This window comes from Mobula birostris, chromosome 2 (genome assembly GCF_030028105.1).
Source record: "Mobula birostris isolate sMobBir1 chromosome 2, sMobBir1.hap1, whole genome shotgun sequence".
NCBI classification, from domain to species: Eukaryota; Metazoa; Chordata; class Chondrichthyes; order Myliobatiformes; family Myliobatidae; genus Mobula; species Mobula birostris.
In genome coordinates, this window is record NC_092371.1 from 25497197 (window position 1) to 25555178 (window position 57982).

The window sequence follows — 57982 nt, forward strand, 5'->3', positions numbered from 1 at the left end:
GCTGCTTTGTGTCGCCATCTTCTCCTCCCGCCTGACTAAATTAACCAAATATTCTCAAAGTGGAGTGTTGGGGGGGGGGGAACATTTTTTTCCAGTCTTCCCAAAAGTATATTCTGGTTAGAAAACACACTTATTTTGCGATAGCAGCAACTGGAAGTGCGAAATAAAACAGCAGAAAATGCTGGAAAAACTTAGCAAGTCGGTCAGCATCTGTGGAAAAGGGACCCAGTCAATGTCCCGGCTCCCGGACCCCGAGCTGGAACGGAGGGAGACGTGGCTGTGATGCGGGGTCGTTGCCGATAGAGGGCTCTAGCGTCACGCGTGTTCGCCCGCGGTGGCCGGACCCAGCCGCCGCCGGACTGGTTTCGACGTTGCACTGGTGTCGGGTTTCCGGGTGCTCCCTTCTTTATCGTACCCGGTTGGGAGAGGCAGGGGGTGGGACTCGGCGGGTAGTGAGGTCGAAGCGGCGGCCACCATGGCGACCCGCAGCCTAACGGAGCCCTTCGTGCTGATGCGAAACCGCGCGGTCCAGAGCCGGCACCTGCAGGCCGAGCAAGTGAGTAGCGAGGCGGGAGCGGCCCTGGGCCACGGCGCTGTGGTGAGTTCCCATCCGATGGCCGGTGTACTGCGGGAGGGAGCAGCAACCCGGGCCGGCACCGCTGTCTGAACACAACCCGCCCCCCTCACAGGGATAGGACTCGGGGTCTGGAACCCAGGGTATTCGCAGGAATGGAGTTCCGGTGATTGTTACCCAGTGTATCCGCAAGGATGGGGTTCTGGCCACTAGTACCCAGGGTATCCACAGGGATGGGGTTCTGGCCACTAGTACCCAGGGTATCCACAGGGATGGGGTTCTGGCCACTAGTACCCAGGGTATCCACAGGGATGGGGTTCTGGCCACTAGTACCCAGGGTATCCACAGGGATGGGGATCTGCAGATAGGTACTCAGGGTATCCACAAGGATGGGGATCTGCAGACAGGTACTCAGGGTATCCACAGGGATGGGGATCTGCAGACAGGTACCCAGGGTATCCACAGGGATGGGGATCTGCAGACAGGTACTCAGGGTATCCACAGGGATGGGGATCTGCAGACAGGTACTCAGGGTATCCACAGGGATGGAGATCTGCAGACAGGTACTCAGGGTATCCACAGGGATGGGGATCTGGTGTCAGTATCTGTCAGTCTATCAGAGTCAGGGCTCTGGTATTCCAAGAAAGCAGCAAACCCCATATAACAGGATTCTGAGTTTAGTGTATATTAACCTATCCTGAGTGAAAAGACTCAGATTATTATATCTCAATTGATAAGCAGAATAGGGCTCTGGGTATTTATTTTTATATAGAGCAATATTTGCATAGAGTCAGGGCTATTGGTTTTTATTTACCATTGAATCCACAGAATTGGGGCTTGATTATTATGTGCCAATTCATTCTTTATACTTTGGTATATTGACCAACAGGGTTTTTGGACTATTATACATTAGTATATCTACTCCTGGGGTTCTTGGACTATTGTAGACACACAGGGTCAGAGGGATTGTCATACATTGGGACTAGATATGACAGGGTCAGGGTTCAGGAGTGACTATATCAGTATATCCAGTGGGTTGCTGCATAGTGATTTTTTATATGTGTAACTATGCACAGAAACAATACACTGTGATGACATGTAGATGTATCAACAGTTTGGTGACCTGGGATTACTATATATCAGAATATACACAGGATCTGGGATTTTTATATTATTCTATTATTTTAAGACCCAGGGTTTTGGGATTGTTATACTGGATTTGGTAATGGCACAGTTTATTTGTGGTTGAATGATCAGGCTAGTAATCTAGGTATCTGGTTGAATAATCCAGTGACCTGTTCCAAGATACTTCCCTTGTTTCTGTCAGGACATTACTTACTCCTTCCCCCATCCATGGCTTGGTGTTTGGAGGATGTAATACATTTCACAATGTGTTGTGATAATGGAGAACCAGAGATCCCCTTATGGGGGAAGAGGGCATTGTAGATGTCTCCTCTTTCCATTTGGTGCCACCTTTTCACAGTGAAGGTCTCTGACTTGTTCAAATATTCAGATGAAACCTTGACTAACATTTGGTCACTCACAGTTTCTTTGGGACCCTGGTAGCTTTCTGTCTTTGACAGTTTTCATTGCCAATGAAAATCCTACCAGGAATCTGATGTGCAGTTGGGATACATCAGGGCTCAGAGAAATGGATTGGATTTGGGGCAGACTTGGAGAGGCAGAAATCCTAACATATCATTGGGCTTCTCCTGCATCTTCCCAGATGACTATATTGCAAAATTCTTTAATATTTAAAGTTATTTCAGTGCTAAAATTAATTTCAAGAAGTGGATCTGAGTAGTTTGTAATTTAAACCTTCTGGGGAGAAGTTTGCCTTGAGTTGTAATACTGCATAGAAGGGTATAGCAGAGGAATAGGCATTTTGGGCTATGTGCCAGCATGTCTGCACCAAACATGCCAGATTAAGCAAATTCTCTTCTGAATGTGCATGATCCTCAGCCCTCCATTTCCTGTGTCTGTCCTAAAGCCTCTTAAATTCCACTATTTTATCTACTTCCACCACTACCCCTGGCAGCACATTCCAGACACCTACCACTCTCTGTGTAAAATATAACTTCCCCTCTTTTTAAACTCTCCTCCTCTCACCTTAAATGCATGTCCTGAAATATTTGACATGTTCTCTGGGCTAAAGATTCTGACTGTCTCACCAAATATGCATCTCATAATTTCATGAACTTCTGTTAGGTCTGCAGGGACATTGGTTGCTGATTACACTTGTCTCTGTGCCTGAATGCACTTTATGTTCTTTTATGCTCTATAATTTTAGCTGATGAAGGAGACACCTCTCAGTTGATAACTAGTGTTTGGTGCAATATTGCACTCGACCATTAAGCTGGTGCCATTGTATTTGAATTGATGACCTTGCAAATGTGTTGTTTCCAGCGTAAGGTAAGGAGCCAATTAATATGGTTACCTTGTCCATAAACAATGAGAACTACTCTAGTCATCCATGATTTGTAGGGGCTGGACTGGTCTGTGGGTACGTACAGTAGTAAGAAACATCTGTGAACTCTTTGCAATTACCTGGTTTTCTGCATTAATTACTCATAAAATGTGGTCTGATCATCATCTAAATCACAATAATAGACAAATACAATCTACCTAAACTAATAACACGAGCAACTGTTGTACTTCTTAAGCTATCTTAGAATGGGTATTGTGCAATAACCCAGAATTTATTAGTCAACTTAACATAAATGTGCCCTTAGGAGGCAATAACCCAGATTTTATTAGTCAACTTAACGTGAAGGCGCCCTTAGGAGGCAGTGATCATAATATGATTGAATTCATACTGCAATTTGAGAGGGAGAAGCATAAGTCACATGTATCAGTATCGCAATGGAATAAAGGGCAATACAGAGACATGAGAGAGGAGCTTGACTAGGTAGATTGGAGGGGGATACTGGCAGGGTCGATGGCAGAGCAGAGATGGCTGAAGTTTCTGGGAATAATTCACAAGGCACAGGGTAGATATGTCCCACGGAAGAAGTAGTTCTCAAACGACAGGGGTAGGCAACTGTAGCTGACAAGGGAAGTTAAGGACTGCATAAAAGCCAAGGAAAGGGCATATAAGGTAGCAAAAGTGAGTGGGAGGTTGGATGATTAGGAAGCTTTTAAAATCAAACAGAAGGCAACTGAAAAAGCTGTAAGAAGGGAAAAGGTGAAATATGAGGGCAAATTAGCCGATAATATAATGCAGGATACTGAAAGTGTTTTCAGTCATATGAAGAATAAAAGGGAGGTGAGAGTTGATATTGGACCACTGGAAAGTGATCCTAGTGAGGTGGTAATGGGGGACAAAGAAATGGCAGATGAAAGTAAGTACTTTGCTTCAGTCTTTACTGTGGAAGAGGTCCGTGAGTTTCAGACAGCAGGAGTGAGTACCATTGCTATTACAAAGGAAAAAGTGTTAGGCAAAATGAAGGGTCTTAAAGTGGATAAGTCACCTGGACTAGATGGACTACATCCCAGAGTCCTGAAAGAGGTGGCTGAAGAGAAAACATGCATTGGTCACGATCTCTCAAGAATCAGTTGATTCCAGCATGGTCCCAGAGGACTGGAAAATTGCAAATGTCGCTCCGCTCTTTAAGAAGGGAGGTAGACAGAAGAGAGGAAATTGTAGGCCAGTTAGCCTAACCTCAGTGGTTGGGAAAGTGTTGTAGTCCATTATTAAGAACGAGGTTTCGGGCTACTTGGAGACTAATGATAAATTAAGTCAAAGTCAGCAAGGGAAATCTTGCCTGACCTGTTAGAATTCTTCGAGGAAGTAACAAGGAGAGGCAGTGGATATCATTTACTTAAATTTTCAGAATGCATTTGATAAGGTGCTTGCATGAGGCTGTTTAACAAGATAAAATCCTATGGTGTTACAGGAAAGATGCTGGCAGGGATAGAGGAATGGCTGACAGGCAGGAGGCAGTGAATGGAAATAAAAGGGCCCTTTTCTGGTTGGCTGCCGACAACTAGTGGTATTCCTCAGGGGTCAGTATCGACCTCTTCTTTTCACATTGTTTGTCAATAATGTAGATAGTGGAATTGATGGCTTTGCACTTGACCATTAAGCTGGTGCTATTGTATTTGAATTGATGACTTTGCAAATGTGTTGTTCCAGCGTAAAGTAAGGAGCCAATTAATATGGTACGAAGGGGTGGGTAGTGCTGAGGAAGCAATGCGATTGCAGCGAGACTTAGACAAATCGGAAGAATGGGCAAAAATGTTGCAAATGGAACACAGTTTTGGGAAATTTATGATAATGCATTTTGGTAAAAGGAACAATAGTGCAGACTATTATCTACATGGGAAGAAAATTCAAACTTCAGAGGTGTAAAGGGGCTTGGGAATCCTAGTGCAAGACTCCAAGAAGGTTTATTGACAGGTTGACTGTGTGGTGAAGAAGACAAATGCAATGTTGGTATTTATTTCAAGGGGAGTAGAATATAAAAGCAAGGATAAGGTTGAAGCTTTATAAGACTCTAGCCAGGCTGCACTTGGAGTATTGTCAACAGTTTTGGGCCCCTTATCTCAGAAAGGATGTACTGTCATTGGAGAAAGTCTAGAGGAGGTTCATGAGGATGATTCTAGGAATGAAGAGGTTAACATATGAGGAGTGTTTGGTAGCTTTGGGCCTGTACTCACTAGAATTTAGAAGAATGTGTGGGGATCTCATTGAAACCTACCAAATGTTGAAAGGACAAGATAAAGGGGATGTGGAGAGGATGTTTCCTCTGGTGGGGGTATCCAGAATTAGAGGGCACAGCCTCAAAATTGAGGGGTGACCTTTTAGAACAGAAGTAAGGGGGAATTTTTTTTTAGTCAAAGAGTGGTGAATGCTCTGCCACAGACTGAGGTGGAGGCCAAGTCCGTGGGTATATTCAAAGTGGAAGTTGATAGATTTTTGATTGGTCGGGACATCAAGGGATATGGTGAGAGGGCAGGTGTATGGGGTTGGATGGGATCAGCCACGATAAAATGGTCTGAATGGCCTAATTCTGCTCCTGTGCCTCATGGTCTTCTTGTCAATACTGAGTACACCATTTAAACAATCATGGTCTATGTTCAAAAAGTATGTGACCCTCTGGGGCAATGCCTTCTACAAAAGCTATTGGAGTCAGGTGTTCCGATCAATGAGGTGAGATTGGACGTGTGGGTTGTAGAGGTGCCCTGCCCTGTAAAAAAGACGCACAAAAGCCGGGTTACTGACAGGCACTGGCCTTCTCAAGAAAGATCAGTTTATGTGCACCATGCCTCAATCAAAACAACTTTCAGAGGACCGTAGAAGAAGAATTGCAGAGATGCATGAAGCTGGAAAAGGCTACAGAAGCATTTCTAAAGACCTGAGTGTTTAATCCGTCATCATCAGTACGATCAATTATCTACAAATGGAGGAAAGTCAATACTGTTGCTACTCTCGCTAGCAGTGGGCATCCTGCAAAGATCACACCAAGAGCACAACATGCAGTGCTGAAGGAGGTGAGAAAAGAACCCAAGAATAACGGCAGAAGACCTCAGAAATCTCTGGAACTTGCTAAAGTCTCTTTCATGTGTCCACTAAAAGAAAAACACTAAACAAGAATGGGATTCATGGAAGGACACCATGGAGGAAAGCACTGCTCTCCAAAAAAAAAAATTGCAGCATGACTCAAATTTGCAAAAGACCACCTGGGTGTCCCATAATGCTTTTGGGACAATGTTTTGTGAACAGAGCGGCCAGTGAGTGAGTGGGCCAGTGAAGGAGTGGAGCTTTGAGGCTTTGGCTTGAGAGGCTTCGGTGAGCAGAGGCTGAGAATGAACTTGCTCCCAGTGAGGTAAGGCCAGGTAAGTTTCTTTAATTAATTTAATTAACTTAGAGGTTGGTAATGGAGGCAGTAGATAGGGCAGTCCAGTGCTCTGATTGTAAGATGTGGGAAGTCAGGGACAGCATAGTTGTCTCTGATGATTACACCTGCAAAAGGTGCATCCAGCTGCAGCTCCTGTTAAACCGAGTTAGGGAGCTGGATGAACTTTGGATCATTCGGGAGGCAGAGGCAGTAAATAGGTTGGAGTTTCAGGGAGACAGTCACCCCTAAAAGGCAGGAGACAGGTAACTGGGTGACTGTCAAAAGAGGGAAGGGGAATAGACAGGAAGAGCAGAGCATCCCATCAACAATAAGTATTCTGTTTTGGATACTATTGGTGAGGACAACCTACCGGGTACAAGTTGTAGTGGTCACATCTCTGGCACCGAGACTGGATCCTCAGCTCAGAAGGGAAGGAGGGAAAAGAGGAGAGCAGTAGTGATAGGGGATTCGATAGTTAGGGGGACAGATATGAGTTTCTGTGGGAGAGATCGAGAATCCCGGATGGTCTGTTGCCTCCCTGGTGCCAGGGTCCGCGATATCTGGGATCGAGTTCTCAGTATTCTCAGGAGAGAGGGTGAGCAGCCAGATATCGTGGTCCACGTGGGGACCAATGACATAGATAGGAGTAGGGATGAGGTCCTAAAGGAGGAATATAGGGAGTTAGGAAAGAAGTTAAAAAGCAGGACCTCAGAAGTGGTAATCTCGGGATTGCTGCCTGTGCCACGCGACAGAGAGGGTAGGAACAGGAAGTTATGGCAGATGAATGCGTGGCTGAAGAGTTGGGGCAGGGGTTCAGATTTCTGGATCATTGGGATCTCTTCTGGGGAAGGTCTGACCTGTGCAAAAAGGATGGGCTGCACCTGAACTGGAAAGGGACCAATATCCTGGCGGGCAGGTTTGCTAGAGCTGCTGGGAAGGGTTTAAACTAGTTTGGCAGGGGGGTGGGAATCAGAATGTGAGTGCAGAGATGAGGGTAGAAGGACAAGGGCATGATGCTGTGTGTTCTGAGTTGCTGAGGAAGGACAGGCAGGGGACAAAACATAAATGTAGCCAGTTAGAGGGGTTGAAATGTGTCTATTTCAATGATAGGGTTATTGGGAATAAAGGGGATGAACTTGGAGCATGGATCAGTACATGGAACTACGATGTTGTGGCCGTTACTGAAACTTGGCTGGAAGGAGGGCAGGATTGGCTGATGCAGGTACCGGGGTTTAGGTGTTTTTAGAGGAATAAGATGGGAGGTAGAAAAGGGGGTGGGAGTAGCATTACTGGTGAGGGATAGTATCACGGCTATAGAAAGGGAGGACACTGCAGAGGGAGTGTCCACTGAGTTGTGTGGGTGGAAGTCGGAAATAGGAAGGGATCAATCACTGTGCTGGGAGTAGTCCATGGGCCCCCAAATAGCCCTCGGGACACCGAGGAGCAGATAAGCAGGCAGATTTTAGAATGGTGCAGGAAATAGAGCATTGTAGTTATGGGTGATTTCAACTTCCCTCATATTGACTGGCACCTCCTGACTGCAAGGGGGATAGATGGGGCTGAATTTGTCAGGTGTGTTCAAGAAGAATTCCTGACACAGTACGTGGACCAGCCGACGAGAGGAGAGGCCATACTGGATCTAGTTCTGGGTAATGAACCTGGTCAGGTGGCAGACCTCTTGGTGGGGGAGCATTTTGGTGAGAGTGAACACGATTTCCTCAGCATCAGCATAGCTATGGAAAAGGATAAAAACAGACAAAATGGGAAAGTGCTTAACTGGGGAAGGGCTAACTATGAAGGGATGAGGCAGGAACTAGCGAGAGTAAATTGGAAACAGATGTTCGAGGGTGAAAGCACAGAAGTAATGTGGAGGAAGTTTAGGGATCACTTGTGCTGGGTTCAGGATAGGTTTGTCCCACTGAGACGAGGAAAAAAATGGTAGGAAAAGGGCTGACGAAACATGTGAGGCAACTCGTCAAGAGGAAAAAGGAAACATGTTAGATATAAGAAGCAGGAAGCAGGAGGGGCTCATGAGAAATATAGGGTAGCCAGGAAGGAGCTTAAGAAAGGACTTAGGAAAGTTCAAAGCGGGCATGAGAAGGCCTTGGCATGTAGGATTAAGAAGAACCCCAAGGTGTTCAATGTGTATGTGAAGAACAGGAGGATGACAAGACTGAAGGTGGGGCCGCTAAAGGATAAAGAAGGCAACATGTGCCTGGAGGCGGAGGAGGTTAGGGAGGCCCTAAATGAATACTTTGCTTCAGTATTCACAAGTGAAAAGGACCTTGATCAGGATGAGGTCAAAATAGAACAGACCTGTGTGCTGGACAATGTGGAGATTAAGGAAAAAGTAGAGTTAGATCTTCTTAAAAACATCAAGATTGGTAAATTCCCAGGGCCGGACATGATATACCCCGGGTTGCTGTGGGAAGTGAGAGAAGGAATCGCTGGAACACTAGCTATGATCTTTGAATCCTCTTTAGCTACAGGGGAGGTGCCAGAGGATTGGAGAATGGCAAATGTAGTTCCCTTGTTTAAAAAACGTAATAGGGAGAATCCTGGGAACTATAGACCGATGAGTCTTATGTCAATGGTCTGCAAACTATTGGAAAGGATTCTTAAGGATAGAATCTACGAGCATTTGGAGAAATACAGTCTACTCAAGGATAGTCAACATGGCTTTGTGAAGGGAAGGTCGTGCCTCACGAGCCTAATTGAGTTTTTTGAAGAAGTAACAAGAGAAATTGATGAGGCTAGGGCAGTAGATGTGGTCTACATGGATTTTAGCAAGGCATTTGACAAGGTCCCCCATGAGGGACTCATCCAGAAAGTCATGAGGCATGGGATCAGTGGAACCTTGGCTGTTTGGATAAAAAATTGGCTTACAAGAAGAAAGTAGAAGGGTGGAGGTCAGTGACTAGTGGAGTGCTGCAAAGATCTGTCCTGGGACCCCTGCTCTTTGTGATTTTTATAAATGACATGGATGAAGAGGCAGAAGGATAGGTGAGTAAGTTTGCGGATGACACGAAGATTGGAGGAGTTGTGGATGGAGCTGTAGGTTGTCAAAGGTTACAAGAGGATTATAGGATGCAGAGTTGGGCAGAAAAGTGGCAGATGGAGTTCAATCCGGATAAATGTGAGTTGATGCATTTTGGAAGGACAAACCAGAAGGCTGAGTACGGGGTTAATGGTCGGTTACTTAAGAGTGTGGATGAACAGAGGGACCTTGGGTTTCAAATCCATACATCCCTCAAGGTCGCTGCACAGGTTGATAGGATAGTTAAGAAGGCCTATGGGATGCTAGGCTTCTTTAATAGGGGGATTGAGTTCAAGAGTAGAGAGGTCATGTTGCAACTCTACAAATCTCTGGTGAGACCACACTTAGAGTATTGTGTTCAGTTCTGATCACCTCATTATAGGAAGGATGTGGAAGCTATGGAGAGGGTGCAGAGGAGATTTACCAGGATGTTGCCTGGATTGGAAAACAAGGCTTATGAGGCAAGGTTAGCAGAGCTGGGACTTTTCTCTTTGGAGCGTAGAAGGATGAGAGGGGACTTGATACAGGTCTACAAGATTATGAGAGGCATAGATAGGGTGGATAGCCAGTACCTGTTTCCCAGGGCACGAATAGCAAACACCAGAGGGCATATATACAAAGTTAAGGGAGGGAAGTTTGGGGGAGACATCAGGAGTAAGTTTTTTTTACACAGATGGTTGTGGGTGCCTGGAATGACTTGCCAGGGATAGTGGTGGAGGCTAAAACATTAGGAGTATTTAAGAGTCTCTTGGACAGGCACATGGAAAAAGCAGAGGGTTACGAGTTAGTGTGGGTTTAGTACTTTTTTTAGGAATATATGGGTCGGCACAACATCAAGGGCCAAAGGGCCTGTACTGTGCTGTAGTATTCTAGTGTCTGACAGATGAGTCAAAAGTTGAACTTTTTAGTAGAAATGCATGATATATTTAGAGGAAAAGAGCACTGCACACCAGCACCAAAACCTTATCCCAGCTGTGAAACATGGTGGAAGGAGCTTTATGGTTTGGGGCTGATTTGCTCCTCAGGGCCTGGACAGCTTGCAATCGTTGAACAATGAATTCAAAATTGTATCAAGACATTTTACATGAGAATATCAGGGTAGTGGTACGTCACCTGAAGCTTAATAAAAGTTGGCTGATGCAACTCGACAATAATCCGAAACACAGAGTAAATCGACAACAGAATGATTTAAAAAGAAGAAAATTTGTGTTTTGGAATGGCCAAGTCAGAGTCCAGACCTACCTTAACCCAATTGAGGTGCTGTGGCATGACCTAAGATGGTCTAAAGTTCCTCCTCACCGTTGTGCAGATCTGATCAGCAGCTATCAGAAATGTTTAGTGAAGATTATTGTTGCTAAGGGAGGATGTACCAGTTATTAAGTACAAGGATTCACATACTTTTTGTGAATGATTAAACCATGTGTTCAATAAGACATAAAAATTACAATTGTGTGTGTGTTATTAGGCAGATTGTGTTTGTTATTGTGACTAAGATGAAGATCAGGCCATACTTTAAGAATAATTAATGTAGAAAACCAAGTCATTGAAAAGGTTTCACAAACTCTTTCTTGCAACTGTATGTTGCAAAAGATTCGTCTTCCCGCAGACAGCCATGAAACAAAGAAACATCACGGAACCAATTCAAAGAAAACATCAGCACCCTATGTGAAAAAAAAGAACAAATTGTGCAAACTGCAAAAAAACGAATGAATATCACACAGAATATTAAACATCAGACCGTAGATTCCTTGAAACAGTCTAGGAATGTTCAGTTCAATTTAGTGGTGTTGTTCGTTAACTACAGAGCCATAAAATCTCACAAAATAACAATTTAAAAAAAAAGAGTAACCAGAAAAAAGCAAAACATGAACTGTAGAGTCCGCCTAAAAATGACACCAATCCACAAACCATGCTGATCAAACCTTGCCCAAGACCAAAAACACCTGCGCCTTCCTCTGGCAGCGGAGAAGGAGACCGGTCAAACACAGGCACCTTCTTCCGGCAGCAGCTAGGGAGAGGGAGACAATCAAATGTGGGCAGACAGCGCTGACCACCATCGCTCATCTTCCATTCTCATCCTCATTGATTTCAATCTTGTTTGACATTTTAATTGGATGTTGTCGAAGGCATCCTTCTTTGAGATGGACTTGAGGTCACCAAGGAAAGTTTTGTGGAGATAATCTTTCTTATCCAGCAGTTGTTTGATGTCAACACAGTTTTCATCAAACCAGTCCTTGTGCTTTCTGGTAGCAAGCTGCAGAATCTCTGTAGCAGTGTTATAGATCAGCTCTCAAGGGGTTAACCAAGTAGTTTCCACATTCTGATTGGCCAGAGGGGTGGAGTATAAGCTTTCTTCCAGAGTGTTAACAAAAGACTGCTTTATGTTGCTGCTTTACAGCTTGGAGACGTTCAGCGATCTTGAGGCTTTCTTTCCTTGTATGTACCTCTTGGGCTAGATATGTTTCAGTTTAAAAACAATGAGATTATGGTCTGTTCAGCATTCAGCACCACGTATAGATTTTGTCACCCTTACAGCCTGTTTATCTCTCTTCCTGCTAATGACGTAGTCAATTAGATGCCAATGCTCAGAGTGGGGATGCATCCACAAAGTTCTGTTGCGGGTGGCAACACGGTATTGGTGATCAACAATTCTAATGTTTGGCACATGTACAGAGTAGGTGAAGACGATTGCTGTTGCAGCAACCAACACTGTATTTTCCCAATGACTCCATCCCAGGAGGTGTTGATAGAGCCTACTCTTGTGTTGATGTGACCAAGAATGATAAGGTTGTCCACTTTGGGAACAGGGGCATTAACTGAGTACAGTTCTTCACAGAACTTGTCCTTGACACCATCTGGGTTGTCCATGGCTGGGGTATATATGCTGACAAAGGTGAGATGCTTCCTACCATGTGACAGGGAGAATTGCATGGTCATAAGCTGGTCATTCATGCCCTTTGGAGGTCTAGCAAGCTTGCCATCGATCTCAGTCTTCATTGCAAATCCAACCCAGCCTAATGTTAGTCTTGATTTCCTCTTCCACTCCAAAAAAAAATATGCATACGCTATCCCTTTCACAAAGTTTGCCCTCCTGCAAACTGAGTTTCAGTCCGGGCTGTGATATTAATGTTATATCAAGCTCACTCGCTCCCTATTAGAGTAGTTCTCTGAGATCTGTCACCATCGACTGTCCAACTATGTGTGTACATTCCACACACCAAGGGTGAAAGGAATAGTCCATAATTTTCTCCTTGTATTTCGACCACTGTGATAGGGTCTCCGCCAGCCATGGTAAACTGGCTATGGAAAGAATGGAGTAGATAATGTTTAGGGGACTTTTTCTAGCCCCTTCCTCCTCCCATGGAAGTGAGCTGTGCAGTCCTGAAAAGGGCTGCTCATTTGCTCAGGTGGCTGCTGAAAGCCGCTGCAGCTCCATGTGGGTGGAATCGTCCCTATGGCCTGAACCACCAGTGTGCAGGTTTGCAGCCGTGACTGCTGGAGTGCCTGCACTTGCTGCTTCATGGCTAGCCTGCCGCCACAGGACTTGGGTTAGTTTGGGATGGGAAGGATGAATGATGAGTGATTTGCACAAAGGCTTAGTTGAAAGTGAGGAAGAGTTGCGCAGCATCGACCTCATTCACTCCTCTGAGACCATCTGTATCCAGTGGCAAGACAGCTGGAGATGGCGTCAGATGCAGTGAATAACCATAATGTACTTAGTGCCTTGTCACACTCTGACCACTCCATAGTGCCTTGCTAGGTCTGCCTTCCTGCCCGTTCAGCCAAATTAATGGTTACCTTCGCGCAGACTGCTGGGTCCAGTCTCTGCTAGCTTTGGTAGGTAAGCCCAAGCTCGCAGAGGGTTTCAGACCTATCAGTTACCGTCACTTAGTTTAGCCTGTCGTCAAAGCGGTTTATCAGGGTGTGGCTGCGGTTGCTAGCACACAGCTGCTTGGAGCCATGGGTGAGAGTTGAGTACCAAGTGGGGACCAGTGTTGGATGAACTACTCCCAGTGTCTGCCCCTCCCTGACACTCCATGCACACCAATTAATATGGTAACGTGTGGAGTGAGAGAATGATGATTAAAAATAATGAAGTGTCTGCAAGAGGGAGTATCAAAGTGGGGTTGAGAAATTGCTTGAATCTTGAGCAGGTTATTCATAATGCAGAAGGCATATTTGTTTTGCACAAAATGGCAACTTCCTAATGAGGAGTACCTCGCTGAATCTGTGTGTTTGTAGCTGAAGAATTAATCTTTTTCATATGATATATTAGAAAGGTAAACCAGACATCCCACCCTGCAAAAACTCATTTCAGCGAGGTAGCACCATCAATTTGCAGGACCCTCCCAGGAGAGGTAGGATGTCTGCAATAGAGTAGCTCCTTAGCAGCTAGCCAGCTAGTTTAAATAACGTTAGCTATGCTAATGAACGAATGACACCTGTTAAACTCGCCTCAACACATCTTTTACAGTCTTAACCCACCATGGGCAATAGGAAAGTCACTGTTGCAAACAGAGCAGCGAGCAACACTGTCATTATTTTGACCCCTATTAGGCAGGGGTACACTTTATTGTAGTCTGGGGTGATGTACGTTTTATATCTTTTTGGAACACTCTGCCATGGCTTGTTCTTGCTCGCGCGCTCTCTCTTTCTCTCTCACGGTCGCTCGCACGCTCTGAAGTGCTCTCGCTTGCTTTCTCGCTCGCGTGCTCTCGCTTGCTTTCGCTCTCTCTCGTGCTGTCTCTCGCTCTCGCGTGCATGCTCTCTCTCGTGGTTGCTCTTGTGCTCTCTTGCTTTCTTTCTCTTGCTCGCTCTCAAAAAAATTGATTTCCGTGATATTGTATATAATTTGCGGGCATCAGGGAGCCACTACTCATATGCGGGAGACTCCCGGAACTTCCGGGAGAGGTGGGATGTCTGGGTAAACCCAGGGGCAATCTAGGGAAAAGGTGAGCCTGGAGAAATCTAGCCTGCCACACACACACAGTGCTGGAGGAACTCAGCAGGTGAGGCAGCATCTATGGAAGTGAATAGCCAGTCAATGTTTTGGGCTGAGACCTTTCATCAGGACCGGAAAGGAAGGGGGAAGATGCCAGTAGTGAAGTGTGGGTGAAGAGGAAGGAGGACAAGCTAGAAAGTGATAGTTGAAGCCAGGTGTGTTGGAAAGGTAGAAGAAGGAATCTGATAGGAGAGGAGATTGGACCATGGGAGAAAGTGTAGAAGGAGGGGCACCAAGGGGAGGTGATGGGCAAGAGAAGAGAAGAGGTATGAGACACAGGATGATGGCAAAAACAAGTTCCCAGGAAGGATACGTGGTTGTGGTCGTGAGTCTGGGTGAGTAAGTACATGGTCTGAGGGCAGCAGAGGTCCCGGGGGACCAGTAAGAGAGGGTCTCACTGAACTCCCATCGAAGAGAAGATTTAAACTTCAGGGTAGCATTCCTCAAAGAGACTTCGCAGTGGAGCAGCAAATCATAGACATGAGATTATGCAGAAGCAGGAAATCCAGAGCAGCATACAAAATGCTGGAGGAATTCAGCAGGTCGGGCAGCATCTATGCAAATGAGTAAACTGTCTGTCATTTTGTTTGTAGTGACCTTTGATGTGTGGCCCAGGTAGTGCCTCTTAGCTAATAGACCCTGCCTTGAAGCCAGATAGCATGTCTTTCCTTAGGATGTTGTGCTTGGCATTAGAACCAAGTTGTTGCCATTTCTTAGTCTGGATTTTCCTTGGGTTGGTGTTAAGCTTTGTGTTGAACCAGGGTGATGTAGGGCAAGGCTTGATGGTATCCAGAAGCAGGAGCTCCCAGTTTGTCCACCATTGAAGTGGGATGATGTACTGTGGCATTGCCTATCTGAGCAGCTGAGAATAAATAATGTCAGAAAGTTATTACATGGTAACTGATGCAGAATGTGCCAGATAAACCGGATAACTAACGTGTTTACAAATGGATTAGTGGTTCAATAGCTATATCGGCAATTAAATGAATTGAACGTGGACTTAACTGCAGTTGAGCTGTGATTATCAGAACTGATGCTGGTTAGCACCATTTTCATAATAATTCAAGGCATAATTTGGGGTTTACTGTCTTAACTTCAATTGCCTGTTATTTGCCAAGCATTACATCACTGTATCACCAGGGGATAACACCAATAGAATCATTATTACCATGAAGGTGATGCATTGGATACTTAGTTTTGTTTGAGGGCTGTAGGACCATTGGACAGTCCAGTTCCATTTCCAAGCCCAGGTATATTGCTGGCTTTATTAGCCCTTTTATATTTGTACAACTCCTTTTTTCAGCCTGTGAAGCACCATTGATGTCTACACACTGCTCTGTCTAGAAGCAGTGGTATTGTGGTCGATTTGTTAGGCTATTAATCTAGAGGCATTGACTAACAATCTGGAGGCATAAATCCAAATTTCACAACTGCATTGGAAAACTCAGTAAGTTAATTGACCTGGAATTAAAATGTTAAAGTTCTCATTAGAACATCAGTGTGGCTTCATCAACAGCAGAATTGTATTCTGTTATAATTTATACTGTCTTCGCTTAGCATGTCCCTTACTTTATCTTTAACAAGATACGTGACCGTTCTTGGCTCAGTGAAGAGGCTGCGAAGAACGGCATGTCATTTTACCTACATTCTGTAGAAGCTGCAACATAGAGCTAAGTTCATGTTAAACAGCCACTACACCACCAAAACACACAAAACACTGGAGGAACTCAGCAAGTCAGGCCGCACCTATGGAGGGAGAATAAACAATGTTGCTCTCCTCCTTCCTTTTCTTCCATGGTCCACTGTCCTCTCCTATTAGATTCCTCCTTGTTCAGCCTTTTACCTCTTCCATCTATCCCCTTCCAGCTTCTTCCTTTTCACCCACCCACCTTCCCCCTCACCTATCACATGCCTGCTTGCACTCCATCCCCTCACCACCTTTCTTATTCTGGCTTCTTTTTCATTCCTGCCCAGTCCTGATGAATGGTCCAAAATGCCCACTATTTATTCCCCCCCCTTCCCCCATGGATGCTGCCTGACCTGCTGAGTTCCTCCAGCATTTGTGTGTGTTGCAACTGCAGAACCTCTTGTGTTTAGGGCCAAATAACTTACATACTTAAGTGCACAAGGACTGCCCTCCAGAGCTAGTTACACTTACAGCCAAGCAGTTCAAGTTCTGGTCACAATAACATCTAATTAATGATGTGGAAAATTGTCTCGTTATGTCTTGTCCTTTGGAAAAAAGACTAACTGGATGCAATCCTAACAGGTCTGTGTGTTTAGCACATTTCAACTACTGCAGAAGTTCAAGAAAAGATTTCACCACCACCTTCTCAAGGGCAATTAGTGATGAACACCTAAATGCTGACTCCCTTGAATGAATCAAAGACAATAATAACTACTCTGTTGACCACTAGCCTATCTGTAAAATGATGGTATGTTTACCAAAAATGTGCTTACAAATGGTTGTATTTGGTGTTAATAATCACAGAAACCGCTGGGAGATGGAGTAACAGTGGAGAATGTTGGAAACACATAACATAGCATCTGTAGAAAGAGATTGATTATTAACACTTCAGGTTCAATTTCCCCCCTTCCCATCTCATCAGACCCTCGTGGACCTGCCGAGTACCTCCACTATTTTCTGTTTTAATTTCAGTTTTGGATCACTTAGCGTCAAATCTGATTACAGTCTTGATGCAGTTGAAAGTCAAAGAGCTGAATTCCTGCGATTAGGTGAAAGTGCCTATTCTTGGCATCAGTACCTCATTTGACCAAGCACAAGGTGTGTTGTGACTTGGGACCCGAACCATTATCATTGGACATAGACCAAAACTACACAAAAACAGGCCCTTGGGTTCACAATGTTCATCATGTGTCCATCCATCTTCACTTCATCACATCAGAAATGGGGCTACGTGCTGATTGTTGAATTAAGTTCAGTTCCAAATGACCTTTTCAACATAAATGCTGAGTCATATCTGTCAGTAGCAGGAGAATATGAACATTTACCTCAATCATTCATTAAAATTGCCATTGATAGATCTCTCCAGCATCAATATCTTGGGGGCAAGGGGGCATTGATCACTTCTCACTTGTCTAGGTAAATACAGCACCAGCAACTCTTAAGTACCTCAAAGCAAAGCAGTTTACATCACTGGCTCCCCATCCACTATCCTAAAGATTCAGACTACCAAAGCACATTGTGGCTGTAGTGTGTATCATCTGTAAAAAAAAAAAGCATTGTAGTTATTCATTATGGCTACCATGAGAGAACTTCCAATGTCTTCCATCTAAAAGAAAAAATGACAATACTGACCTGGAAATGTATTGCTGGACTCCTCTACCAACAGATATGTACATGTGCCTTTGTCAAAAAGACAGCCATGGTTCAAGTAGAGAGCTGACTGCCATCTCTTGAGAGCAGTTAAGATTGGTTAATAAAAGTGCGCATCCTAGAATTGAAGTTTAAAAACAACTAAGTTCCACAAACCTGCTTCAATGAAATAAAAAAAACAGTGGAAATAATTAACGGGTCAAGCAGTATCTGTGGAGAGTGAAACCTTTTGTGTGATGTTAGATTTAAGGGAGAAATATTGACAAATGAGTTACTAATACATTTCCATGGAGGTTTGGTGAGATTTTTTGCTCTTTTACCTTGAGCCCTTAAGCCAGAGTCATTGATGTTAATTGGAACATCAAACAATAACTCATATAATCTGATTTCACTGCGAGGAGCAAGGCTGAATCTATGTCAGTTGTAATGCGGTGTCAAACTTTGTCTCAAGGTCAGTCAAAATCACATGAAGATAGAAATGTGGAGAGCCATCAGTCTTGAGTAGAGCCCAAGTCTAGACTGGTGAGTTACAGAGTCCATTTTTTCATCATTTGATATGATGAAGCTTTTAAAATAGTTCAAAGTTAGTTAATGCAAACTTTAAAAAAAATAGAAATAAACTGAAGCCATACAATGTTAGTGAACCATTGGCATATACTGTATAAAACCAACACCACAAGAAATAATTAAAACATCTGATACCAAAAAATCTGAGAAGCTTGTTTAAGAAAAGTTAAATTTCTTCTTGTTTCATTTTGGAAGTTGCTCACTGTAATGGAGAGATAGAAAGGATTTGAGTTAGCAGGAAGACAGTATGGCTAGGCTTGGGGATTTTTGTTAAAGTTATGAAAGGTGTTGTTCAGCAAATTTTTGCAATACTTATTCTTTAATTGTGATCTTATCTGGTGCTTCCTGTTGTCTGCAATTACTTTATAAAAGCTGTTTACTGCTGAGAATGGCAGCAACCCTGTGTATCATATAAAATGCTTTCTGTGTGCAGTATTGGACTTGGGCTGAAATCCTGATATGAAAAGTTGTACATGCAGCTATTTGACCATCCTTATGATCTGTGAACCTTGCCCAGTACACTTCCTATTACACTTTAGACCATATCACGAACTTACTATATCAGCAAAATTAATATCCAACAGTGAAAGTTAGCTGATAACATTGCAAATAATTGTAAATTTTGAGGGTTCCATATGAAGTTAAATACCATAACAGAACAACAGAGGGGGGAATGTTATATTGACCAAGGGCTAGGAAGAGGAGAAAATTAGCTGAACTTTCTTGGTGATCACACAATAGCCCATACTGAGCTGAGCAGCCACTGTAAACTTCAGGTGCCGCCCCAAGTTGGTGCTAACTTCTTCAAAAATAATTAGAAAAGAAAACTACCCTATAAAATTCAAAGAGAAAATTTGTTTCCGATGCTTTTTCATGCTTATAACTGTCATAATTCTAATGTCCTCTAAAAATAAATTTCTCTTGTTTGTTAAAATCAATGCGAAGAAATGTAATAGAATATTACTTGTGGGTTTTATCACAAAATTGTCATGTATGCATTGCATTTGCACATTTTGGGAAATGCAGTATTTGTGCTGTGGTTTGTGTGCAGTTTGCAGTGTGTTAGTGCAGAGTTTGATCTGTAAGTTAAGGATTAGTTGATGTATTTGGGATTTATACACCTCTCTGGCATGCGGCTAAGACTTAATAAGAAGTACTTTGTGACTGACTGTACTCATTTCCTAATGGCATCAGCTCCACGGCATACATGACCATCCCACTGACCATCCTGTTTAGAGATGCTACAGTTGGCTTGTCAGAATGGTATAGCACTCAAGACAATGAAGGGCACTTCTAAATTTGGATGAGGGCAGTATGGTGGGAACATTTCCTGAATTTTACTTATGCTAAATTGAATGAGAATGCTTTACGTTGGGTCCCTAAAATAACACGTTTTGCTGTTCCTCACTTCTGCGTTCTCATAAGCAGCAACAAAATAGTTGGTTTACGAACAGAGTGGCCCTGAACAAGAGCTTCAGCGAATCAAAATAATCTATTGCATTCAGAGTCTTGGTTTTTGTGGTTGATCCTGTACCAAGTTACTTTAACATTTGATGCTTTTCCCTTTTGATTATTTAACTACAAGGATCATGACCATGTATTAGTCCTTTACAGTTTATAAGTGTGTTACACAAAGTTCTGTTTGAACAGTCTGAACCTGGTATCCAGTTATTCTTTTGCAATACTCCACAGCATTCTACTTACAGAAATCAGAGAAAATTGGAGCTTCAAAGAAGGGAATCTTATTTACGTAACATGTCTTGCAATCTAAAATATTCCTGAAGTAATTTCTAAAATGTAGTTTCAGCTCTAAAGTTGTGAAGAATAATTTATGCATAGCAAACTCACAAAATTGGGTATGAGGAACCTAAACATTTTAATTAACCTCTTTTAGTGTTAGAGATGTACTGTGTATTGACAATGACGTTGATAAAACTACCCTGATGTTCTTCAGCTGATGCCTTGAAATCTCTCTTGCCTACCTAATGTGGTTCTGATCCAAAACGCAGGCCCTCTCATATCAGCCCTGCACTGGAATGAATCTCAGTCTAGATTTTGAAATCAGGTTTCCAGTCATTTGAACAATTCAAGGGTGAGAGTTCTGTCACTGAGACAAGGATGGCATTGTGTATTGCTGCAGAGTGTTGCAGTGCTGCTTTCTATTAGTTGAAGAATTATGCATGTAGAGTGAAAGATCTAGACTATGCCTTTCTACAAACTGATAGGCATTCTATTATTAGATGAAACTGTATACTATTGTTTTTCATTGGGATGAGGAGGAATCTGTTTCTGGGTAATGCTGAAGGGTGTTTGTACTTGTGGGGCATTATTATATATTTTGGATAATGTGGAAGCAAATTGTACCGGCATTGTACCTTAATCATCAAAATGTTTGTTGAGACACGGAGGGGGACAAGGAAGGTGAGATGTCAGGGGTGAGTTTTAAGGGAGATATTAAAAGAATGAAGAAGAAAGATTTGTTATTCTCTTATAAGACCATAAGAAATAGGAGCAGAATTAGGTCATTCAGCCCTTCATGTCTGCTCTGCCATTCCATCATGGCTGATCACGAATCTCACTCAACCCATACACCTGCCTTCTTGCCATATCCTTTGATGCCCTGACTGATCAGGAAACAATCAACTTCCGCCTTAAATATATGCATGGACTTGGCCTCCACCGCTGTCTGTGGCAGAGCACGCCACAGCTTTATTACTCTGTGGCCAAAAAAATCCTCCTTACCTCTGTTCTAAAGGGCATCCCTTAAGTTTGAGACTGGCCTCTAGTTCTGGATACCCCTGTCATAGGAAATATCCTCTCCACATCCACTCTAACAAGTCCTTTCAATATTCGGTAGGTTTCAATGAGATCCCCACACATTCTTCTAAATTTCAGTGAACACAGGCCCAAAGCTACCAAATGCTCCTCATATGTTAACCCCTTAATTCCCGGAGTCATCCTTGTGAACCTCCTTTGGACTCCCTCCAATGACAGCACATCCTTTCTGAGATGTGGTGCCCAAAACTGTTAACAATATCCCCATGTCATCTTCCTGTAACCTTTGCCATCCTCGCTAATCAAGAACCTACCAACCTTTGCTTTAAGTATACCAATGACTTAGTCTCTGGCTGAAGAAATTCTCCTCATCTCTGATTTAAAGGGAAGTCCTTTTATTCTGAGGCTATGTCCTCTGGTCTTAGACTCCCCCTCTACTGGAAGCATCCTCACCATGTCTATTCTATGTAGGTCTTTCAGCATTCTGTAGTTTTCAATGAGGTCTCTCCTTATCCTTCTAAACTCTGAGTACAAGCCCAGAGCCATCAAATGCTTCTCATGTTAGCCCTTTTATTCCCAGAATAATACTTGTAAACTTCCTCTGGACAATATCCAACACCAGCAGGTCCTTCCTTAGATATGGGGCCCAAAACAGCTCACAACATTCTAAATATGGTCTGACCAATGCCTTATAAAGCCACAGCATTATATCTTTTTTTTATATTCTATTCCCCTTGAAATGAGTTTATGAATATTGAAATGAATATTGCATTTGCCTGCTATCCAGTAAACCCTTTGCACCTATTTCTGAATTAGGTTAGAAAATAACCTATATCTTTATTCCTTCTATCCAAGTGCATGACCATAGACTTCCCTATGCTGTATTCCATCTGCCACTTCTTTGCATAATTCTTACAACCTATCCAACTCTAATTGCAGGCTCCCTGCTTCCTCAATGCAACCTGCCTTCCCATCTATCTCTGTAACATCCACAAAGCCTTCAATTCCATCATCTAGGTCATTAACATATAACGTGAAAAGTTGTGGACCCAGTGCCAACCTCTAGTCACTGACAGCCAACCAGAAAAGCCCCCCTTTATTCCCACTCTTTGCCATCTGCCAGTCATCTGTTTTCCTATCGAAGTGCCCAGATATAGGGAGAAGTGGGGAGTTTCACTGTCAGACAAGTGTAAGAACTCTGGTCAGGAGTAGAGTAATTAAGAGAAGTAGCAATTTTGAAGGCACTTAAGCACAGTCGCTGAAGTTTGAAGTGTTGGCTTCAGAAGGTCATGGAACTGGGATTTCAAATGCTGCAGGCTGTGAGCATGATTGAATTTTCAGACCTTTCACCTCTGCTTCTGTTATCATTGCATGTGTCTTCCTTCAGCCTTTTTTCATTTTGCTTGTTCAGCCCAGCCTTCTATTTGATTGCATTTAGTCAGGGGTGTATCAACGGAAAATAGCGCTATGGCAAGCACTGAAATTGTGTCCCTGTCCAAACATCTGACACCCATTGTTTAGATAACCTTACCATAATATCAGCTCAAAAATACAAGTCAAGCTTGTTAATCTTTTAATTTACAAATTATGGCACTACATGAAAATTATAACTGCACCTTCCTTGCTTTCACTGATGCAAATTGGTCTATGATGCGATCAAAGTCAGTTTTTTCAGTTTCTTCTCTTTCTACACTCAGCAGAGCAAGATCACAGAGTCTGCCTTGACCCATGGAGGCTCTCAAATACGAAGTATTAGTTTTAACTTGCTGAATGATCTCTCACAGCTGGTGTTGGAAACTGCGATGGTTAGCATTATCTGAATAGCAATGCGAAGATTGGGGAAGACGCTTTCATCTCCATACTGAACAATAAATTCAAGAAGCTCTTCAGGTCTTGATATTTTCATTTTGACCTGCCTTGATAGCAACATTCTGCAATCCAAAATCTCTTCATATAGCTGCTGTCCATCAACATCAGAGCTGTACAATTCGCCCAAATTTTCGCACTTCTTCTTTAGGTCGTTACTGTCGGCGCCGTAACACAGTCTCTCGTCATCGAGAAGGATCCCAAACTTGGTGTCAGTGTCATGCAAACGAGCTAACCTTTCGTCCATTTCTCTGTGAAGACGGTCGAGTGTTCCCTTCATGACTCTTTCCATTTCCTCCTTAGCTGTTAACTCAGCGTTTCTCGAGTTCTCATCAGCCATTCGTTTTTCTCGTCTCTGACATCCTTCAACTTCAGTGTTCCATTCTTGACAGAGACTGACTCCTTTGAGAGACTCACTGACCAACACTTCTCTTTCATCATAAAAATGATCTCGGAGGGCTTTCATATCCAGGGCAGCATCGTGGAAGTTCATGCTAGGATCCTGCAGCCTCTTTTGAATACAGTCAATGTAAATGAGTGCTTTGTTCCAAAATCCTAGCAAAATCAGAAAATCGTAACTCAACATGCGGTTGTACAGCTGCCTTGCGTCACTTCTTGTTTCACTGGTCTCGTTTTCATTGTCTCATGTCCTGGAGAACTTGAAGTATCTCCTCAAGGTACTTATTGACAGGCTTCGTTGCTTCTGTCCTTGCACTCCACCTGGTTTCGGACTCCGACTTAACAACCACAGGCACGGCGTTTTTGAGTTTCTCCCAGCGCTGTGTTGAACGAGAGAAAAACACGTAGAGAGCTTCGATGGGTCCAAAAAACGTGACCATCATTGTATCCTGCTTGGCTGCATGTACACTCACCAAGTTGAGTGAGTGATTGTCGCAATTCACAAACACTGCCAAGTTGTTCTTCTCACTTATTCTTTGATGAACACCACTTCTGTGTCCAGCCATCCCAGCAGCGTTGTCATAGCACTGTGACCGACAATCTTGTAGCTCCATTTCGTCCTTCTCTAGCTGCTTCAAGATGTCTTCAACCAAGCTGTCAGCATCCTCCTGGCATATCTGGATAAAACTAAGGAAGGACTCTCTAACACAGACTGTTTTCCTCTCAAAATCAGCTTCCACATACCTCACTACTTCTGACATCTGCTCACGGTGTGCCTGATCAGGAGTCCAGTCAAACATGAGACCATAGTACTTGGCTTTACGAATGCTTCTCAGTAAATCCTGGCGAACAGTGGATGCCATCATGTGGATGAATTCGTTTTGGACACCCAGTGAAAGATAAGACGTGGATCCAGGATGACTTTCCAAATGAGTGAGGTGTTCTTTTATGACAGGGTCAAAGATGGCCAGTAGTTTCAGTAAGCCAAGGAAATTTCACACATTGGAGTCATCGTCTAGCTGAAGTGACCTCTCTGTGTCCTTGCAAAGCCAGGTTCTGAGTCGCAAGGAATTTTATGCAGTGAAGGATTCTCATCAAGATAACACACCACTTCTGCTTTTCCTTCTCAATCTGTAACTGAAATACTGTGTCAATAACTCCTCTGTTTCTAGCTAAATTCCTTTCCATTTCTTTCCACTGTGTGAGGCATTCCCAATGATTCTTGGCATTTTCATGAACACTGATCCTTTCAGGTGCTTTCCACTGGTTGAATCCACTTTTCTGCTCCAATGAGGATTGATGGTCTGACCGGAAATAGAGAAGACAACAGATACCAAGTGCAGTCTTTTTAGAAGGAGAATAGACCAGCCACGACAGAGTCACTTCCTCACCACGACCATTTCCCAATTTCCTCTTGAACCAAGTTTTGTTCATTGAGCGGTTATTTGTTGGTAAGAAAGGTCCCTCACTGTTCTGGAAATACTTCGAACCTAGCTTTATTATTTCTGTTCTCAACGCGTCAGGCAGAATTGCTTTTCCAGTATCCTTGTCGAACTTCAGAAGTCCAATGTCACGCTGTTCAATCACTTCTGGTATGACAGTTCAAGGCTCTTTGACACCATCCAGTTCACTAGGTTCAGTGTCGTCAGGTTCAATCTCGTCAATAAACTCAACATCACCACCATCACCATTGTCTTCCCCTCCTGTCATGTCCACGTTCTCTGTGGCAGCCTCACTCTTAATCTCGGCATACTTGGATTTATCTGACTTGACTTACTCCTCGGCTTGTGACGCATTTGTACTTCATCCACCTTTGGATTCTAGCAAGCTTGTAGCAGGTGCAGGTGACTCCATGGAATGTATCGAACTACTTGTTCTGGGCTTTTCAAAGAAGTGCATGAAGAACTTGCTCAAAATCTTGGCTTCCTCCACCTCCAACTTCCGTCTCTTCCGTCCTTCAGCTCCGCTTTCCTCCTTCTTCATGAAGAAACGTTTCATGGTCTTCTTACACAATGCTCTGAAATAAGGCCATTCTAGTGTTTCTCACCCATGATAATCAAAGTCAGATCATACATCTGAAGAAAATTCTTTTTTCACTATCCGAGGATGGCTTGTCTGACTTTAATAGAAACTGCTCAGTGGCGCCCCCTTCAAGTGGCGCCCAGGGCACGTGCCATACCTGCCGTACCTAGATACTCCACTGCATTTAGTTTAGTTTTCTCAACCACATATTCTAGAATGTCCTGCACTGTCATCACATTCTGGGTAGAACATTTCCCCTTAATTTATTGGAATGATTTAATTGTTCTCTTAAAGTATTTGATTCTAGTTTTAGGCCCCCTGCAGGCAGAAACATTACAGTTCGTGCATGTGTTGAAATGATGATGGGAGGAGTTGAGCAGCTAACCCAGGGGAGAATTGGCATAGTCAGATCAGGAGGAAAGTGAAGCATAAGGAAGATCTCAGAAGCAACAGGAGGAAGGCTGGAGCATGGCTGTGTTCATGATAGAAGCAGACAGACTCTGTAATGGACAGATTATAGTGAGCTCAGTTTGGGGGGGGCAATAGACTATTGGTAGTTGCTAACAGTTGCTTGGATGTCTACTGAGGGAGGAAATGTAGTTGGTGTCTAAAAAGGAGTTGTTATGAGAAGGACCTTCTCAGTATTTATCCAGAGGATATAATGGATTTTGGGTTAGTTGTCTAGGTGCGGAAGCAGTTTAGTGGTTGATAGAGCTTTGTATTACTTCTGTGTGAAGGCGAGCTAATGTTCTAATGTTTAGACTACTGAAGATTTACTAACATTCTTCACTACATAATCTGGGCTGAAATTTAATTGCAGATGGAGTGTTGCATTCTGAGTTCTCTATTCGTTGTACTGAGATGCTGATTAGACCCACAGAGAAATGCAGATTTTATTCTTGACATGTCACCTTCAACCAACAACATCAGAAAATAGTTTCTTTGGTTATTTGTCTTGGGCTTTTGCAGAACCTTGTTTTTTGCAAAATAGTTGTTGCATTTGCGCATAGTTTAGAAGCTACACTTCAAAGGTAACTCAATGGTGAAATATTTAGAAATGTTAATCCCTGTGAACAGTGACTGCTTCTGATGGGGTTCCATGAAGAGCTAATGAGTCATAAATTATTAACACAGTTTTCATTCTGCAGGCATTCAGCTGGCTTGGTACAGTAGATGTCCAACCCCTCCCCTCCCCCAAGATCCTTCATTATGTTAGATAGTTTACTTAATTTTACCTCATTAACAGTTCTCTTTCCACTCCTTGCTTTGTAACAGAAAGCAACATTGCAGGATTGTTCAGAGGAATTTTGGTTTTCTCCAAAAAATGTTAACTGACTGAACTTTGGCATTGGACTTGGTTACAAAGTAGCTACTGCTATTGGGAATGCTGGGTTCTAATATTTACTGTCGACTGTTTTTTTTTCTTGCTGTCCAATTCGGCAACCTGTATCTGTTCTCTGTTCTGTGGTCTTCCTGGTTGGCTGGGTTGATGGATGCTACCAATCGCTGCAGGAGTTGGATGAGGTACTGTCCAATTTATCATTTTTAAACTGCAGAATGAGCTATTTGATTCTAGAGCCCAGAGTAATCTTGCGCTGAAAATTTAACTTAACAGGAATTCCTAAATTTCCTTCAGGTACTGAGTTTGAATTTGTTTCAAAACTCAGCTTTCTTCAGCAGTAGTGGCCTTTGGTATGAAGCATTGCTTCAACACCAGTTAACAATATTTATATACAGCCACCAACGGCTCTTGCCATATAAACGAAGACTGATTTTGTTTATTTTCCATGGTGTACCCAAATAATAAAAAATCACCGTTTTCTGTTTGACCATGAATATGCCTTGTATCTGGTCCTATGCCTCTGCTGTTGAAATCTCAATCTGCATTATTGTGTTTGAACATCCTGAGAATTGTCCCGATGTTCAGCTGGTCAGAAACTTCACAGGTTGGTTCGACAGGAGAAATTGAGGTTGTTCTCCTTAGAGTAGAGTAGGATGAGAAGAGGTTCGGTAAAGGGACACAGTATCATGAATTGTTTAGACAAAGTGAGTTAATTTAAACTAACCCTTTTAATGCATGGTTCTTGGGCCATTAGACCCAGAGTCAAAGTCCTGAGTAAAGTATAAAGAAAATGGGTACTAGAATCAAAATCAAGTTTAGTATCACTGACATTTGTTATGACATGTGTTGAATGTGTGTCCTCAGCCTCCTCTATCTCCTCTCTGAAGGTAGTAATAACAAGAGAGCATGTCTTTGGTGATGGGGTTCCTTAATGATGGATGGCACCCTTTTGAGGCATTGCCCCTTGAAGATGCCTTGATACTGGGGAGGCTAATGCTCATGATGAAATTGGCTGAGTTTGTAACCTTCTGCAGCTTTTTCTATCCTGTGCAGTTGCCCTTCGATACCAGATGGTGGTGCAAGCAGTTAGAATGCTCTCCACAGTACATCTGAATAAACTTGCTTGAGTCATTGGTGACGTACTAAATCTCCTTACTCCTAATGGCATATAACTGCTGGTGTGCCTTCTTTATAGTTGCATCAGAGATGTTGACACCCAGGTACTTGAAACTTCTCGCCCTATCTACTGCTGACCCTTCAATGAGGACTGGGGTGTGTTCCCCTGACGTCCACCTCCTGAAGTCCACAATAGATTTCTTGGTCTTAATAACATTGAGTACAAGGATGTTGATGTGACACCATTCTGCTAGCCGATGCATTCTCGTCACCATCTGAGATTCTCCCATTAACAGTTGTGTCATTAGCAAATTTATAGCTGGCATTTGAGCTGTGCCTAGCCATGTAGTCATGGGTGTAGAGCAGTGGGCTAAGCACACATCCTTGAAGTGTGCCAGTGTTGATTGTCAGTGAGGAGGAGATGTTATTTCTGATCCACACTAGCTATGGTCTCCTGATGAGGAAGTGAAGAATCCAGTTGCAGAGGGAGGTACGGAGGCCCGGTTTTGGAGTTTGTTGATTAAGGTTATGATGGTGTTGAGTGCTGAGCTGTAATCAATAAACAGCGGCCTGACATAGGTATTGCTGTTGTTCAGGTGGTCCATGGCCGAATGGAGAATCAGTGAGGTTGCATCTGCTGTAGGCCTATTGTAATTTTTTTTACATTATGATTATGATGTGGAATGCACGCCCATAAGCTATATTTTCACACTCTACATTTACTTCAGTGAGAGCTTCAAAGGGCATGTTGGGAGTAGAAACATAGTAAAAATTAGAAGCTAAATTGCAGTCTTGATTGAATGTTTACTACATTGTAGAACCAAGTAATTCCACTAGTTATGAATGGCAATGAATACATAAGCAGCTAAACAAAAGGGGCTGGGGTGGAATAACCCTCTCAATAATCATAGAGCCACCAGTGAGTGCAAAAGATTAGGCTGAAACATTCACAACCAAGTTCAACCAGGTGTTGACTGGGTAAACCATCTGCTTCCTCCTGAGATCCCCACCACCACAGAAGCCAGTCCTTAGGCAGTTGATTTATTCCACATAATATCATGAAATCGCCCAGAGTGTTAGAGACGGGAATGACCATGTAATTGAGAACATCTTTAATGTAGTACTGAAAACCTGCACTCCTGTACTAGCCGTACCCCTAGCCAAATTGCTCCAGTATGATTACAGCATAGGCATCTACCTGACAATCTGGAAAACTGCTCATACTAAGCAGGATTAATTCCATCAGACTAACTGCTACCAAGTCTTGCTACTTTCAATCCTCATCAAGGTGATGAAAGGCACTGTCAACAGTGCTATGAAATTGCATTTTCTCATCAATAACCTACCCAGTCTTGAAAGGCCTTCATAGTGTAGGCATGGAGAGGGTGTTTCCAAGGTGAAAGAGTCTAGGATGTGAGAATACAAGTATCTCCCTTTACAGCAGAGACAAGGGCGACTATTTTTAGTCAGAGGGTATGAATCTGTGCAATTCATTGCCATTGATGGATGTGGAAGCCAAGTCATTGGATAGTTTTAAAGCGAAGGTTGATACATTCTTGATTAGTAAGAGCATCAAAGTTAATGGGGAGAATACGGGAGAATGAGATTGAGAGAGGAAATAAATCAGTCATGATCAAATAATGGAGCAGACTTAAAGACCAAATGGCCTACCTCTTGTCTTAATAAGCTGCTCACCAATGCCCAGTTTTGCTTTCACCATCACAGTCTTGGTCCAAGCATGGATTGAAAAGCTGAATGTCAGAGGGGAGATGAGAGTGACAGCTGTCAACACCAGGGCGATGTTTGACCGAGTGCGTTACCAGGGAATCCAAGTAAAACCAAAGTCAATGGACATCATTAATGACCAATGCTGGACTTGTACATTGGACAGTGGAAGGTGGTTTTGTTTGTTAATCAGTCACCCCCAGTCCCAGGATATTGCTTCAATGGTTCCTAATGACTAGTTGACAATCCTGCATTCCTCCAGAAAACATGCAGCGGACAGTGATAATTCAGGAAGTGAAAATGTAGTGACTGTCAAGAATAGACTTCTAGAATTTAGACCTGGCAACAGTGAATGAATGGGGATATATTTCCAGGCCCAAGCATCTTCAACTGCTTCATTAATGACTTTCCTTATGACATCAGGTCAGAAGAGGGGATGTGTGCTTTTGATTGTACAGAGTTAAATTTCATTCACAGTTCCTTAGCCAGTGAACCAATCTGTCTCTGCGTGCAGCAAGGTGCAGGCAATGTACAAGCATCAGCTGATAAATGACAAGTAATATTTGTGCCTTAATAGTGCCAGAAAATGACTAGTTCCAAGTAGGGCCAATGCCAAGTGCCCCCAAACAACTTTCTAGAGGTCGCCATTGACCAAAAACTTGATTGGACTAGCCCATGAAATGCTTTGTCTTTAAGAAAGTTCAGAAGTTTGTATTGGCAGTGAGTTCCTCACCCCAGTTTTCTTCCCCATCACCAAGGCTCAAAGGATGGCAGCGTGATTGAATTGCTCAGATAATGTAGTTCCAAAGCACTATCCTTGATTGAAGGTCCATCCACTACCTAAACATGCATTCCTTCCTTTACTGGTATATCATTGCTTAGGGTGTACCGTTTGTGAAATGCATTGCAACCACTAATTAAGACTACTTCCCCCAAGCTTATAGTCTTTATATAAAGAAGGACAAAGGCAGCTACCTATGATTTCCTCTCCAAGGATCATTGTGTTTCAAGCAGATGACTTGCCATCACCTTATTAAGTGCCATTAGAGAAGAAGAAGAAAGCCCTTGACTCCGAGTGGAGTCATCGGTACGCCGTCATGATGGCGTTTTTTTAGCAGGCTTTCCTACTTTTACGAGGCCGAGTTGCTAGCTCGACGCTCAACCCAGCATGGATAGTAAGTGTGCAAGGGAACTGGCTGCCTTTGCTCCGAAGTCCGGCGCTGATGCCACTACGCCACCAACTGGCTGCCATTAGAAATGGGCTATAAGTTTTGGCTTTGCCAGCTGTGTCCACATTGAGTAAAATGAGCGAACAGAATTAATTGGAATTTTTGAACATTAATTGTATGATACTTGAGAGTGAATGTAATTTGGGGTGCTATCGTGTCACTCTTATAAGAGCCAGCATATACTAGATAGGCTGATTGATACACTAATGATACTGTGTTTTTTTTTGTAATTCATTCACCGGAATTCTGTTGCCAGGGTCCTACCCTGTGTATTCTTATTTATTCATATTTCTTCGCCATAAAGGAGGAGGCTATTTGACATATATCTGAAAATCCATCTTTTATTGCTTTCCAAGGTTAAGTTGTGTTACAAGGGCTTGTATGAATATTGTACTTTCATTAAAGAAGCCTCATAGAACATAGTTGCCCGAGTTTTGAGCATAAGAAAGTTTCTAATTATTTTAATAGTCTTTTTTTGTCCCCTGTATATGGAATAATACTTGAGCAAATGAACTGGCAATGGAATTAAATTAGTTGAGGGAAAATGGATCCTACAGATTAATAGTAGAGTCTTCACACTATCTGAGAATGTGGGGATATTTCACTGACTAACCGGAAGACTATTTCTAGAAATTGCTTCATGATTTGGTGTTTTGCATTCCTGTGAGTTTTGGATTTCCTTTTACTTGCCTTGCTTTGAAGATAATCTGTTAGATGTTGGATGGAATATAGAAATGGACTGAGACATTAAGCGCAGTTGGGTATTAAGGAAAAAAGACAGTTTCTCCAGTCTAGAAAGAATCTAAAAAGGATGAGTGAATCTAAATTGTATTAAACATTGCAATCAAAGAAGCTGCAAATATTCATTAGGGTCTAAAATTCTTGTAATAAAAGTATCTTCACTGAGGTGAAAAACATCAAAGGTACTTGTAAATGGATTTTAAACTGGGATTAATTGAATATTATGGATTATTGGAAGAAGAAGGTGCTTGGGCCAAAGATTGTGACTCTTCCAGTGAATCAGATACTACATTCCATCTATAGTGGTTTGGAAAATGGAGAGCATGGCCTCAGAGATTCTAGGGGATCACAGTGCAGCATCATTTTGAGTTCTGTTGAGAGAGTTGACAAAATTGAAATGTTTGGAGATGAGGGGTGATCTTAGTTAATCCCAGACTTTTTGGACCATTGAATTAAAATATGGTTTCATTCTGAAAGCTCTCCTCAGCTTTTATCTGTGGTGTAATGTAATAAACTTTGACTTGGTCATAAACTAAATTACTGTGGCCACTTAATAAACTGTGATGAAATTCTTTCAAACAAGTCATTTAGTTTTCCTTTGGAAATGGGTGTAGTAGGAATATTGGTACAGAATATATCCAGCCTTTGAAGTCTGAACTGTTTCTGAGCCCTACCACCCATAACTTGCACTGTTCTTGACATTTGCTATTTCTTTCACTGTCAATGGCTGGTTTCGTGGTAATGCATAAAGCTTTGAAGTGTAATAATGTGCTGAAAGCCATATTGTGTAATTTGGAGCTTTCTATGCACAAACACTACTAATCCAGTTAAGTGATTGATCTGATTGAAGTAAGATAAAACTACATTAATAGTAAGAATTCCCTAGGATCGATCACACTGGAAGGGATATGCAGCTAGAAAGCACTGGTATTTGTCTGACACGTGGTAAGAGGGCACTAATTGTGCATTTGCCTTGTTAACAGATTGCCAATGATCGCATGGCCTTGGTGTCGGGAATCAGCTTGGATCCAGAAGCTGCCATTGGTGTCAGTAAGAGACTGCCTCCTAAATGGGTGGATGGAGCGGAACAAGTAAGTGAGGAGTAATCCCTGGCTGACACAGCTTCGGCTTTACTGGGAAAATTGTCAAGTGCCAGTTCGTGAATGTTCAAAGCCCTCATTTGCTACTTGGTGTGAGAGACTGGTGGGAGAAGAAAGAGAGAGGAAAGGAGGTGCAATCAACTGATTTTATATGTCGGCTTCTGACAGGGAATGAGAAGGCTTTCCAAAATCAGGCATGTGAGAGGGTGGAAGAGATGGTGTCTTGCTATAATCATTCAAGGGAGAGTTCTCTTTCAGGAAGTGAGAGTCTTTGATCAGGCTATAATAGGATGAATCTCTGTTGGAGAATACGGAGACTCCCTGGTGTATCAGAAGGTGAGGATGTTCACCCTACCAAGTGCACATCAGTGAATGGGGAGACTTGATCAGTGCATATCTTATGAAATGGGGAGAATTTCTGTAATTGGTATTTATTTATTTATTTAGAGTGAGCGTGCAGAACAGGCCCTTCTGGCTCAATGAGCTGTGCCATCCAGCAACCCACCTACTTTACTCTAGCCTAATCACAGGGAAGTTTACAATGTCCAATTAACTTACTAACCAGTATGTCTTTGTATGGTGGGAGGAAACCGCAGTACCCAGTAGAAACCCATGTACAAACTTTCAAACGAACCACTCGGGAATTGAATTTCGAACTCTGATGCCCTGAGCTGCAATAGCGTTGTGCTAACCACTCCACTCCCGTGACAGGGAATGGGGAGTCTCCTTGTGGTACATGTGCCAGACCATGAGGAAACCTCCTTTGGTACATGTCAGGCCATGATGAGATTCTCTCTGCTATGTGTCAAGCCACTTTGCAATGCGTCAAGCCATGAGGAGACTGAACACTATATTTGTTAGGTTCAATGAATGAGGAGACCCCCTCTGATCATTCAGTTGTTGAGTAGCGAGAATGCTACCAGATTTTTTCTCAGCCCTTTGCCTTTTCCACTTTTCACCTCCCAGCTTCACATTTCTTTCCCCCGTCCTCCCTCACCCAGTGTCCCCCTCAATTACACAGCTTCTCCTTCACCTATGGCCTGCCTGCTTGTACAACTTCCCCTCCCCTCAGTACAGCTTACCCTCCCCCCAGTTTATTATTCTGGCTCGTGCCCCTCCTTTCCAGTCCTGATGATGGGTGTCAGCCTGAAACGTCAACTGTTTATTTCTTTCTGTAGATTCTGCCTGACCTGCTAGGTTCCTCCAATATTTTGTGTGTGTTCTCTAGCTACTGATTGAATCTAGTAGGTTTTTGAATTATGGAGTTATTGTTTGCAGGTGGGCAGTGTAAGAAACTGGGGGATCTCAGATACGTAGAAATGTAAAAATAATCTTTAGCTTCTGCTGGATAGGAAAGAATTATGCATGAAAATTCCGTTGCAAATCGACAGTGGAGGTAAGTCATTAGAGAATGATGTAGACCCCAGCCACAGACAGGGTGAGAAGGGTTACGAGCAATATTCTTCCTTGTCCCTATAAGATGTTCTTTGCTTTGTGTTTCAGTTTGTCAGAAGAGTGGAAGCCTAATTCAGGAGGTACCTGTCAGATCATTCATTGATGGAGGGGTCGGTCAAGGAAGCAGGCAGAGAGTAGCTGTGCGATGACATTTAATGTGTTTGATTTACCTCTCTTCCCCACCCCTTTAGATTCAATTTGACATCACTAGAATAAAGCAGAAGATGAAGGAGCTCGCCAGCTTACATGACAAGTACCTGAACCGACCCACGTTGGATGACAGCACTGCGGAGGAGCACGCAATAGAAATCACTACCCAGGAAATAACTCAGGTAGGGAAAACCGAGGAAGCAGCAATAGAGGGGAGATGCTTCGTAGGTGAGAAAAGGGAGCATGATGTGACCCTCATTTGGAAAGCCATTGTAGAACTTCATAAGCCGTTCAACCTGTAAGGTGTTCCTTAGCTGACTTTTTTAAAAGTCAGACTTAACATGCCATGCAAGTCAATATTGTAGCTAATATGTGCATGAGCTATGATATCTGGCTTGTATGTATAGCTTTTGTCACTTGCAGTACTCTGCATCTTTGTACTACTGCTGCAAATATCTGCTTATTCCTCAGTCCTGCCAAACCCATTACAGCTGTACCCAAGTGTTAGGAAGGTGTACATAGAAATTGCATTATTCTGGGCGCCACAGATCCTTTGGAAAGTTGGATTGCTTAGTGAGAGAGAGATTTCAAAAGAAGTGAGCAAGGCAGTGCGGACATTCTATGCACCACAGATCCGTTGGAGACATTGCATTGTGTAGTGGGAGAGAGATTTCAGAATAAGTGATTGGGGGCAGCTGGGACATTTTGTGCATCACAGTTCCATTGGAGATGTTGCATAATTAGGCACTTGGCAATAAAAGAAGTTAGATTTCAGTAGAGTGGCCAGTGGTAGAGTGGAGAGTTCAGGCTTTGCGACATAGAGGCTTCGATGAGAAGAGGTGGAGGTTGTGGCTAGTTTTTTTTTTTTGTTGTTGATTTTCTTTCTTTCTTTCTTTCTTTCTTTCTTCGTACAGAGGGGATTTTGGGCAGGATAGTGGAATGCTCCTCTTGCAGGATGTGGGTCAGCAGGGAAATCTCCAGTGCCCCTGACGACCACACTTACAAGAAGTGCTTCCAGCTGCTCCTCCTTTCAGGCTGTGTTAAGGAGATGGAGCCAGAACTGGATGAACGCCGAATGATTCGGGAGGCTGAGGGTTGATCGACAGGGCATACGGGGAGGTACCAGTATCCAAGGTGCAGGATACAGGTTACAGGGTGACCGTCAGGAGGGGGAAAGGTGGTAGACAACCAGTGCAGAGTACCCCTGTGGCCATTCTCCTGAACAACAGGTACACTGCTTTGGGTACTGTTTGGTAGTGGTGGTGACCTAGTGCAGGAAAGCCACAGCAGTCAGGTCTCTGTCACTTACTCTTGCTCTGTGGCTCAGAAGGGAAGGGGGAGAAGAGGCACACTGTAGTGATGGGGAATTCATTGGTTAGGAGTACAGATGGGAGGTTCTGTGCATGGGAATGAGATTCTCAGATGGTATATCACCTCCCGGGTTTCAGGGTCTGGGACATCTCGCTTAGAGTCCACAGCATTCTTACGCGGGAGGGTGAGCAGCCAGAGGTCATGGTCCATGTTAATACCACTGACATGGGTAGGAAGGGTGACGAGGTCCTGCAAAGTGAATTCAGAGAGTTAGGTGCTCAGTTAAAGAACAGGACCTCTAGGGTTGTGGTCTCAGGATTGCTACCTGCTCCATGTGCTAGTGGGGCCAGAAATAGGAAGATCATACAATTTAACACGTGGCTTAGGGGATGGTGCAGGAGGAAGGGGCTTCAGACTTTTGGATCATTGGGCTCTCAGGGAATGTGAGACCTTTACAGAAGGGATGGTTTGCGCCTGAACTGGAAGGGGACCGATATCCTTGTGGGAAGGTTTGCAAGTGCTGCACAGGGATGTGAATTAAATTAGAGTTGCAGGGGATGGGAGCCAGTGTGGATAGTGGATTGATTGTGGGAAAATATTGTTAAGCCTACATACAAAGTAAGGAATCAAAAGATTGAGTATAGACTAATATTCTGAGTTGTGCATATTTCAATGCAAGGTGTTTTGTACAATTACAGTTATAACAACACTAGACACCGGGTTCAATTCCTGCTGTTTTGAAGTAGTTTTAAACATTCACTCTGTGACCCTGTGGGTTTCCTCCGGGACATGTTAATTGGTCACATGGATATAATTGGGCGGCATGGGCTGGATGGGCCTGTTACTGTGCTGTGTATGTAAATTTCAAACGCCAGTGCTGCAACTGTGCATTAATACAGGACAATCATGGAAACTGACTCTTTAGCTTACTAACTTCAAGCTGACATTCAAGCAGCCATCTGTATCAGGCCGACGTTACTTAGTCCATGTACCCATCAACTCCACCCCACTGATGCCAACACTACAGCAATTCACAGTGGTGAATTAACCTACCATTCCACATGCCCTGGAGACGTGGGAGGAAACTAGAGTACCTGGAGGAAGTGCATATAGCCACCAGGAGAACTCCACAGGGACAGCACACAGGGTCAGGATTGAACCTGGGTTGCTGGAACTATGAGACAACTGTGACATTACACTAGCTTAAAAAAATTGCGAAAAAAACCAGTAAAGCCTGTTTTTATGATTTTTTTTTTAGGTATTTTGCATCTCTTCAAACTTGTATGAGACATCATCACTATAAAAATTGAGAGTAAAAGAGATGATAGACATGGTGCAGACACTTCAATAATTAAGCCAAGGATTAAGTAGAGCCATAGCTGTGTGTCCATACATTTTTTTTATGAGTTATAGTGTGTTGTTGGTTCTGGATGGAAGATTGGATGTCCTCACCTTTCTACAATTCTCTCTCCTTCTCTAGATGTTCCACCGATGTCAGCGCTCAGTGCAGAATCTGCAGAGCAAAGGGCGAAACTGCACAGAGCAGGAGGAGCGGGTCCTTCGAAATGTAATTTCTTCTCTTGCACAAGCTCTTCAGGATCTGTCAACTAACTTTCGACATGCCCAGTCTTCTTATCTGAAACGTAAGCATTCAAGGAGAGGGGAAATGCTTTGATGTAAAAAGCACTTACATATCTGATTGGCCTCCCAGTGCGTAAGGGTGTCATGTGATCAATGTTTTCTACAACAGCGGAAAGGATTGTATTTACTTGTACTATCTCTTGGATTTAGAAGCAGGGCCAAGTGTAACATGCAAACTAAAAATTGGCTGAGGTTAATTGTGTTAGCTTAACTGTTGACAAGCAGCACAATGCTCTGGGAAGCTCTTTTTCTGATTTGGTTTGTCAGTTGCTCTTGTATAAAGTATGTATTGGCATGTGCTTGGAAATTCATGTTTGATTAGTACAACTAAACTCATTGATCAGTGGCAGCAGGTAGTGGTGGTGGGCCGCTACTACTGTATAGTATTTATCACTACTGACTGGAGGTGAATTTGTAGGCAACTGAATCCTAAAGCACAAAGAGAGGTGCTCCATTGTGACTGGATCAGCTCTTTAAAAATGTTATTTAATTTGCCCTGCATCTTTAACTTTCTCATTATTTGCAAAATGTCTTTATTGCTGATAGTTGAGATTATTTCTGAGTTATTATGATCTTCCCTTACCTTTATACAAGTTGCTGTAGAAAGTTCTCATCTGGATTTTGCTAATTATTTTACATTTTTAATCCCCACCTGCCGATTTCTTGCCAGTTTTCTCTTTGGTTACCATATCAAAACCCTTCATAATTTTACAGATCCATTAAATATCTGCCAGAAGGCATTGCAGGTTCTGCAGATCAGACCTCTTCACTGAGGTTCTACATATGCATATCTTTCTGGCAAGTTTGTCCAGGGGTACTAAAGTCTGATACCCTGAAACGAACACATTACTCCAACTAATGGAAACACAAATTGCTGGAAATGCTCAGCAAATCAGGCAGTGTCTGTGGATGGAGAAACTGAGTAAGTGCTTCAAAGTTGAGGACCCATTGTTGGTCTGTTCTGATGAAGGATCTCAACTCCATTTCTCTTTCCTGACTGACCTGCTGAGTGCTTTCAACATCTCTTGTTTTTATTTCAGATTTCCAGCATTAGCAGGTTTTTGTTTTTTTTTTTGCCTTCATCCCTCTTATAAATGTTCCATTTATATTTTGCTTTTGAAGTTTTGTACTTCAGTTTACAAATGCAAGAAATCTTCACGTGAATTTGGATATTTTGAATGAAATCTTTAGGAACAATGTGTACAGTGTGTGCCAGGCCCCCATTGCTCGGAGACCCACAATTATTGCTTTGTTTTACTTGATATTCACACCTGGCATGATGCAAGTCTGAAGATTCACCTTCATGGTGAAATCTTGTGATTTCTTAGTGTGCTGGTCTTGGGTGGAGTGAGGACGAAATATCCAAGATTATCCTCTGTATTCTGTAGAATGTGTATGTAGTGGGCAAACGACAAAATAGGTTTGACTGTGATGCAGTCTTTGTAGAATTATTTGCTGACATTTATTGCCCAATTGTGCACATCGGAATGGGTGCGGGATTGCATGGCGCCATCACTGGTGTCTCTGAAAGATCAACCTTGTCTGGGAGAGCTGGGGATAATTGGAGAAGAATACCAGGGAAGTTTGGAGTGCTGCTTGTAAATCTTTGCCTCAAATATGATCCTGTGCTGAATCAGCAAATGGATTTCAAGACAGTAAAATTACCCTTGGTGTCACTAAATAGGACGTAAATAGTGGAAAAAATCAGCAGGTTGGGGAGTGGGAAACAAATAAACTCATTGACCTGAAATGTTAACATTTCCGCTCCACAGATGTTATTTGACCTATCAACTGTTTTAAAAATTCTTCATTTTTATGTTTTGTTTTGTAGGCTTGCTCCCTTCCAGTAACAGAAGTTTTGTTTTATGTCATAGGTTTGAAGAATCGAGAAGAAAGGTCCAAACATTTCTTTGAAACGTCGGTGCCACTAATGGATGATGCTGAAGATGACAGCCTATATGACAAGGTGGGCCTATGGATTAGTCATCCAGAGAATGCATGCTAAAATCCCACCAAAATACTGGAGAAACTCAGCAGGCCAGGCAGCATCTATGGAAAGAGTAGAGAGTCAGTAGTTCTGATGAAGGGTCTCGGCCTGAAACGTTGACTGTTTACTCTTTTCCTTAGATGCTGTCTGGCCTGCTGAGTTCCTGTGGCATTTTGTGTGTGTGTTGCCTTGAATTTCCAACAACTGCAGATATTCTCGTGTTTGTAAATTCCCACCAATGCTGGTTGAGAATTCAGTCTGAAGAAAAATCTGTGGGTATAAAAAGCTCTATCAGAATAAGTAAACCAGAAAGTTATGTCTTTGAAAGTTAACTGGTTCATATTGACCTTGTGGAAAGGTGAATTGCTATCCTTCATGAAGTGGCCCATTGTGTTCGGGCAAGCTCTCAGAGCAATTTCATTTGCAGGCAGTCAATTACTTTGTTGTCCAGCTGTAAATCCAATTTAAACTCGGCAAATCGACATGCAGCAGGTGAATAAAATCCAAATTATGCTAAGTGAGGAAAAGTGTGCCAGAACTCCAAATGCCCATTTAAAAGAAAAAGTAGTGGAGCATTACCTAACGATCTTAACTGAAAGATGGCCGCTTAGAGAATGTAGTACTCTGTCAGTAATGAACCAAGGTGTTGGTCAGAACTTGGCATTCAAGTTTCTGAACTGGGAGTTGACCTTGACTTTGGCGTAGAAGATAATATTGTAGTTGACGCCACTCTTTTAAAATAAGAGCCGTGTCAAAGAGCTGCATAACAGGGGGTCTGTGTAATGGTAGAGCCTTTATAATGGTTAACAGATGTTTCTATATTGTGTGAGATGAGCTCTAATATTTTGTTTTTGATTTGCTGGTTCACATGATCTACTTTAATCTACTTAAATCTGTTGGCCTGGCTCCTTGCAATATACAGTAAAATTCTAGTCATTGTAGGAGCAGGTTTTAGCAAACTTCGAGCAACTTTCTTTTGGTTTGCACCTGGCTTACACACCTGGATCCAAAAGCAGAGAGCTGAGGTAGCAGCAAAAGAATTTACTGGTTGATGTGGGTCATATAGTTATGGTCATTTAGGCAGAGCATATAACGTTCTTTGTGTTTAGATTATCTGCCAGGTATACAATAAAACTATTAAGTCATCAATGTAAAGGTTCTGGTACAGCACATTAGATCTTAAGGGGAAATATGCTTAAACTGGCTTTTAGAAATTTGCATAAGACCACAAGATATAGGAGCAGCTTTAGGCCATTTGGCCTATCGAGTCTGCTCCGCTATTTATCATGATCCATTTTCCCCCTAAGCCCCAATCTCCTGCCTCCCTCCCCCAACCCTGTATCCCTTCATGCCCTGATCAATCAAGAATCTATCAACCTCTGCCTTAAATATAGGTAAAGACTTGGCCTCCACAGCTGCCTGTGGCAACAAATCCCCTAGATTCATCACTCTATGGCTAAAGAAATTCCTCCTCATCTCTGTTCGAAAAGGACACCTCTCTATTTTGAGGCTGTGTCCTCTGATTTTAGACACACCCACCATAGGAAACATCCTCTCCACACGTACTGTCTCTGTTAAGGCCTTTCACCATTCGATAGGTTTCAATGAAGTTACCCTCATTCTTCTAAATTCCAGTGAATACAGTCCCAGAGCCATCAAACACTCTTCATATGACAAGTTGTTTAATCCTGGAAACATTTTCGTGAACCTCCTTTGAAACCTCTCCAGTTTCAGGACATTGTTTCTAAGATGAGGGACCCAAAACTGCTCTCAATACTCCAAGTGAGGCCTCACCAGTGCATTATAAGGTCTCAGCATTACATTCTTGCTTTTATACTCTAGTCCTCTTGAAATGAATGCTAACATTGCACTTACATTCTTCACCACTGACTCAACTGCAAATTAACATTTAGAGAATCCTGCACAAGGACTCCTAAATCCCTTTGCTCCTCAGTTTTGTCTAGTCAGTGCTTTCATTTCTTCTATCAAAGTGCATGACCATACACTTCCTGACACTGTATTCCGTCTGCCACTTCTTTGCCCATTCTCTAATCTGTTTAAGTCCTTCTGTAGCCTCCCTATTTCCTCAAAACTACCTGCCCCTCTACCTATGTTCGTATTATCTGCGAACTTTGCAACAAAACCATCAATTTCATCATTCAAATATTGACATATAACGGAAAAAGAATCGGTCCAAACACAGACCCAAGTGGAACACCACTAGATACTGGAAGCCAGCCAGAAAAAGCTCCCTTTATTCCCACTCTTTGCCTCCTGCCAATCAGCCACTGCTTTATCCATGCTAGAATCTTCCCTGTTATATCATGGGCTTGTAGCTTGTTAAGCAGTCTCATGTGTGGGACCTTTTCAGAGGCCTTCTGAAAATCCATGCACACAACATCAACTGATTCTCCTTTGTCTATCCTGCTTGTTATTTCTTCAAAGACTTCCAACAAATTTGTCAGGCAAGATTTTCCCTTGAGGAAACCATGCTGACTACAGCCTATTTTATCATGTGCTTCCAAGTACCCCGAAACCACATCCTTAACAATGGACTTCTACATCTTCCCAACCACTGAGGTCTGACTAACTGGCCTATAACTTCCTTTCTTCTGCTGTGTCCCTTCTTGAAGAGTGGAGTGACATTTGCAATTTTCCATTCTTCCAGAATCATTCCAGAATCTAGTGATTCTTGAAAGATCATTACTAATGTCTCCACAATCTCTTCAGCCACCTCTTTCAGAACCCTGGGGTGTACACTATCTGGTTCAGGTAACTTACCTACCTTTCAGTTTCCAAGAACTTTCTCTCTAGTTATGGTAACTTCACACACTTCATGCCCCCTGACACCTGGAACTTCCACCATACTGCTAGTGTCTTCCATAGTGAAGATTGATGCAAAATACTTACTCAGTTTGTCGGCCATTTCCTTGTCCCCATTAGTACATCTCCAGCATCGTTTTCCAGCGATCTGATATCTTCTCTTGCCTCTCTTTTACACTTTACGTATCAGAAGAAACTTGGTATCTTCTTTAATACTGTCAACTAGCTTACTTTCATATTCCATCTTTACCTTCTTAATGATTTTTTTTAGTTACCTTCAGCTGGTATTTAAAAGCTTCTCAATCCTCTAAGTTCTCACTAATTTTTGCTCTATTATATGCCCTCTCTTTGGCTTTTATGTTAGCTTTAGCTTCTCTTGTTATCCATGGTTGTGTCATCTTATCTTTAGAATTCTTCTTCCTCTTTGGGTTGTATATATCCTGTGCCTTCCGAATTGCTTTCAGAAATTCTAGCAATTGTTGCTCTGCTGTCCTCCCTGCCAGTGTTCTTTGCCAATCAATTCTGGCCAGCTGCTCTCTTGTGCCTCTGTAATTCTCTTTACTCCACTGTAATACTGATACATCTGACTTTAGTTCCTCCTTCTCAAATATCATGCTTTTATCGGATTACATAATTTGAATTTTACAATTAATTTGAATTCTCAGTTATCCAGTCTAAACTTTGGCTAAAAGTTCTGATGTTGGGGTAAATCTTCCGTGTGTGTTTGACTGTGGGTGACTGTGGAAGCTGTGCATTCATATGTACCACTACTATCTCCCGAGCACTTGTACATTACTATTTGTGTGATTTGAAAGGTAGTCTTGATGTTTGAAATATTGTGGAGTCTTAATGTTTTTAATAAAGTGCCCTGCTCTGTGCTTTAAGTTGAGTTTCATATGCTGGCCTTTTATTCATGCTCAGTTGTCCTGACAGGGTTTTACAAATGATCAGTTACTTCTGGTGGAAGAGAATTCGCTGATGGTCGAAGAACGAGAGAAGGAGATTCGACAAATCGTGCAGTCAATCTCAGATTTGAATGAAATTTTCAGGGAGCTGGCGACCATGATAGTGGAGCAGGTGAGTAGTTTGGAAGAACAATTTGCTTAGTTCTGGTCACCTCATTGTTGGAAGAATGCAGAAGCTGTAGAGAGGGTGCAGAGGAGATTTATCAGGATTATTCTGGCTTTTTCCAACTTCCAGTCCTGATGAAGGGTCTCAGTCTGAAACATCAACTATTGATGATGCTGCCAGACCTGCTGAGTTCCTCCAGCAATTTGTGTGTGCTACCAGGATGCTGCCCAGATTAGAGAGCATGTCTTATGAGGCAAGGTTGACTGAGCTAGGGCTTTTCCCTTTGGAGCAAAGGAGGATGACTTGATAGAGGTATATAAGAGGCATAGAGTGCCTTTTTCCTGGGGCCACAATGGCTAATACAAGAGGACTTAATTTTAAAGTGATTGGGGAAATTTGAGGGTATGTCAGAGGTAATTTTTTTTTTTTTTTTTTTTTTTACAGAGTGGTAAATGTGTGGAACATGTTGCCAGGGTGGTGATAGAGGCCTCTTTACCACACTCTTAGATATGACACATCGATGGAAGGAAAGTAAAGGGCTATGTGGGAAGGAGGGGTTAAATTAATCTTGGAATAGATTAAAAAGTTGGCACAACATCATGGGTCAAAGTGTCTGTACCCTTCTACTGTTCTATGTTAACATTTTAAAAAAGCTTAGTTTGCAATTGATCAGCTGGAAGAGTCATAGTCATCCTTTTACATCACACCTACAAATCTTTTCGTGCACCACTGATTCTCCAAAAGCTGTGGACTGAGCGGATGCCAGGATTTCTCCTCTAAATAAGCAGAGAGCTCTGACGTCAGGAAGGCCAGTTATCGGAGTCACGTGCAGAGTGGCAGTGGCAACACGATGCTGCTGCAATCCCCAATCCGGAGGGAATTATTCTGCCACGTTGTTCTAGTTCCATTAATTCTTTTCTAAAACATGTCACTGTTTGAAGTTACTGGTGTTTTAGAACAACTGCACTGCATTTTCTGTTGGTTAGTGTGTTGCATTGTTTGCATAGACTCTGACAGAGCACAGAATTTCTTGAGTCTGATGGCAAAATTTCTATTAATTTGGTAGCCATCTCAATATCTCTGTGTTTGTTTTTAGGGGACCATCTTGGATCGAATTGATTATAATGTTGAACAATCTTGTATTAAAACAGAAGAGGGCTTACAGCAACTCCAGAAGGTAATACTCTTTGGACGACCCCCCAGATTTATTTGTCAAAATATAATTACTCAGGTCTGTTATGCACGTAGTAGAATCTCATAGATAAAATATGCCTTAACCAGCAACACCATCAGCTACTTCAGCACCATAGTACTCAAGTGGAACAAATCATCCTGGACTTTTTTTTAAAGAAAATTTGTGTTTGATATTTTATTACATCCAGCCCACTTATTTTACTTGATTATTTCTCCATTGTTGTAATTCCATTAGTGCAAAATAAATTTATTATCAAAGTACATATACGTCACCATATACGACCAGAGAAAGCAGGATCGCCCAATGGCCACACATTTTAATTCCACATCCCATTCCCATTCTGACATGTCCATCCACGGCCTCCTCTACTGTAAAGATGAAGCCACACTCAAGTTGGAGGAACAACACCTTATACTCCGTTTGGGTAGCCTCCAACCTGATGGCATGAACATCGACTTCTCTAACTTCCGCTAATGCCCCACCTCCCCCCTCGTACCCCATCCGTTATTTATTTATATACACACATTCTTTCTCTCTCTCTCTCTCCTTTTTCTCCCTCTCTCTCCTTTTTCTCCCTCTGTCCCTCTGACTATACCCCTTGCCCATCGTCTGGTTTTTTCCCCCCTCCCCCTTTCCTTTTTCCCTGGACCTCCTGTCCCATGATCCTCTCATATCCCCTTTGCCAATCACCTGTCCAGCTCTTGGCTCCATCCCTCCCCCTCCTGTCTTCTCCTATCATTTTGGATCTCCCCCTTCCCCTCCCACTTTCAAATCTCTTACTAGCTCTTCCTTCAGTTAGTCCTGACGAAGGGCCTCGGCCTGAAACGTCGACTGTACCTCTTCCTAGAGATGCTGCCTGGCCTGCTGCGTTCACTAGCAACCTTGATGTGTGTCACTACCCTGGGATTCACTTTCTTGCAGAGTAATACAGATAATAGAATTAATGAAAAACTGCACACAACAAAGATGGACGAACAACCAATGTGCAAAAGAACACATTGTACAAATAAAAAAAAAGTAATAAATATTGAGAACATGGGTTGTAGAGTCCTTGAAAGTGAGTCCATATTTTGTGGAATCAGTTCAATGTTGGAGTGAGCGAAGCTATCCCCTCAGTTCATTTTGTGTCTTGTAGAGTCACTTGCAAATTTCTATTTTCCCTTGTATCTGTGGCCTTGGTTATAGAGATAGTCAATTAAATATTATGAGACAGGAATTAATTGCTATGTGAGATTTTTCTGTCTGACTGTTTTTCTCAAATAATCAAAATTAAAAGTAGATAAGAACTGTTTGCACCTTATTCAATTACCTGATTCAAATCAGCCAAACTCATGAAAAAGGATACCCCGAGGCATTATATCTTTTACTATTAATTAAACCTTCTAACTTCTACCCCTTGCCACATCCACTTTCTGATTTTTGTGTTTCATCCCTCCCCATGCCACTAGCATTTATAATTTCTGCCCTTTCCCCAAACCATTGATCCCACAGACTTGCTTTCACCCTCTCTCCCATCTGTTTCTGACAACTGTACCTTCCTCCCCAGGCTCCAAACATTGACATCATCTGTGGAATTCTCTGCCCAATGAAACAGTGGAGGCTACCTCAGTAAATATATTTAAGACGAGGTTGGATAGATTTTCGCATAGTAGGGGAATTGAGAGTTATGGGGAAAAGGCAGGTAGGTGGAAATGAGTGTATGGCCAGATCAACCATGATCTTATTGAATGATGGAGCAGGCTCAGTAGGCCAGATGGCCTACTCTTGCTCCTATTTCTTATCTGTTCTTGCCAAGAAATGCCTCTGATATCCTTCATTTCTGTCAGTTCTATTCTGTCCTGACCCCTGCAAACTTTACTTGCTTCCTCCCTCCCTCCCTGTAAACCTGGCAGATGATCTCCCAGGTCTGCCGGCCTAACTGAATGCCAACTAGTCAGAATCAGGTTTATTATCACTAACTCATATAACATGAAATGTGTCATTTTGCAGCAGTAAGTCAGAGCAAAGGCACAAAATTTACAAAAAATACAAAATAAATAGACAGTGCAAAGCCAAAGGAATAACAAGTTAGTGTTCATGCACCATTCAGAAATCTGATGATGGAGGGGAAGAAACTGTTCTTAAAACCTGGTGAGTGTAGGACTTCAAGCGCCTGCACCTCCTCCCAGATGGCAGTAATGAAAGAATGCATGTTCTGGGTGCTGAGGGCCTTAGTGGCGGATGCTGCTTTCTTGAAGATGTCCTTGATGCTGGGAAATGCTGTGCCCATCGTGGATCTGGCTGAATCTGCAACCATCTGCAGTCTCTTGCAATCCTGTGCATTGGAGCCTCCACATCAGGCAGCCAGAATGCTCTCCACTGTCATTTGCAGAAATTTGTAAGAGATGGACATACCAAATTTCCTCACTCCTCATGAAGTTGAGCCACTGGCCTACTTTTTCCATGCCTGCATCTGTGTGTTGGCCTAAGATAAATCCTCTGGGATGTTGACACTCAAGAATTTGAAGCTGCTCATCCTTTCCACTGCTGACTCTTCAGTAAGGACTGCTGTGTGTTCTCCTGACTTCCCCTTCCTGAAGTCCACAATCAGTTCCTTGGTTTTGCTGAAGTTGAATGCAAGGTTGTTATGACACCACTCAACCAGCTAATCTATCTCACTCATGTACGCCATTTGAGAATTTCCAACAACAGTGGCATCATCTGCAAATTTATAGGTAGTGTTTGAGTTGGGTTCATCTGGAAAGTGGAGACAAATTTAATTGGGTCACTGCTTAAAACTCAGGATTGCAAGGCACAAGGGGAGTGTGTTCTTTTTGGTTTGCCTACATCAAATTGCAAACCTTGATTCCATGTATGTGAGTGATTGCCTTTATTGTAGAACTATCAGAGACACAGTGCAAAGAGTGATATGACTTGTAGATGAGTAGGATGCTGTAAGATTATTGAACCGGTATCTACTAATTAATTTTACAGGCTGAGCAACATCAGAAGAAGAATCGAAAGATGCTGGTCATTGTGATCCTTTTTGTGATAGTGGTGGTTCTCATCATCGTGTTAATAGGAATCAAATCAAGGTGATCAACTGCAACCTTCCTGCGGTGGGAACCGCAAGAAAAATTCACCAGGGTTGGTGACTAAATACTGTCTTTTTAAGGGAGTCTCGGTAACATAGTTAGACCCCTCTAAATTTTTTCTCTACCGGAAATCAGGAACATATTGTGATTGCTGTGTTGTAAATCGGGAGGGGGGTGGGGAAGCAAGGGGAAGGTGTGCTCTCTTGTGTTGCTGTGAGCAGTACTCGGATTTGCTTCTTTCCACTTTCTGTCTTCAGCTGATGATGTGCCTGTGCTCTGTACCCAAAGATCACCCAGCGAGGGCCAGCTTCAGCATTACAAACAGCCTTCACAGCATTTCAACTACGTGAAGCAAAACATGAACAAGGGTGTCTCAAGCTACAACACGGCTGGTTCCTCTGCATTCCCTTCTTTTCTTTGCACTGCTGTATATATTACAGCAAACTCTGGATCTGAATAATGAGCTCTTTCCAAGCTTGTAATCAAACTATGTCAAGTGTAGATCATCTTAAAGCAAAATCATTTAGGACTTTATGTGAAAGCATTTCTTGCAGGTACGTGTTTGGCTTTATTGTACATCTCACTTTAAAGTTGTCTGTGAGTTTGACAGCATAGCAATCAATGAATTGGAAAGTGGAGAGGAAGAGAGCATAGAGGGGTGTGGATACAGTAAGTCCTTAAGAGTATGACGGCACAGGATGGTGCTGAGTTAAGTGCCCACTATCTGGAAATGCTCAGCCAACTTAGAAAAGACAGCAAGGCAAGTTTGAAGATCCAGCGCTGTGCTTGAGGCTAGCTTCAGTATTCTTGGCAGCAGGTAGAGTTTGAAAGAACCAGGGAAGTATAAGATGGATAACTACGGCGAGCTAAGTAAAAGTCATGGCAAGGACAGAAAATTCTTGCAGAGCCATGTCAAAGGTAAAAACCTGCAACTTACTGGAACTGATCTAGCTGTGCACCACTGCAAAAACCAAACAAAATGAAGTTTAACCCATGGGGTTGAATGCCTAGACTCTGTGATGGCGAGCATCTGTCTGCTCCCTGCAGCTCTTTCAGAAGGCAGTTTAGACTAAATCTGAATATTGAACTTCCATGTAGAGAGAACATGATGTTCATTGTGCATAGAAGTATGTTGATATAATAGGACTGGCAGTCCTGTATTAATCAAGGAAGGTGATTTATTTAATTCGTGGACTTTTATTAATACTTCCATCATGTAGACTATAAACCAATTGATGTTTTGCAGAAAGCCTTGACTGTTCTGCAGTGAAAGTTCTTTTTACTTTTGCATCAATGGTATTAATGAATTATTCTGCTGTTATGTTAATCATGCTTTTTTCATAACATTTCCTGCTAGTATAAATAAGCATTTCACTTTTTTCTTCTCATTATCCCAAAATGGAGATATGTTTTTTTTCTGCTTTTGAAAGCTGATGTGGCAGTGTTCCTGTCTGTGAGCCTCAAACGCAACAGGCTGCATGTGATGATTTTGATTGTTTTGTTTCACTGGGGCATATTCATCTTGTTTCCAAATAACAAAATGAGCTGAATGTATTCTTTTTAGTATCTATCTCAGATTCTAAAACCTCTGTGGCAGTCTATTTGCTCAGATAGAGTGCGTATTTTAATACATGTACTGCTGGGCAGGTTGTGTCTTGGGGTACAATAACTACAAGCCTGTCCTAAGTGGTGGAGGTAACTAAAATAAACTGATTGCTGTAATACAGTTGTTCAACGTCTATTTTACGCTATTCGGTAACAGCTTCAGAGGTATAATCAAGTTTCAGTGAACAACTGTGAGATTTGTGAAGGAATTTGGATAGATGGAAACGGATTCAAGGTCCCTCAAATAAGGAAATTGCTTCTGAATTAGTATTTGAACGTAAGAATTTTATATTATAAGCTGTGGTGTTGTTAGGCCATTGAATGCACTACGTACTAGGGTTGATAGAAAATCAGCTATAAGAATAGATTAGATAGGTGGAGGAAAGAAAGAAATCAATGTAGTGACACAATGAAATATATCGATAAACAAGGCTAACTGAGCTGATCTGTTAGCATGCACTTCACAAGAAGATAAACAGCCTGTTATATTTTTTTATGTTTTAGATGATGTGGAGAAGTAAATGATTGTGGAAGATGTTGCACACAGACATACAGTGAATGAAGCTTCAGCATAAATAAAATACTGCAGATGCCGGATACTTGAAATAAAAAGCTAGTGAAACTGAGCAGCTCCAGAGAGAGGGAAATGGTTACTTTTCTTCAGTCAGTATCCCAAGAAAGTTCACCAAACTGAAATGGTCACTCCACAGATACTGCCCCAGCTCTCTGTGCTTTCAGCTTTTATTTTTGAGATTACAACGATAAGGTTTAAGGAAGGCATTAGTGTTGAAATGATGATTCAGATTTCAGTAAATCTCCATTCCTGGTTTCCCCTAATGTTCTGTTCTTCTGAAAATAATGAAACCTTACATAATTTCAATGTACTGTATCACAGTTTTAAAATAAAATTCCTTTAATATTTCAGGATAACAATGTAAATGGAAAACAAGAGTTTTGCCTAAAGGTTCTTGTTTTGATCCATTCAGATTCAGAGACAACATTAAGCAACTGTTCAGCTTTATGCTTTCAGAGTGTGAGCGGAATTATAGTTACAGACAGAAGTTTTCATTGCTTCCAAATCATTAGAAAGGCTGCACTTGGATGGGTTTTAGTCCTGTAAATGAAAACTCAGTAACATTCAGTATGGTAGTTTGATCAACACCTTATCCACCAACATAAATATTCACTACCTTCACAATTGTATACTGTGGCCACTATAAAAAGTACCCTCTATAAAATGTATCAATTGGCTAGGCTGCCTTGGGTAGAACTTCGCAAACACGAGGAAATCTGCAGATGCCAGAAATTCAAGCAACACACACAAAATGCTGGTGGAATGCAGCAGGCCAGGCAGCATCCATAGGAAGAAGCAAATCTCTTACTATCACTTCTTTTAGTTAGTCTTGACGAAGGGTCTTGGCCTGAAACGTTGACTGTGCTTCTTCCTATGGATGCTGCCTGGCCTGTGTTCCACCAGTATTGTGTGTGTGTGTTGCTTGGGTAGAATTTTCCAGATTTGCAACCTCCATCACTTAGCGGATGCATGAGAAAGCCTGCACCTTCGGTTTCCCCTTCAGGGGGCACACCATTTTGATTTAAACATACATATCAACATCCCATCTTCATATCTGGATCAAAATCTTAGGGACCTTAACAGTATTGTGAGAGCACCTGGGCTTGCAAAAGGTGGTCCGTCCTCAATATCTTCTCCAGTAAAACCAGGAGTGGCTAATAAATACCAATTTTTTTTTTCCATTAACGCCCTTATCACTGTGAGATGGAACTGGGCACAATCTCAGTCCTGATTTGGACACAAGACAAATTGCATATTGAAAATAGTTGGATTTAGTAGAATTAGATGGTGGTAGCTGGTCATAGAATATAGAACATAGAATAGTGCAGCACAGTACAGGCCCTTCGGCCCACAATGTTGTGCTGACCCTTAAACCCTGCCTCCCATATAACCCCCCACCTTAAATTCCTCCACATACCTGTCTAGTAGTTTCTTAAATTTCACTAGTGTATCTGTCTCCACCACTGACTCAGGCAGTGTATTCCATGCACCAACCACTGTCTGAGTAAAAAACCTTCCTCTAATATCCCCCTTGAACTTCCCACCCCTAAGCTTAAAGCCATGTCCTCTTGTATCGGGCAGTGGTGCCCTGGGGAAGAGGCACTGGCTGTCCTCTCTATCTATTCCTCTGAATATCTTGTACACCTCTATCATGTCTCCTCTCATCATCCTCCTCTCCAAAGAGTAAAGCTCTAGCTCCCTTAATCTCTGATCATAATGCAGTGTAGTCCATGAGTAACTACACCTGGATTCTTGAGAAGAAATGATCTGATGATTTCAAAGGCTATCTTTTCCCTCATGCTTTATATTATTAGAGTACCTGATGTGAAAGACCAGAAAATTACAAAGTAGTTCCAATTAGTGTAAATAAGTAAGAAAATGTGGTTGTACGTAGTTCCCACTTGGTTGCTACAACATTTCCCCCCAAGGTGCTGTATATTTGACTAGGGAATTTTGAAATGTGCCCATGAATACACATTACTCTTAATAGAGCTCAGAAATGAACTGATAGAACAGGACTGAATGTAATTTGGAGTGAACAGACACACTGAGAGGATGGATTATGTAAAGTTCTGGATAACAATTCTCTTGTTGAAGATGTATAATAGAACAAAATTAGATTGATGCTCTGGAGTTTTGTGTGATTGCCCTGTAGAGACTTGTTTTGCTTTAAGACTTTCTTCCAGATTAAATAGCTTGGATAAAACAGATAAGAGATTGGAGGTGCTGGATGGGAGGGTTGGCCTTGATGAATTAAGTGTTTTACTTCTGTTGCAAGTATGTGGGAGAGTAAGGTCGCCATTCTGTTGGAATCTGCAACATTAAGTAAACTTCCCAAACCCCATGTCACCAGGAACCATGGTTGGGAAGCTGGGCTGCATTTCTTCTCAAGTGATATGAAATGTATGAATACTTAAAGAGGATTTTGTAGAAGAATGAAACCCAAGTAATATACAAGGGGGCTCGTGTAGAGGATCTACTTACTTTCTACATCAGAGGTTCCCAACTTGGGGTCCACGGATCCCTTGCTTAATGGTAGTGATCCATGGTATAAAAAAGGTTACATGTTCATAATATTATTACTAGTAAGAAGAAAGTAAAGCCATTTGAGGGATTTGTCAGGGGCCATGATGAAACCACATTAAACATTTCTATTTTTTCACTGCTCTGTGTCACGGCCAGTGAAGCGAAGCTATGAAGGAGATACAAAATTAATAATATCCAATAAAGGCAAGGGTACTAGTGCCAGGCTCTTTGCAGTTCTTGAAGCAGCTGGTTACTTCTCTCTGCTACAAGCTCTTTCAGCACCTTACCCCGTCTCCATCCTCCTCCTCTGCCCTGGATCTTTTCATCTCTAATTGTTGATGAGATTAACCAGCTCAACTTCAGCACTCCTCACTCCTCCTGGAAGCGTAGTCCCTCTGAATGCACTGCTGCCCAATCTCTGCACCAATCCCAACCTTACTATCAAACCCGTAGGCAAAAGGGGTGCTATTGTAATGTGACGGACTGACCTTTACCTGGCTGAGGCCAGGCAGTAGCTCTCAGACACCTCCTCTTACCTGCTCCTTGAAGATGACTCCATCTGGGTATTAGAAAATTGTCTCCGACACCATCATTAACCTCATCACCTCTAGAGAACTCCCATCACTGCCACCAAACTCATAGTTCCCTTATCCTACACTGCTCACTTTTACCTCCTACCTAAGACCCACAAACCTGAATGCCTGGGTAGACCCATTGTCTCTGCCTACTACTGCCCCACTGAGCTCATGTCCTTATACCTCAACTCCATTCTATCCCCCTTGGTTCAGTCACTTCCCATCAATATTCATGACAGTTCATATGCTCTCAGTCATTCTCAATAACTTAAAATTCCCTGGCCCTGACTGCATCATTTTCACTATGGATGTCCAGTCCATATGAACCTCTATCCCCCATCACGAAGGCCTTGAAGTTCTCTGCTTCTTTCTCAACAAAAGAACCAAACAGTTCACCACCACCACCACCCTCCTCCATCTGGCAGAATTGGACCTCACCCTCAACAATTTCTTCTTTGGCTCCTCCAACTTTCTCCAGAGTCAAGGTGGCCATTGGCACCTACATGGTCCCCAGCTATGTCTGCTTTTTCGTTGGCTACGTAGAACAATCCATGTTCTAAGCCTTCCCGGGTAATGCTCCTGAACTCTTCCTTTGCAACATTGTTAACTGCACTGGTGCTGCTTCATGCACCCATGCCAAGCGTCTCAATTTAATTAACTTTGCCTTCAACTTCCACCCTGTCCTTAAATTCACTTGGTCCATTTCTGACACCTCCTTCCCCTTTCCCGATCTCTGGAAACAAATCTACCAACATCTTTTATAAACCTACTGATTCCCACGGCTATCTCTTCGTACTGTCTCCTGTAAAAATGCTATTTCCTTTTCTCAGTTTCTTCGTCTCTGCCACACCTGAACCTAGAATGTTCTTCGGCTTTCCTTTTCAGAACATCAGAGATGCCCTCCTTCAAAGAACGGGGTTTTCCTTCCTCCAACATTGATGCTGCCCTCACCCGCATCTCCTCCATTTCCTGGATATCTGCACTCACCTCATCTTCTTACCACCGTAACAGGAATAGAGTTCCTCTTGTCCTAACCTACCACCCCATGAGCCTCGGCACTCAACGTATCATTCTCTGCAACTTCCGCCATCTCCAAAGGGATCCTACCCCAAACACATCTTTACCTTCCCCCTCACTCTCCACTTTCTACAGGGATTGCTTCCTCTGCGATTCCCTTGCCCATTCATCCCTCTCCACTAATCTCCCTCCTGGCACTTAATAACGTCTACACCTGGTAGCATGAAGTGCCACACCTGCCCACTTACCTCCTCCCTCACCTCCACTTAGGGCCTCAAACAGTCCTTCCAGGTGAAGCAACACTTCACCTGCAAATCTGTAGGGGTTGTCTATTGCTCTTGACGTGGCTTCCTCTCTGTGTTTGTGAGATTTGATGTAAATTGGAGAACTGCTTTGTTGAGGGCTTCCACTCCATCCGCCAAAAGCGTTATTTCCTGGTGGCCAACCATAGTAATTCCTATTCCCATTCCTGTCCGACATGTTTGCCACAATGAGGCCACTCTCAGGGTTGAGGAGCAACATCCTGTACTCTGTCTGGGTAGCCGCCAACCTGATGGTATGAACGTCAATTTCTCCTGGTAATTTTTTTTCCCCTCTCCTTCCCTCTTCTATTCCCGACTCTGGCATCTTGCCTCTCTTCATCTACATATCACCTCTCCCTGGTGCCCCTTTCTCCCATGAGCCACTCTCTTATCAGATTCCTTCCTCTCCAGCCCTTTACCTTTCCCACCCACCTGGCTTCACCTATCACCTTCTAGCTGGTCCTCTTCCCCCTCCCCTTTTTATTCTGGCATCTTCCCCCTTCTTTTCCAGCCCTGAAGAAGGGTCTCTGCCTGAAACGTCAACTGTTACTGATTTCCATAGATGCTGCCTGACCTGCTGAGTTCCTCCAGCATTTTGTGTGTGTTGCTTCAGCACCTTTCAGTTCTCCAGGTCAGTCTCTAGTTTGCCAGTGCACGTCAGTGGAGTAAATAATGCTGCTATGATGTCACAGCTTTACGCACTGCTCATTAGCCTAACGTGTACTTCCTGATGTAACCTGAAGAAAAAAGGGAGCTGAAGTTGAATCTTATTTTGCTTTCGGTTTTATTCTAAAATTACTACTTGACTAAACAGATTGTATTGAAAAACATCATAAACTATGAATTAATTTATAAATTCATTGTTAGTTGTCTGGTTGTGTGTTTAATAACCAGCTCAAGGTTATTAATGTTTCATTTGGGTGTAATGACAGTTTAAGCTATCCTTGTGCTTGGTTTGTGAAGGTGTTAACATACTACATGGCATTTCCTGTGCTGTAAATTTTTTTTAATATCTTCAGGAGTAGGAGCGATTGAAAGATTTCTTTTACAGTATGGAAACTGAAAATCATTGACCATAATGCCATCTTTATAACAACCATTTCATATTTTAAGTTCCTACACCCCCAGCTGGGAGATTGGTCAAAACGACTGACATCTTAATGAATCTGGATTATTTGGGGAGATGTGGGAACAGGCATGAGATCACACCTCAGACTGTGTACATTGTGGTCTTGTATTGGTCACTCATATTTCTTATGTGCAGCACCAAATGGATAAGAAGGGAACCTCAATAACTGATCTTGTATTCTCAAGACAGACTCCTGAAAAATTAATCATGGTAGAGCAAAGTTTTACTTGTAGCATATCTCTAAAAGGCAGCTGTATCAGTAGTGTTTTTGGTGGGTGAAGCATTGCCTGCTGTTACAGTGTATCATGTGTAATCTATTTATATTTGTAAAGCCTTGAAATTCATCTTAAAACTGAAAGATATATATGTGTGTACTTTTGCTTTTTTTTGTAATCTATGTATACCAATAAATTTTTTTAAAGCTTCAGCTGTTCATATTTATTTTAAGCAGACGCTACAGAAGGTGCACAGCACTTCAATTGCATGTTTGGACTGAGAGCCCTTTTCACGTTGTTTCTATTTCTCTTAATTCATGGCTAACTTTTCCAGAGCCACTTGTTTGAATCCATCCTAGCAAGTTCTAATCCAACTTTGGTGTTACATGTAAGTATACCAAAACTGAGCTACTTTTCTTCCTCCTCCCTGAATCGTCTATGAGCTTTTGTACAGCTGACCACTCCATTCTGCAACCAATTAGAAAGAATTCCATTTGCCTGGCCCTTCTCAAGTTTTAGAAAGAAAATCACTCCCATTGGCTTGGCTTCTCCTCTTCCTCCTTTGCATGTACCCTTTGTGTTTCCATAAAAGTTCATAAATCTTTCTCATTCTGTATCTGTGTCGTCCTTTTGGCACTGTTATTCCACATACTCCTTGTTCAGTTTAATGCCCCTCCACCATCCTTCATTTTTCCAATGTCTTCAAGCACTGGATGAGTCCAGGTGAAGAGTTTCAGCTTGAAAACTTGGGCTGTTCATTTTTCTCCAAAGATGTTGCCTGACCCACTGTGAATTCAGAAAATATTGGAGGTTACTCCAGATCAGTGGTTTCTAAACTTTTTTTTGGGGTTACCATCCCCTTGGCACCCAGGCAACATCCCCAACACCTTTTTGGCCATTAAAAAATAACTAAAGAATTTTAATTGATGCTACACAGGGAAAGAAAATAGAAACTGAAATTTCAAAGCAGTGATAAATAATTGCAAAAAATTTTCAGATCTATATAAATCTACAATAAAATTATTTAATTACAGTTAAAACAATTTTCATCAATTTTGGAGTGTACACTATTAGTTCAACTATTCACTACTTCATTGCTTTTTCACCTTTCAATGAGATGGATGGGCTTGGTGCAATGATAACTTCTCAACATGAGGCTGAAAGTCACTCAGAAGGAGTCTCAGATGTCCTGTTCAGTAATTTGCAATCTTTTGTTGCTTTGAAAGACATTGGGCAACTGCACTCCACTAAATATGATGTTGGAAAGGCAATAGAGAACATTTTGACAATTTTTTATTCCACATTGCAGGACAGCGTTCAGTGATTTCTTTCTGCAACCAGAACTTCAGTTCAAAGTCATTTTGTAGTGAGATATCCTTCCTGTTAATTCCTCATTACAAGTGTTCAGGAATGGATATGCTACTCTATTTGGAATTTGGATCGAGAGAAGATCCTGAAATTTCTTAGCTGGGCACAGTATACTTAAATATCATCATCTGATATTTTTTTTCTTTCTCTTCCACCTTATAGAGGCTTGGAAACTGGAAAGGATTGCTATGGCCAATGTTGCACTTAAATAGGGTTAACTTGGACAGAAATGTGGAGACAACTGATTTTGATAAGATTCACATCATTTCCTTACAACCGAAGATTGATTTAATTAAACTTTGTGAATCATTCTAACAAATAAACAATGTCATGCCTAATATTCTTGATTTGAGTCTTCAAAGAATTTTATCACAGTTTCAAAAAGTGTGTAGAAGTGTCTCAGGGTTTCCTTTTGAGACCCACCTGACTTCTGTTTGCAACAGCAAGCGTTCAAACTGTCCATCATTCTCAATACAAATCTTGTGAAACAGTTGAGAATTGAGAGCATGGCACTTGATTTTATTTACTGCTGAGTTAACAGTATTTAAGGATTTCTGCAGCTGAACACAGGTTTTTGACAAGTTGGTGTCTGTGAATTACACAGTGAGTGATAAATATGTTAGGTACAGTTTTTTTCAAGAAAGTAGTGACCCCATGGTGGTTTCTTTCTGCATTAATGATGCCCCATCTGTTTCACAAGCAAGAATGTTGGTGAGCAGAATGTCCTTCCCTTTGAAAATTTGTTCAACAACCTGAAATATTGACTCTCCCTTCGTATCTCTTTCTAGTCCCCTCATAAATAACAGCTCTTGAACCATGCTTTCAACTTTCATGAAGCAGATGTAACCTATAAGCAGAGATTTGTTGCCTGGCAAAGTTGACTCATCCAACTGCAGAGCAAATTCTTTTGTCCTAAGTATGTTGCACAATGTGTTTTCCATATTCTTAGACATTTCATCTATTTTTCTTTCAATAGACTTGTTGATGAGTGGAATCACTTTAATTATTTGGTCTGGCAAGTTATGCAAAACTGTATTCAGAACCTCTTTTCCTGTTGGCAGAATCAGTTCTTCAAATTAGCAATGAGCAATGAAATGTATGAAGCACACACACCATCACTGTTTTGTTGTGAAGTGCTGCCAAACATGTTTTGAGGTGTTTTCCATTTCTGAAAGTTTTCACAAAGTGACTGAAACTAAGCAAAGTTCTTGTTTGCTTTGTCAGAGTGTTTTCTCTTCAAATGTTCAAGGAGCCTGGAAGGTTTCATTGCCTCACTTGAAAAAACTTTTCCA

The 57982-nt window shown here is 42.3% G+C and overlaps 1 protein-coding gene across 8 annotated transcripts; it reads left to right on the forward strand.

Annotated features, from left to right (window-relative positions):
- The first annotated feature begins 388 nt into the window (after nucleotides 1-388).
- On the forward strand, nucleotides 389-56916 carry stx16 (syntaxin 16). 8 transcript variants are annotated; one of them, XM_072238848.1, is made up of 9 exons: nucleotides 389-598; nucleotides 32556-32663; nucleotides 34319-34459; nucleotides 37069-37231; nucleotides 39104-39195; nucleotides 42973-43116; nucleotides 44207-44287; nucleotides 47279-47379; nucleotides 56853-56916. In XM_072238848.1, exons 1-9 carry the CDS (start codon nucleotides 476-478, stop codon nucleotides 56896-56898), a joined length of 999 nt encoding a protein of 332 aa, XP_072094949.1. In that variant the 5' UTR covers nucleotides 389-475; the 3' UTR covers nucleotides 56899-56916. The 8 variants fall into 8 exon arrangements, 7 of the variants coding, with proteins under 7 accessions (XP_072094949.1, XP_072094979.1, XP_072094976.1 ...); XR_011882640.1 differs by lacking the exon at nucleotides 56853-56916 and adding an exon at nucleotides 49489-55532 and having other exon boundaries at nucleotides 390-598; nucleotides 47279-47933; XM_072238875.1 differs by having other exon boundaries at nucleotides 390-556.
- The last annotated feature ends 1066 nt before the right edge of the window (nucleotides 56917-57982 follow it).

What these genes read in the sequence shown, in the direction of transcription:
- stx16 (XM_072238848.1), top strand. Translation starts at nt 476, where the DNA reads ATGGCGACCCGCAGCCTAACGGAGCCCTTCGTGCTGATGCGAAACCGC. An exon ending in ATGACAGCCTATATGACAAG is followed by an intron (nt 39,196 to 42,972) that starts GTGGGCCTATGG and finishes TTGTCCTGACAG; the next exon opens with GGTTTTACAAATGATCAGTT. An exon ending in TTAATAGGAATCAAATCAAG is followed by an intron (nt 47,380 to 56,852) that starts GTGATCAACTGC and finishes TCCACCTTATAG; the next exon opens with AGGCTTGGAAACTGGAAAGG.